This window comes from Scleropages formosus, chromosome 16 (genome assembly GCF_900964775.1).
Source record: "Scleropages formosus chromosome 16, fSclFor1.1, whole genome shotgun sequence".
Lineage (NCBI taxonomy): Eukaryota > Metazoa > Chordata > Actinopteri > Osteoglossiformes > Osteoglossidae > Scleropages > Scleropages formosus.
In genome coordinates, this window is record NC_041821.1 from 12,712,038 (window position 1) to 12,773,134 (window position 61,097).

The following is a 61,097-nucleotide window of genomic DNA, read 5'->3' on the forward strand; positions in this document are numbered from 1 at the left end:
GGAGCCGGCAGTACGGACGGTCCCCGGGGTCCGGCGCCGGATCACGGGCTCACGACCGATTAAGCCAGTTAACAGCGCTGGCTTTCGTCGACCCTCGTTGCCACCCTGACCTTCCCCGGCTGTCACTTACTCCCCTCGAGGCGAGACCTTCGGCGAACCCCGGGTGAGGCAAACGCGCCTCCGTGACGTGTCAAGGGTGCGCAGCATTAGAGGCTGGCGGTGACTTCTAGGTAAACAAGTCGTGCGTAGACACAGCGGCGTGATCGGAATCGTAATCTTCGTTAATCGCTGCTGGTGATGAGCATTTGCGGCTTCGCGAGGGCCGTGCAGGATAAACAGGTGACTGGTGGCTCAACTGCCACCTCGCTTGGAATCAAAGCATTGGTCCACAGATATAAAAGCCTCAAATGTCACTATGCTGTCACCTTCCTGCAACATCTTAGCGAACGGTAAATAAATGGTGCGCCGGAGTACGGCGCGGTCCGCGCCGCTCGCTCGTTTCCCCTCCGTTCGTTCTCCGCTCCCGGGCGGAGTTTTCTAGAATCAACAGCAGGATGCGCTCTATGTTTCCGGGGTCAAAAAAACATGTCACAGAATTTTTACTGGAGAAAAAAGGCTGACGGCGATTTCACAGAAAGTCCACACCTTACTGAAAAGCGACTCGGTAATAACAGTCGACAAGTCAGCGCGCCATTCTACATTGCATTTATAATTCATTTTCGCAGTAATATTTAAAGAGGACCGAGGGCTCGCCGTTGTCCTCAACATTCTGACATTTCACGGAGTAGCGAGAAGGAGGGCGAGCGCACAAAGGGCCGAGCGGTCGCGTCAGCGACGGGCTGTCGGTGCGGCACGGCGGCACAGCGCCTGGGTGGTGTGAGAGGACATGGGTTCAAACATCCCTGCTCAGTCTGTCCACGCAGACTGAGGGGGGCTCGAACCCATGTTCTCTCATAGCAGTTTGTATGGTCTGTGTGGGTTTCCTCTGGGTGCTCTGGTCTCCCCCCACACTCCAAAGACATGCTGTTCAGGTTCACCCATTGTGTGTGAGTGACACAAAGGAAGTGTGTTTCACTGACGCATGGATGAGCGACCCAGTGTAAGTTACCCCGGTGAATAAGGTGTGTGGGCTGATAACACTACATAGAGTTTGTCGGAAGACGCTTTGGAGAAAAGCGTCTGCTAAATAAATGTAAATGCGTCTCATGATGCTAGAGGAACAATGTTTGCCTGCAAACTCTACATATGGCCTGTATCACCGGTACTTTCATGTATCTGTGACACTCTGGAGGGAAAGTCTGGCTCATCGGTGAGCTGGTGCTGCTTGTCAGTGTCATAATAAAGTGTCGTCATTTTTAATCCATAATTATTATGTATTTATTTCAGCTCTAAGTAAAGGAATAGTCTTTCTTCGGGTACCAGCAAAGTATGTTATTCCGTGAGATCATTAATGCGGAGCCCGCAGCAGAGATACACGCCCTTCGGCAGAAAGCTCAATTAACTGATTATTAATTGACCAATAACAGCACGGGGTGAAAATAAACTCTACTGGCGTTTATCGATAAAACACCATGTGTGTCATAATTGGTATTGACACGAGTCCGACGCGTTTCTGAGGTCTGCGCATATTTCACACCCCCCCCAACACACACACACACGGTGTGTGTCACGTATTTGCACCTGTGCGAAGACGGTTTTCAGGAGCGCTCGCTCACCTCCTCGGTGGTTTCTCACCGCCTTCAGCGTGCAGAAGAGTTACCAAGACCGATGACAGTATTTATTGTAGTGGTTGATCAAGTAGGAGCGTGCGTGCGTGTATTTCACTGCAAATGAACAAAAGCAACCATCTAATCAATGGCCTATTAATGCACTTGTACTTCATACATTACAACGGATCGATATCCATTACTCACTTTAACCCACAGCCACCTACTCCGCTCCATACGCGCCACACCTTGATATTTTACCCGGCTGAAGGCGCGATAGTGGTGACTCCGGGGATCGGAATTTGCAACCTTTTAAAAATTCAGTTCCCAAAATCGCATTTTGAGCCTGCGGTTGGCCTCCCGTCCTCAATTTGTCAGTGTTTTAGAAAATCAAGTTTTACCTGCTGCTTTGTTGACCAATGAGAGCTTTGTCTCAGTGAAGCACCGGGGGGGGTTTCGGTGCTCATTAATCCAAGAGGTGGGGGGGATCTAATGCACAATGTTATCATCTTCATGGCTGAAACGCACCTTTCAAAAGCGTCGTTTCCAAGCATCGCGCGGCGACGCAAATCAATAGGGGGGTTTGAACGAGGCGCTTTGTTCACTCGGCACTACGGAGAGCCGTAAGGCCACAGCAACACTCTGCAGGCGCCGCTCTGCTGCTCGGTGTCAGGGGTCGTACGCGGAACCGCCCTGCCGGCGCTCTCGCCTTCGGGGAAAGGGTCCAAAGAGCTCGGCCTCACGGAGCTGCTTTGTCGTGAAGAAAAATCGTTGCCCTGCCAGTTCCTCTGAACAGCAGCAAACAACATTTAAAGGTCCCGCGGCGATCGATCAGATCCGCACCACGTCACGGACCCGGTAATCACTCCTGGGTGAAAATGCGGGATATAGACAGAAATAGACAGAAAATGTTGATTTTGACTGCAGCGTCAGATCATTGAAAATTACCCTGCTGCATACAAGGGAAAATCACTGTATGCAGCTTAGCATACAAACATACTGTAACATTGTAAATCTCCTTGGACAATGATATCAGCCACACACACACACACACTGTCTGAAGCCTCTTGTCTTAGGTGGGGTCGCACTGAACTGCAGCCTAACCCGGTAACACAGGGCGTAAGGGTGGAAGGGGAGGGGACACACCCAGGACGGGACGCCAGTCCATCGCAAGGCACCCCAAGCGGGACTCGAACCCCAGACCCACCGGAGAGCAGGACCCGGCCAAACCCCCTCATGATATCAGCTACATGAATATTAATAGCAATAACAGTTTACGGATTTACTTTCTGTATCTGGTATTGAAACATTCATATTTTACCTATTAGAGGAATGTCAATTGCATTTAATGGCTTGACTAGAATGTCACTCATGTTAAACTGAGTTTATATAATTAATTACTATTGAGAATATTCTTTCAGTTTATTTCTTTATTAATTTAACTGTTAGCTTCTCTTGGTACAGGTAAACCAGTCAAGGTTGTTCCAGAGATGCTGAATTTGTCAGCCTCACACACAGGTAATTTACACGTTCAAGAGCAGAAGTGTCTCTATGCAAATGTGTATATTTTTCCCATGAACCAGTTTTGCGATTCAGTGCATGTCCAGATTAATAAGGCGATTATAGTTACATGGATCTCGCTTTAGGGGAAAGGCGGCGTTTAGCGCAGATATGGATCCAAGACGCCCTGCAGCCCAACAGTTATGATTCGACCGCCGGCGGCGGGCGGCTCCGAGAGACAGAAACATCTGGATCAGTGTGATGCGGCTCAGGTCCTTGTACGTGTAGAAGTGTGTAGAAGTGCGACACGTAATAACACACTTCCGAGCGGATCATTCTCAGCTCTGGTCGGGAACGGAGAGCAATAACACGGTTGTGACCCTACGCATATGGAAGGAAGGGTCTGGAACTGCATCGCCCACAGAAACAACACGCATATTATAAGGTGTGCACACCTTCCTGGACTCACTCACATGCTCGCATTCCCGTCGCAGCCATTACTCACAAGGTGAAGCCAGGTGGAAACAAAAGCTGCCAGCGCGGCATTAATAACACGTTAAGTGCTGCTAATCCGGGCATCGTAGCCTTCCTGATGACCCCTACCGTTCCTCTCGGTCCTTTAACAGATTTATAGACACATTACGCAGCATCTGTCCAAATAACAGCAATGAAACTACATTTAAAAGCAGCCCTTTGAGTTACAGCTGCACACTGAGAACATGCAGTGATTTATGTGCACCGGCACTGGGTCGTCTACTGCAATCCATCAGCAGGGGTCCGGCGTCCCTCACACAAAAGTGGCCTTGTGTTTGTTCTTCTCGGCCCTGCCGCCCTCTGCCCAGGCGGCGACCATGGAAGGCAGGTCAGATGTCTCGTACACGGCCGTCCTCACCCTGCCCCGGCAGCCGCGCAGCCCCGATACGGAGCCGCCGAAGCCTCTCTCTGGCTGCTCTTCCGCGACAGAGGCCACCTCCAGCCGAACTCCATCCACATCGATGATCCTGTTGGCGGGCGGAGGCGATTCGCCTCGAGCGTCTGGGAGCGAAGGGGGTCCGCAGGAAAGCGCTCTTTTGTGTGGTTCCGCAGGTGCCTTCCTCCGCTCCCGGGATCTCCTCTCCTTGCCTGAAGACAGAGAGGTCAAGGTGTGGAGTCGGGGTGAGCAGGGTTTCAGCAGACAGACAGCACGTTGACAGAGGACATCAAGAGAACATTTCTAAGAATCTCTGGCTACGTGAGCCAAGAATCGTCAAAGAACACTTCCAAGAGGCATGTCGTTCCAACGGAAGCCAATCAGAAATTAAGGGTCAGAAAGTTCAGACTTCGACATTTTATCGTTTACTCGATGTTTTGGTCCAAAGCGACTTGCAATGATTGTTACCTGGTTTTACCTCACACTTTGACCCCTTGGTGACTGTTGAAGCTAGATACACTGCACTGAAACACATATGTTTGGAGTGTGGGAGGAAACCAGAGCACCAGAAGTAAACCTTCGCAAACACAGGGAGATGATGCTAACGCCACACGGACTGAGCCAGATTCGAACCCACACCCGAACGCATAGCCCAGGCGCTGAAAAGCAACAGCACCGTCTCTACTGAAGACTGTAAGAGCAAGGTAAACCCCCCTCTTTGCTTCTCGTGCATCCCAAGGTTAGGAACCAGCACCGTGCTGGCGAACGTCAGTCGGCGCACCCCTCGGAAACACGTGGAGCAGAATGTAACGAGGTAGAGCCCTGGAGACATGCGAGGCTTTCAGCTCACCTCAGCGTGTTGAGGGCCCTCTGACTGAATCGGGGTGACCTTTACAGGACTTCTTGCTGTCTGCAACATATTCGCCCTCGCAATCAACTAAAGGGGGAGCATTAAACGCGTGCTGTTCAGGTCAATCAATCTGGCCGAGAAAACGGCAAACTTCTCCATGCGAGCGCATCTTGTGTGCTTCCAGATACACCTGGGGAACCCTGCCATAAGTAACGTGCAACATGACGTAACATACGTGTGTATTTTTACACTTTTCCACTGGTCTTGCGTTAGCTGCCGCCCATCTCTGATGTCCAGATCCATAGGGATGGACACTCCCAGTAGGAGACGGTCTTGTTATAGACCACCACATGAACCAGGCTCTACAGTCTCATGATCAGGACGTCTTCCACAGGGGGGCAGCGCGGGTACCTCGACTCGGCAAACATCCAACAGGTTCAACAACTGGCGGCACAGATTTAGCCGGACACTGTGGGAAAAGGTCACGATGATGTGCCCTTCCCTGCGTCAACGAGCACGCGAGCGGTCGCCAAGAGACGACTCGAGCTTGACGGCACCTACCTACCTACCCACCACGGGCGCCAGCCTTTACAGGTCCAGCAGTCGCTGTAAGTGTGTAAGGTTCCGTGTTTCGGGACAGTCGGCGTGGTTCGGGAGCGGAAGCCGTGAATGAAAGAGCGCAGAGATTGACCGGGGAGCTCGGAAGACGGAGCTCTGAATTACACTGCGGCTCGGAGGCACCCGCGAGCACCGCGAGCGCTTTGGGCAGGTCACGCCTGAGCGGTCCTGTCATTAACGCGCACTGCCATCTGCTGGCCGTCCCTGCGCGGCCCGTCGCTCGGCGATCGGGGCCGCCTCGCGGCGCGCTCTCGCTCACACGCTCGCGCGCACCGCCGTCCTGCTCCGAGGATTTCTTTCTCACGGTTGCCTCGACAATGAAGAATCCGTGCCGGCAGACGGGGGCCGCGGCGAAGCCCTTCCCCAGGCGTCCCCGGGGGGTCCCCGGGTGCCATCTGATTCTTACGGATTGAATCGGCGTCCTGCCGTGACCATCAGTCATCCTCCTGTGGGCACACCATCATAACAACATAATAACGTCCCTTCCCCCTAGCGCTTTCGTGCCCACGGAACCCAAAAACCCCCCGCCCTCCCGTTTGCCTCACCAATGAGCGAGCCAAGCGGCTGAATCACGGGTTCCCGCCGCCGTCTCCACCGACGGGCTCTCTCCACGCAGAGGAGGAGTCGCCACAGGGGATCTCTGTGCTCCGTGATGCTTTAATTAAACGCGGTTCTCCGGCCCCTTCGCCGCCGCTTCACCTGCTCACGGTGCCGCGTGTCCAAGGGGGACGATGAGTGCGACGCAGCTAACGGTGCCACGCACGTGACCTCAGGACGGGCTGCGTGTGTGATGTGTGCAGACAGCTGTGGTGCGCTGTTGCGGAGGATGACACAGAGCAGCTGTGCAGTAATGGACAAACCCTGTGCCCCCCGGCGGGTCATATGGTCGCACGTCGGGCCCTGCGGGGCTCCCCCGGCTGGGCGCCGGTCGGACACAGCGACACAAAGTGCTCCGTGAGCTCAAGGAGAAGAAGTGGGGGAGGTGGGGGACGAGCAAGAGCCATCAGGGCCACGAGGGCTCGATGTGCCAATGATAACAAGGGGGGGGGGGGCGGGGCAACCGCGGGACACGACCAGAATAACTGCTCTCACGGGACCCGAGTCCAGACGGGTCCTCAGGCCACACAGCAAGAGGACCTTTCTGAGAACGGGCCACGGAGGTCCTCGACGGGGGAGCGGGGGGTGGGGGGCGGTGTTCCACGGACCACAGATGCGGAAAAACTGGAGCACAGGAACTGATTTATATCTCCAAATATTCAGATTAATGACTCACCATATTTAGGTAGCACCAAACACGGTAATAACCACCATTCCAGTTAAACAACCTAACTGCACCGCTTGCAGTGGATCTTCGGCTGCCGTCTCGCGAGCAGCCGAGCAGAAGGGATTTATTAACGCGGCCCACATCCGTAAAGTTCCCACAGCGATCGCGTTCAAGAAAAGCTGTCGGACGTGCGCTCGTTCGCTTAACGGGAGGAAACGAGGCTCGTTTCCCTCCCGCGGTCCGAGGCTGAACGGAAACATAAGTATCGCGCGTTCCTTTCCACGTCGTCGGTGTCGGAACATTCCGGACACAGATGGAAGCGGTCCGTGCCTCCATAACATGCATCAGGGCATTTTTACGGAGCGCTCTTCTCACACAGTGACACAGAGCGCCGAACAAAGGGACAAGACATACAAAAATAAGATAGCTGACTATTTACTAGAGTAACGCATCATGATCCGGGCGATTTTTAGAGCTATACATGGAGAAGACGTGATTTTCTTCGGAAAATGAACCACCTTGTTTCATACTCAGCACGGTCCTAGAAAGAAGCCTAAATGCTCTGTAATTGATTACCACGTTAATTGATGTGAATAACCGTACGCCTCTCAGCGCCGACACCCAGGCAGGCGACCGAGTGCAGCGGGGTGCGATGGGCTGCGATGGGCTGTGGTGCCGTGTGCCATGAATAATCCCAGCTTTATTCTCTGCTCCCTCGCTCACAGGCCTCCGCGGCACCTCGGCCTTGGCAGCAGAACCGAAAGGCCTCCTTTGCCTCCGTCTCCTTAGAAATAAACACCTGGGCTTCTGAGCGCGCCGGGTGGAGTGCGACGCTCGCGCAATGTCTGCACTGCCCCCTAGCGGCTGCACCGCGTGCGCACCCGCACCCTTTGACGTACCGTACGACCCATAACGCTGAGCCGGGTACGGAGCGGAGGGGCGCGGCGCGTTAACTAGCCGAACTCCGGCGCTCGGGCGCTGGCGGCGCAGCCTGCTTTGTTCCGCTTTTCCCGTCGTCCTGATCGACGAGTTCCGGGCTATCGAACGGGAAAAGTTCTCCGAAGCCGTGTGCCGCGGGGCCCAGCTAACACGCCCAGCCCGCTCCTTGCGCTTCACCCGCCGGGACTGCGCGGGTGAACGTGCAACAAGCGCGTCAGCGGCCACTAGGTGGTGTTCTTGTTAACCGGCTCCAGCCGGGTGGCGTGTGGGATCGCGGCGGGGCGGCAGAGGAGGGGCGGGCAGCTGCCGCGATGTACGGCGCTCGCGCCGCTGCCTCCCGTCACACGGCTTTATTAGGCGAACTCGGTTCGACTGCCCCGGCGGTATGTGGCGCTTGGCAGCGACGGCGATGCGAAAGCGCGCAAACTGTCGAGCCTGAGATCGACTGCAGACGAGACCAATTGTCGGAGGCGCCAAACGTGGCCGAGAGCGGCTCTTGAGGAACGGGGCCGCGGGGGGAACGGGAGCCTGATGGGCGCGAGGGTTGACGGCGGGGAAAGGACGGACCCCGGGGGCGGCCGCGGGTGCATCTCCGAGCGTCCTTGGTGAACTTTTGCGGCGACTCGCAGCGGCACAGTGGGGCAGGCGCACTACGAGCGCTTCTGTTCCGAGCCCATTGCTGAGACACGGCCTTCGTTCCCCCCTACAGCCTTTTGAGCTTCTTCCTCTCCTCGCTCACGCGTCAGCTTCGCGTTCGTCTTCGGCGCCGCGACACCCACATCTAGTCCATATAAGCAAACGTTTGGAGACGGGCAGGGCGACGCGGAGCGACGCCTCCTGCAACATCGACATCCACGTTCGAAAGTAACTACTTTCGCCGCCGAAATAATGAACGCAATAGGAGACCAAATACAATTCATCGCCAACAGGAAATGTGCCGCTTTGAATTGAGAACCGTTATTTAAAATCATTTTCTTCGGTGCAAAGTGATGAACACGGAGAGGGAATGAGCGGTGGTGCTTTCAGCTCAAACTTTTTCTTTCCAAAACCAACAGATCTGTTCAAAGTAAAGACTGGAGAAGAAAGCAATAAGCAACCTCCCCCTCCCCCCCGACCCCCGAACACTCATTAACACCCATGCGGAGTCATCCCGTGTGGGCGGACCGTTTCCATGGCTCCCGGGGAGCTGCGGTCCAAGTCCAGACCCGTCACGCAGGACTAGATTACAGCCCTGCGGGGTCTCCGGGACGGGGATTCCCAAACAGTGACATCCACGTATCCTGTACGATGAACCTTATCATTATGGACAGGAAAAAGAAAAAAAAAAAAAAAAACCCCAAAAAGTACCGCGTCTGAGAGCTTTCCTCTCCCTCCCCTGCGGTCCCATCCGTGACATCGGCTGTACGCATGTGCCCTATTATTGTTTCCTAAGATTATGCTTTTTTCCAAAGCAACTGGCAACCCATTTATTAATCTGGATGTTCTGCTGGATCACTGAGGTGAGCAGCTCGGGATCTGAACAGGTAGCGTCTGCTTGGTCACCGCGTGCTGCTGGGAGCGTGCGGGGGCTGCAGGGCAGACTGGAGCACCCCGACCGTGCGAGGGCTGCCTCCAGCTTCAGAAAAGCCGGTAGAGACGTTGCCTGGTTGATGCCCTTCTGGGCCAACGGAGCGCCCGGTGGGACCACGGCTCCTTAACCCCTTCGTGGTCGGAGCTGTAGAAGTTGCGGACCAGCTACTGGCAGCGCACGGTAGTGACCGGGCGAGTTCCTCAACATCACGAGGAGCTCTTGGTCTAAGGTGCTGCACCTCTTTGTGTGAAACCCAGTGCACAAGCGCTGCTCCAGCGAGTTCCTCGCTCATCTTTGGGTGCCGAGGCCAACTTGCCACTTGTCGATGAATAAAACGGCCTTTGAGAAGTTCGGGAGCAGCGGGCAGCGTGTTAAGGACGGGGAGCCGTAACCTGAAAGTCGTCGGTTCGAGCCCCACTTCCCACTGTTGCTACACAAGCCCTGGTCACGGGACTTACCCCGAATTACTCCCCCCGACACACCAGGCTGTATAAATGAATCAGATACCGTGTTGCTTTTCTTACAACAAATGAATCAAAGTGCCATACGGTAATGTGATCTACTACAGTAAAAGAGCTCTTTTACCCAAGTTCCTCGTGAACGGAGATGGTTCCTTGCAACAGTCCAAGGCACAACAAGTCCCAACGCTCATTCTTAACAGCTCCGGAGGCAATCAAGACACATAACCACGAATACAGTAGGTCCCTTTTACTGCGGAGATGTAACCCTAGCAGGGTGAACCGAACAGGTACGAGGACGTTTCCTCGCCGGCGGGCCAATCGCAGCACCCGCCGTTCTCCCATCCGTACGCACTGTACACGCGGAGCAGTTTGACAGGGATTAAAAACACTCTGCTTGGCTGAGGACCATTCCGTGTACCAGCTCTTAAAAATATTACAAGCACTAAAAAATCAAGTGTTTCAAACACCGTGCCGAAGTTGGCCGAGTGGATGCTTTGGCACAGTTATTGCTTACGCTTAAAAAAGCAGCGCGGTGGTGATTTAACGCTTTAATTAAGTCTTGTGCGGCTTATGCCAGGGTTCTTCACATCTCGCCCCGATGGGCTGATGCGCACGGTGCTTTTCCTCTCACACCGGCAAATAAAAGGTCTCGATGGCATCTGACAAATTGCTCGTGGTTCAACTTATTTCGCAGCGCCGACGTGGCCAGCGGTCTGCGGAGCCGGGGTTCGAGGAGCCTCGTATCCTTACCCTGGTACGTACGAGGGTTTGCCGACACCGGTAGCGACCGCCTCCTAACGAATGTACCCACGCAGCTGTGGCCACGGCCTCCAGCCTCCCGCCGACCCCCCGCTTTCATCTTCTTCTGCCTTCTGCCTTCCGGGACTTTCTTGTTGATTGAGCGCCTTTCAGCGCCCGGCCTCCATTGTACGTCCACGTGCAAAAATGGTCCTTTGATGATTCACCTTTCAAGACGAGGACGCTATATATACACATTTAAATGAAGACAGATGCAGAGCCACGCAAGGCGGAGACGCGCTCTCCTCCGGAGCAGCAGGCTCGGAGGCGTACCGGTGTGTTTCAGGAGCTCTTCTCCGCGTACCTGCCTTTGCGCCATTTGCTGGAGGCGAACACAAGAGGCTCCACACGTACTCTTCCTGCCACAGCTGAGAACACCCTGAGGCCCGTAAGAGAGCGTTTGGCGCACAAAGAGCTGCGAGCACGTGACGCAAGCTCCTGTGCGCTCTCGTCCCAGGGCGCGCGCCAACGTGAGCACCACTGCTGGGAGATGAACCGAAGGAGGAGAAATGCGAAGAAGGGAGAACTTCAGAAGACGGATCGAGGACATCGTTCCAGAGGATCAGCCTGGGCAGGTGGGACACGAAGAGCCCGGAGAGATCCATGTGGGCAGGAAGGCGGTCTCCACGGAATGCCCTCGATTACCTCCCCTCGCTTACGTTCCCAGTAACCCACACGTTACAACCCATTTCACCCAACGGCTGCTGTTCTTGAACCTGAACATTTCACAGTACACATTTCACATTACAACGTTTCACCCCCTTTGGCTGAAGCCTTACAATTAGATAATGCTTGGCTGCTAAACTTTGGCAAAGTAATATAACACACGAACTCGAAGTATCAATACTCAGAATCGTTCCTTTAGCGACTTCAACAGCAACAAAAACGCGATCCTCCCGAGGACCGTTTGCGGAACCCAAGGCATCCGGGTTACTGAGAGACTCTGGCTGCCGATGGTCAGAGGACTGCACCGGTGAAGAAAGGAAGTCGTTTTCACCCGGAGAAGCACAGCCGTTTTGTCTCTGGATGTTCGCGGGAAAGAAACGAGAGCAGAAGCGTAAATGAATAAACGGATGCCAATTAGGGCACTGTTAATGGGTGCCTGTGCACTCTGGGCAAACAGACACAGGTCTTGTTCGCAGAATAGCACTGGCCGTGTATTACAAAGCTGCCCTAACTAGGCATTCAGCACAGCGGCCTCCGTGCATGGCTAATGCGTGTGAACAAAGGGCCAACAGAGTGCCGGAAGGACGTGCTGGCAGGGGACAAAGATGCGGGTGCTTCCTGCAGTCCCCGAAAGCCAACACCCTGCGCTGCGCAGATACGCTCGAAACCCAGGGAACCTCGCGTCTCGCCTCTTAGCGCATTACCGTTCACTCCCTTCCATGGAACTTTCTGTAAGCAGGGACTTGGGTTCGGAGATAAGATGAGGGGCTGCACTTGATTCAACTTCTCAATTAGGCTCATTAGTCAAATAAGCTCAAAGGAGCGTATTCATTCGACACAATTAGAGCAAAGAGACACAAGTAAAAAGAGATGGGATCACTGTGGAGAAGTTCCATGTGAAAGAGCGTGAGGACGAATGGGGATGATGCTGTGAGCCTCACGCACACGGCTGGCTGAGGCTCACGGCACGGCTCCAACAGGTCCGGTGTGGGAGAGGACACGGGTCCTGCACGAGGACGTGGGCAGACCCACTGGGCCTTCTGAGGGAGCGAGGGATGGAATGGCGGGTGAGACATGCACAATGGCCAGTTTTTGCAGATCATGGGACGTACAGAAGAGAGTGACTTGTGATTTCACTTGCAACATTTATTAGATCTGAAACACACAAGTACAGAGTTTATCAGCATAGTTATCTACAAAAGGCATCTACTGAGAACAAGAAGGATCTAGAAAAAAATAGTTTGCAATTCAACAATGGTATTGGTACTCTATTTACTGTATGTACATTATTAGTACATTTCACTCTGCACAGGAATAGAAACAACAAAGATAAATTATTTGAGTTCTCAGGAATATATTACAGGATCACGTACATAAAATAAGAAATCCCATTTATTTACGATCTATGGGCTTGGAGTGAACTTAACACATTTTAGTTTCAGTACATAATGGAATGTAGAGCAGTTTGCAGACATTGTTGAATTGCATTTGACTCGCAGAAGGAACAGGAAAAAGTTTTTAAACAAGACAAAAAAGACAGTGGCTCCTCATCTTACGAACACAACTGGAACTGGAATTCTGTTCGTAATTTGTTTTGTTCGTAACTCCAAGTCACAACCCGTAAAAGGTCTTTTTATGGATCACCAACATTCACAAACACCAGACGCAAGCTGTAAACACTGGAGAAGTGAGCTGAACTTTTTTGACCCCACACTTTTTTTTTTTTTTTTAGTGTTTGGGTGAGTTTTACTGGCACCTGTGAGCTGAGTGCGTGAATATGGGTCTGCTTTGACTCCGCAAGAACCAGGTATTTTAGGAGCGTACTCATTTGACACAATTTTAGAAAATGCAATTATAATAAATAAATACATCAGGAAGTGTTTGCATCTTCAGAAATGTGTAACACGAGGAGCCAGTGTACCAGAATGTAGATCAATCGTGTTTAAAGGAAGTGACATTGTCATCAAAGTTGACAGTCATGGGAAACTTCAGAAAAACATGAGCACAAGCCTTTGAACGATGAGGTCCAGCTTTTTTCCTGCCATTTGGGTGCTGTGGCACCCCGGAGAGGGTTCTCCTGGGTCTACGTGCACCCTATCAAGATACCGATACGCCGGCTACGTACAAAGGACAAAAGGACAAAGGCCAGTCGCAGCTTCTTGTTACCCCGGGTCACCTGTTCCCGGAGCTTTTTCACGAACAGGCACAGGGAATTAAGCACGGTGACTCCAGGGCCACTTCTCAGAAGGTGTCTGCAGGAGCTCAGTTGACGCCACACTGACCACTATGTCTGCCACAGGTTCACACTGCCTCATACTTCTCTTTTACTATACCGCTGATGTTTTTCACTCATCATTAAATGGAAAACAATCTGGTTGAGTCAGCTGTAGTTAGTGGACAAAAATATATGAAAATGAATGAGAGAAGTCTTTGTTTGCTCAGTGTAAAGTGCATGTAAGTAAGTGTGAAGGGCTGTAAGAGTTGGCACCGCCCCTCAAGGTGAACGGAATCCATGGCAATGCACTCGGCACACAGAGAGGTCACACTCCGGAAATACCTGAGCTGGACCGCACATCCACATAGCTTCCCTCAGTGTTGTGGCAGGGTGACTGGGACGTCAAGCTGGCTTCCAGGACCCTGCCCTGCTGAGAAGTGGACTTGAGGGTGGGGGGCAGGAGAGTGCTGTTAGGACTGTTGATGTCCCCTTCTCCGACCAGAGTCAAGTCCGCTACATTGTCATCGTCCACTGTCCGGACAGCAGTTTCACCGCACCAGGAGGAGTCCGCAGCATAGGGGACAGGGGGGAGGGGTGTGGTGAAAGGTGGCTTGGCTCGGCTGCCACCGGGGGGCAGGAGGGCCCGCCGGTTGGCCAGAGGCTCCTTGGTATCACTGCCGGTGAGCGTGGAGTCCAGGCTCTGGGACTGGTGGCTGGCACTGAGGGCGGAGCGATGAGCACGGCCAGGGCCACCTCCGTTCTCCTGGGCGTGCTGCGGTGTGGAGCAGGCGGGTTCGGGTGCCAGCCTCAGGAAGTCCGGCAGCACCAGGTCCTCCTTGTTCAGAAGGCCCCGCTGGTCGTCGGCCCGGTTGCTCTGAGCTTTGGATATGAGCTCAAAGAACTCTGTGGGACACGGAGACCACGGCCGCTGTGAGAAACCAGCCTCAGCCCCTAGCTCTGCCCAGAGGAAGGGCACAAGGGCACACGACACTAACTGGTGACACACGTGGACACTAGTGTCCGAATTAAAGTGCATTAGTAGAGTCAAATTAGTTCCTGTGCAGCTAGGACTTGTACGAGACAGAGGTTAGTGAGACGGAAAGCAAAGCTTCACTTGTGTCAACGTGAGTGACAGAGGGAGGTTTACCTTCAGCTTCATCTATATTAATCTTTTTCTGCTTTCTCTTTTCCACTTTCTCAACTGATTCGTCGTGTCTGACTTGGCGCGCCTCCCGGGCCGCCTTGCCGTTTTCCCCTCTGGCTCTCCCTGCTGATTTCTCATCCCCCTGGATGGCAACAATGAGAATGCACCAAGGTGAGGGGCCAGGCAGGCGGGTTACCAGAATGTGAGAAACACCGGTGTCGGAGCCCGGCAACAACGTTAACCACCATGGAGGGTGAGCCCGCACCTGCTCTCAAAGCAAACCTTGTTCCAGCGTGCCCCCCAAACCGAGACCAAGAGTCACCGTGAGCATCCTAAGCGCTTCCCAAGCTATGCTCATGAGCTCTACCTAGTGAAGAAAGTCCTCCGGCATGGAGGAGTCTCTCTAAACCTTCAGGGAGTGTTTAGAGCGGGGCCGCAGGTCCCCGGGTTCGGACAGGACAGGGTTAAAAGGCAGCCACACAGCCAGCCCAGGAGCTCGACGCTGCCGCAGGGGAGAGGTGCCGCGCAACAGTGTAGCCATGCAAGGGAACGCAGCGCACATGGAGGAGGCCACACAGTAGAGGCAACGTGCTCTTTCAACAGCAGACCTTGTGTCTCTAGCAGGCAGAAATCGTACAAACATCCCCCACCGCAACAAAACAAAAATCCTTACTGTGGATGGACCTCCGGGCATCACGGGTGCAGTGTGGCCTTTTGGAGAAACAAGTTTCTGTTTATCTGCAGTGAAAGAACAAAAAAGAAAACGCTGCATGTTAAAGTTACGCACCAATAATAGCACTTGAGTGCACTGGAAAGTGTGTTTATTGGCAGAAATGTGACCGTGACCATTACAGTAGGTACTGAGGCGTTGGAATTCCGAGAAAAAAGACAACAATCGGGCGCCTGCAGCAGACTGGAGCCAGCTGATGCGTGTGCATAATGTCCGGTCATGGGTCTCTCTTCTCAAGGCGACGCAGAAAGCAGCAGCATCGCCTCCAGCGCACACATGACATGCTGACATGGTTTGTCGTTTAATGTTTGGAAAGGGGCGGTCTGCAGCTTCCCTAAGCAGCACCGGTAGGTCATTTATCATCTTCTTCTCACTCCATCAATACACACTGGTGAAGGACAGCCTCTGCTGATACTCAGTGCTCTAACTGGGGAAATTACTCCTACAGGCACCTCACACATGGGCAGACTGACAGCAAACATGGTGTTTGTTTCGTGAGTGAGTTGACCCATTAGCTGTGCACTCCTCAGTGATGCAGCAGAACAAAACTGCCTTCCACAGCATCTTAAATCAGAGGGATCCCACCTGGGAAGTATGCTAAGAGGGCTTTAACACACAAATGTGCGGAAATCCAAGCTGTAGCTAAGATGTTATGTGGTTTCTTACCTTTGCCTGTGGTGTGATCTGCAACATCCAACACAACCCTCAGGCCATCCAGGTTGGAGATGGGCAAACCAAGGTCCAGGGGATCTTTCTCCCCACTCTACAAGGGGCAACAGAGCACATTAACCATAGACGGTGAGGACTGTTCTGCACAGCATAACAACAAAGCAAGAAGGGGCTACATTGGCTGGATGTATGAAGCAGGGACAAGCATTGCTACAGATGGAAGGGTAACATATTTTAAGCACATAGTCACATTTTTTTAATCAGCTCTCCTCTACAGCTGTCTAATCAGAGTCAATCTGAGTCACGATGAAGTAAGGATGCAAAAGAGACGACACAGGGAGAACAGTATGCTAGATCACTTTAAAAACAGGACCCAAAGCCAGTTACAGGCTACACTTCTTTAAAGTCAAATGACACATCAACCAACCAAGCACTTACAATTTTGGCCACCAGGTCATTCAAGTGAAGGCCATACTTGGCGACAACGGGGCGCAGAACTTCCGTAACGGGTTTGGTGGGTTTAGCTTTGAGTCCGACAGATCGATTAATGGGCACAAGGTCCAATCTGAGCATAACAGTGGGGAAAAAAGCGTTACTGAAAACAATCAGCTTGGTTAGCACATCTGGGCTCTTGTCCTGCTATGATAAGCACTTACGATAAAACAATTTCCCTCCATTCGTCAACTGTTCACAATGATAAAAAGAGCCACTTACAACAAGTTATTAAATATAATTAAAACATATTTCTCCACAAGACATCGTTTAGACCCCACTGAAACAGAGTCTAACCCTCAATCACCACTATCAGCTCTGGTCTTTTTAAGCAATAATTCATTTACCTGAACAAAGTGCGTTTTTCCAACCTTAGGTCCCGTGAGCTCAGAGTCATGCAGTCTTGGTCCAAGACCAGAGGCTTTAAAAGATGGAAAAAAGGCAAAAAGTCTCTTTACTTGCTGTGAGGTAATAATTAGCAACCAAAACATACTGGGTGGGTATCAAAAGCAATATAATGAAAGACCGCAGAGTGGTACTTTGTCTTTTGAACGACACACTCAAATGTTCACAATCACGCAAAAAGCCACTGTGGCCATTACACAACAGTGTCCACGGTGGGCAGGCACCTTCTCTCCCCCGACCAAGAAGAGGTCCACAGCAGCCAGGTTGATAGACAGCTTCTCACACAGACCCATGAGCACCTCCCTGACAGACACTCCGGGGCGGACAGGCACGTTGCAGCAGGTGCCGTCGGGAAGGTTCACGGTGCATTGCCTCTGGGACGTCGAGTTTCTGGAGGCGTCGCCCTGGGAAGCATAGGAAAATGTCACACTGGGGAACGAGGAAGATATCACTGAAACCCCTGCGCTTCAAAGCCTCCTCAACCTAAACATCCACTATGAAGCAAAACTTGCCTGGTCTACCACATGACACTGTCACTGGTCCCAGGGTCAGATCAGGGCATTAGTTCAATTCAGTTTATGGACTTGACAATTTACCACAAAGAAACAAAACTTGACATAGATTTAACGGATGCTGGTGAATGTTCTCCTGTTATTCCCGTTTCTCATTTTCCAAAAACATGTCTGATCGAGTGAGAGCATCGTGCTTGGCTACTGCACTGCATGGAATATATTTTTACTGTAAAGCTTAGAGAAAACAAAAATAAGTAAAAGGGGAAAAATGACCCACGTTAACAAGGTTTATGTGAGACAGTGATGTTAAACTGTAGAAGCACAACCTAATTAATGATTTAAGTTTTCATTGTAACAATTGTTATTACTACTTAGTATCTGGCTTCCTATTGAGTTATTGAACTATATTTTTAGCCATTTATAGAGCTAAGTAACTGATACTGCAATACAGGATAAGTACCTTGCTCAAGGGTACTACAGCAGGTGGTGGGATTCCAAATGAGGTCCTTCGAATGCAAACTGACAGCTCTATCCACTGTGCTACCGACTGTCTCCAGTTTTCACGTCCAGTTCCAGGTTCATTGTTTTCAAGAACTTAAGTGTCATAATATGAACCTACAGATTCATAACTGACCTTTAAGTAAATACAGTAAATGTATAAACACTATTATAATGGGACTAACGTAGCATGTAAAGGAATGTGTTAAAATGATGTTCTGAAGCAACAAAGGACAAAAAAAGGCAAATGTACTAAATTTAATGCACATTGTGACAATTTACATACAGGTATGTATTAATGTACTATGTGTGGGGATGTGGCCGTGTCTCAGGCAACTCCACTTCACTGACCTCAGTCTTCCCCCCTGCGTTAGGGGTGCCCAGTTCCACGCTTGCACCGGAGGACAAAGAGCCCTGTGATTCCCGCCTTCCATTGCTTCCGGAAAAATCTGTGAAAGGAGAGCACCCAGTGACACAGCAGGTCAGAGCACAACAGTAGCCTGACCAGAAGGCTCAGTGCCCAAAAACACCCTGAGGGACACCCAGGGACGGAGTGGGCCCGGAGCCCCGTAACTGCATAAACATCTCATTCAGAGAGGTGTCAGAGCTCCCCTTTCTCTTCTGCACACACATGCCAGACATAGAGTGTTTTCCATGAATCTGTAATATTCTCCACTCACTGTAGCTGAAGTCTCCCAGGTCTCTTTTCTTGGGGCCCTTTCCAAAGCTCCTGTTCCGGGACCAAGAGAAAAAACTCCCTTTCTTCTTATCTCCGTGGTCATCTCTGCTGTCGTCGTTCAACGAGCGGCCGGATTTGGACTTCTTGTCATCCTGCGGACACCCGCTAGCAGATTAACTAATGCTCTTCAGTGGATTAAACAAGGCAGCTGCACCTCTGCTGAATTTCCCGCTGAAGCTCAACACATTTTCCTGTGCATCCTCCTGCCTCCTCTTCACCCCGAGCTGAGATACTCGGGGCCAGTGTAAGGCCAGGATGGAAAAACCTTACCACCCAGCGGCTTACTTTGATTATGATTCATCACTTAATAGTTTAATTGCAGAGGTAAATTGGAAAAGAGCTGTCTTCCCCAAATTTCCAAATTCAAATCAACAGCTTTATCGAGTGTCACTCAACAACCTGCCAACAAGTGTTCACAAGGGTAGGAATGTCAAACCCTATTTGTTCCGAGTTGTGATCATACTGGTTTTCATGCCAACTCATTTCCGTGGCTTAAAAAGGCCAATTACTTGTTCATGTGTTTCTCCAAAACACTGTAGAGGAACAAGATTCAGTTCCCAGAAAATCAAGTGCAAACGTCAGAAGCAAAATAAAGAACTGGCCGATTCTACTAACGCGAGTCCACCTTCCTCTACAAGTAGATGCAGTACCTTCTTGGGTGTGGAGAGGTTGGAGCGGTCAGAGCTGGTGCTGTGCTTTGACGTGGGGCTGCTGGGGACCTGCTGCGGGTCTGGAAGGGAACGTCCTTCCACTTCGGCCAGCATGCACTCCTGGTACAGGAAGGACTTGAGGAAGCGGGTGTAGCTGTCAAACTTCATGAGGTTGAAGATCTAAGGAAAGGTGTTAAAAGGTCCGGCGTAAATCATGTTTTCACTAAAAACCAAGCAGCATGTCAGTAATGTTGTTTTTCTTTGTAAAATTACTTCAAACTACACGTAATTTTTCACAACGCACTTTCCTATCAGGTTACGCCCCTGACTCTGATCAAAGCGAGGTCGAGATAAATGATGCTCGAGCTGGGAGGGAACGATATCACTGGATTTTCCAAATCCAAGACAGTTAAAGGAAGAGATGTTGAAAAAAACAACGCGCTTGTTCTTTCTCTAGCCTCATAAGGTGCTATCTTTTAATGAAACAAATGCCATGACAAGAAATATGTACAATTTTAGCAGTCTTGGGTTGTGGTCCTGACCACGGTACCTAGAGCAGTGTCACAAGGCATCTGTGCCGCATTTAACACCAGCACATGGGCTTTCATTGCTACACGCACTCCGCTGATCTATTATTATTCCTGACACCTTCCTCTCTCTCCTCCTCCATCCTGATGAAGAACAGCATTTATGTAAGCATGGTTTGGAAGAGCCGCACACAATCGCACAGACATGTCTTCTGCTGAGAATGGCTGCCAGCGAATCTGGCAGACTTGAGCACTTGTCCTGGGCACAACCCCCACGCCGCTACGCACCTGCAGCTGCTGCTCCTTGAACATGTCCGGCCGTGGGGCATTGAGGATGTCGTCCGCCAGCTGAGCCTGGCTGTCGATGTTGACAGGCGTGGTGGCTTTGCTGGACAGGAAGCTATTATAGATCTCACGGGCCCGCTGGGACAACTGAGGGGAGTGAGGACAAGGGCAAAGATGTCATCGCTGCTGGTCCAGCACAGAGATAAGATTTTGCTTATTTCAACATTCAGAATGTCAAATCTATCTTTACATCTTCTTTCATTTAAATGTTTTTTTTTTTGTTCTATTATTTTTTCTTATTATTCATTTAGCTACTGTTTTTTCAGTAAAGGCAGCTTACAACATTAAGCTACACACCAGAATTTAGCTACTTATACAGGAGGGTAACCTTTTCTGGAAAAATTCTGGATAATTACCTTGGTTGAGGGTACTACATTAAGAGGTGGGATTCAAACCTATATCCTTTGAGCAGAAAGCTATACCTCTAACCACTATGCTATCTCCTGGACCTTCTTCAACCGTAACGACAACATGAATGTCAACTTTACCGTACATCCTAATACTGGATACGATTTTAGAACAAAGTGTAACTGCAATCAGAATGTTGCTTCACTTAATGATGTATATTCCAAAAACATACCTGTTTCTTATCGTTTTCAGGCACATGGCTGAAGAACTCACAGGCCTGCCAGAACAAGATATTTTCCTCACTGAACTCCTTTTTCAGAAATTCCTACGGAAACAAAGCAGGAGATTCGATCAGGCCTGTTTCTGACCCAGCGAATGGCCGTCTGGATAGGGTTGCGGGAGAAGTGGGTCAAAGCCACCGCCAACAGATGACCAATGAGCAGCCAGGCGGTAGGGACTTTAGGGAGGCAGGGCGATACTCACGGAGAAATAGCGGACGCCCACGGGGTCCTGTAGCAGGCGCTCAAAGCAGACGGCCCAGCTGGCGACTCGGCGCTCCGTGTGCCGCCGGTGGCTTTGCACGCTGGGTAGGCTGGTGTTGCTGCTGAGGCTGTTCTCACTGCCACAGCCCTTCAGATCCACACCGGTCAGCTCTGCAACACACACGCAGCCTGCTCAGCACAAACCCTTCCACGGTGCTGCTGTCAAGCTCAAGCCGTAGTGCTGTGCCCCTGCGCTTCACATTGTGAAGGTAACGGTGTCAAATTTACAAACCATGTGTAGCTACAAATAAGCTGAGCTGCATTTCTTACTCGTGTGAAACGTGATGAGCAGAGGAATCATTGAGGCCTTCAACGCCACCTAAATACAGGCTGAGGTGTCCGAAAAGGCTGCTAACTGCTCAGGTAGATCAGGGGAAGCTCTGCGACACCCATATCCCCCACTGATACATGGCTTGAAGACAGTATCTGCCACTGAACTCCGGTCTGATCCATGTAGTGCACCTGTGAGTCGCGATGTGTACAAAGGTAGAGTACCAGTGTAAAGCATGAACTGACTTGCTGGAAACTAGTTTTTCCTCACACGGTTTTTGATTATCAAGTCTGATCGGGGACGAGCCGTCACGTCTTCTCAGCTCTTCTGTAGCAATTCCCGCAGATGTAGGACACTTGCGGATTGCTGTGCTTTCCTTCTTCTTTCCAGTTTGTCCCATGCAATATTTCACAGGTTGCTCGTATGAACTCAAACTTTTGACTTGTACTGTACCAATGCACAGGCACACTAATTTACACTTAAAAGTGGGTCTTATTCAACATACAAACAGTTAAGATGATACGCACACAAAGCACTCTGCTGCTACAACCTCCTTCTGGTTATTACTGAATTTAACACAGATATTCACATTATGCTCTCACTGCAACTACCACCACGTCCTTGTGCTCTGACACCACTGAAAATAGCATTTTAAATTAATTTTAAAAGCTTCAAGTGTCTGCAAAGTTCACTGATTGCACAAAAGCGAAATTAGCATTCAAATCCAGAGCCTTCCATGTTTCCGTGTTAAAACGTCTTGCAGGATCTCCCTGTTACATAACCGCCATTACACAGCACAGTAAAAACACACTGTAAAGCTACATTAGCTCTTCAAAACAGCATCCCAGCGCTGTGAGACTGCTGTGCTTACCTGGGTACAGCTGGTAGGACCCTGTGTGCCACTTGGCCAAGTACTTCAGGCTAACAGGAATCCATGTCCCTGGATCCATCCCCAGCCCATCAAAGGGGGGACAGGACACCCTTGGGGGCTGCTGGGTCTGTACAGCAGCTCATGGTGGGCGAGGTGGCACCGTGCAAAGGAACATCTACACTTTCCTGGCCTCTGGCAGAAAATGGATATGCCTGGAAAGCACAAAGCCTCCGAACGCCACTCATAAATTATGGAGGGCGGAGGGAGGAGGAACTATAGGGGCTTTTTGCAAAGGGGGCCTGCAATATTAATGAGCTGCTGCTCAAACCACAGATAATGTCCTGAGGGCTACGCCAGACAGCGGCCTTCATCTGGACAACTGGCAGTGGATTATTGCCAGCGGTTTTGCCTTTGGAAAAGTGACCCCAGAGATGAGGGATAAGCTCTCCTCGTGTCCAGCCGAGCAGCATATGGGGGTAGGTATAGGTGTGATGGCAAACTAAGCAAGGTTCCAAGAATACACCGTGAAACCAAGAGTTGTGGTCCATGCCCCGCACGTCCACGACCTCCCTGAGACGCTGATGGAACTCCTCATTCCATATTCTTTTCGGCACAATGCAGAGTGACATCTGCATTCGGCAAAATTCAAGAGCAGAGATTCTCATCCCAGGTCCTGACAGGCAGCAGTGGACGGAACGCGTTCAGCCTAATTGATCTATCTATCTATATAGAGATTTATTAATTCATTCACTGAGCTGATGCTTTTCTCCAAAGCACTATATGACATTAAGGCAACTTACAGTGATTTACCTATTTAAAACAGTTGGGTAAATTTTACCGAACCACTTCAGGGTTAAGTACCCCGAACAACGTTTCTACGCCAAAGGCTGAGATTTGAACCTGGTTCCTTTGAGTGCAAGATGGCAACTAGCTGCCTCCCCTGGCTGCTACTCTAAGTGCAGTACTTAAGTACAGTGAACGACTGGTGCCTAGTCTACGGTGTACCCTACCAAGCCATGTGCCTCGTGCCTTTGCAATAGGCTCCGGACCACCACGACTGGCAAGACTTAGGCAAGCGGATACTGGGTGAGAGTGAGTGAGAGTCCTCTTAATCTAACTTCTTTTTTTTTTTTTTTTTTAAGATTCACTTTTCTGACAGCTTTCCTATAAGTAGTGAATTTTATAAACAACTGAAAAAGAAGTGGAATGTGGATAAAGGTTGCTGAAAGTGGCCAAAAATATACACCACCATGACTTTCACGTTTTTTTTCGTGTTTTCAGTTTCATTTTGTAGTAATGACTACGACTCCTCTTAAATGACAACAGAATCGTCCCTGAACGACAAAGATGTCACGGAAACCCTTCCGTCAGGAAATGGAAGTAGCTATAATTAAAAATTTTGGGAATGGAAAAATAGTCATGACTCTGGCATGTGTTTCTTGGCAGAAGAGTTGGCAATGAGAACATTTGTTTATTAATGATAAATTAATACAGAAACGCAGCACAGTTTACATTTATTTGGCCGACCCTTTTCTCCAAAGTAACTACCAGCACTAAGCTACTTACCTACATCATCTAACCCATTCATCCAGATAGGTAACTTTTACTGCAGGAATGTATGGCAAGTACCCTGCTCAAAAGGACTACAGCAGGAGATGAGTGGTACCTGTGTGGTTCCCACCATATTGATGAGACGCATACGTTATCTGACCTGGTGTCAGGAGCGAGGGCTTACTGTATTCCCTCTCAGTCCTGAACTGTTAGGGTTTCCAAGAGAACTTGAGAATGTGCACATGCTGCGCTCTTCAAGAAGCACAGGTGGTAATCGCCGATATATTGATAATACACATTTTTTCGGCCGGACCAAAGCGATCCCACAAACCCAAGCCGTCCTGCCACGGGGTGTGAGGAACTCTCCATCTCTTCTCACATAATCTCCCTCCTATCTGCCTCCTGTCTGTATCTCCCACTCCTGCATGACATTTGCACCAACAGCTCCCATCTCAGCCGTGTGTCTGTCTCCTTGCAATGCACCAGGTACCAGCGCATTGTAATGCAAACAGCCCATGGCCTTTTGGAGACAGCGGAGGGGGCACATTCCAGCCTTCCCCACCTCCCTAACTCACCCCCTGCCAGCGGTGTGTGTGTGTTTGCCAAGACCACACAAGGTCTCTCTGGTGAGAATGAGGGTTATCAGTGTGACAGCTTGAGCTGTGAACCCTGGGCTCCCATGCACAGGTGTCGTGCAAACCTCCCCCAAACACCCCAGGGGAGCGGAGCAGAGAAAGAATCAAGATCTGCCTGACACCTTCACAGCCCTCGCGTCCCTCAGCCCTCTTAACCTTCCCACCTGGTGAGAATACTCACCCTTCCTTATTCATTCCAGGTCATTATGTGCATGGCTGTGTAGGGGGAGGGGAAGCTGACCTCAGGGAGGGCTGTGCGTATGGACTGGTGGAGCACAGCTGCCCCTCGCATGGCACTGCCTTTACAGCTGTCCCCACTCCCTCCGCCATGGTACACAAACCACACAAACGCTCCAAGGTCCCACCATACTTATTACCCAGCTAAAATGGACATCACTGTGGTCCTAAAAAGTATTCTCTGTGTTTTAATTTGACGATCAGCTACAGCGGCTCCTTATACATCAATGCCCGTGCTTTTGGCTGCATCCACCGCCTCTGAATATCGCAGACAAACTGGACCGGTGTATTTGGGTAAATACACTTGTCGTGTTGTTTTGTGCTTGGCACCAGAAGAAAAGAGTGTGTTCAGGCCCGACTAAGCTCAAGAGAGTAACACGATACAACAGACAGGTGTGACACAGCGAGAGTCTAGGGGCTCAGTGCTCAGACACTGCAAACACAAACATCCCACCACAAACACCAGATGTTACACTGCATGCTGAGCATGTGGCCTAACTATCTTATCAAACAACAGGCTTCTTACGCAACAAACCACGGCAGGCCTAGACTGTAGTTCATTGCTCTGCATCACCGACAGACGGGAAGCACGTTTCTCAGTTTATCTAGGCCTTGATAACGCATTCACACAGGAGTCTTGCTCGGCTCTAAGGAACACACCCTGACCAAGAGGAAGGACACTTACGTTATTTGTTAAACTGACACTTTTCTCCAAGATGACTTACAAAGTTAATCAAGTTACAATCTTTCACTCATTTAGAGCGTGGACTGATTTTTACTGTATCAGTTCGGGGTGAGTACCCTACGATCGGCTATAGCAGGACTTAAGATACAAACCTCGGTTCTTTGACTGCGAGAAAGCAGCTTCGACCACAACGTTGCCAACTACTGCCCCAGTAAAGAGTAAGAGATAAAGAGTAAGAAAGGGATTCTTACCTCCATCGGAGACCGCCGTGGACTGCAAGAAAACACAGAGAGACATGAGTGAGAGGTGTCCTCGCGTCCCCACGCAAACATGGGCTGTGGTGGAGCAGAGCTCGTGTCCACAGACATGTCCTAGGCCTCGGTCAACTGTAGGCTGCTCCACTGGGGGGGTCCTTTCACACCACTGGAAAGGTCCTCTCTGGTCCCATTCCCACAGTTGCTCTTGCCTCAGGGACAAGCTCCGCCCCCACCTCCGCCCCCACCCATTGGCAACAAATGGTTTCACTAAAGACAACTCACAGAGGATTATGGGGAAGGCCACCTACCGGCTATGCATGAGTCAAGCGTAAAACTAAACAAACCAATTCTTGAGCAATGAAAGGCTTATTGTTAAATAGCAGCTTTGGAATCATTGTCTAATTACTGCTCACGTTAGACATTTTCATTTTTAAACACACGTTTTTATGAAATAATCCAAGTAAGCATATAATTAAATGACAAAGGTGCATTAAAGATTGATTCACATGAACAAGCACTGTTTGCGGCAACGATTTATTGTGATGAGGAAGCGCAGCCCGACACAAGTTTGGATCCATGGCTAATTATAAACACCGAAAGATCAGCTTCACCTCAGTGTTCTGACTAAACCCACCCGCTGCACTGTACTGAAGACGGGACAATTACTCATTTCCTTTGCGCCAGATTACAGCAGGCTTTTTCAGTCAATTCAAAACCGCGGTACGCCTTCAAAGAAAGAGGCGCAGGCGGAAAGTCGAGTCGGTGCGGAGAGGGGGAAGCAGTTTCGAGCGAGCGCCGTGTTCCGCCGTGAGAAGAGGGGCTGTCCGAGAGCGTCAGCCCCAACCTTTCCCACCGTGCCCCGGGGCCACGTGTGTCCGGACACGCAGGTACAGGGAAGCTCCGATCCTCTCTCATGTGCAGGCCAGGGTGGACCCCCTTCCTTTGCCACAATAAGCTGCATGTTAGAATTCATTCATGACACTAAATTCCCAGGATGAGAAACTAACAGCCAAATGACCTGCTTAATTTATTATGCTTATTTTCAGTTTTATGTATTATTCTATTTTGTTCAACTCTCTTCTCTAATTGTTACTTGATACAGCTTCCATGGTCAATCCAATAATTTTCAGTGAGCCGATGATTTAACTGAAGTGAAATGCGCACGGATGGGAAAAACTACCGGTCAGAGAACTTCTCAATGGTCTACAACGGTGTGGAGAAGTTCACTCATTAGGGACACAATGTGGACAGATGGACTTCCATACTCTTCAGGGAGAATCTCACATCCAGGATTGATGACCTTGATGCTTAAGAGTAACAAGTCATCCACACGGAGACTACTAAACTGAAGACTTCAGCTGAAAATATCACACTGCAATTTACATACTGTCACATACAGCTATACTTTGAACTTTTTTTTTTTTTTTTATTTACGCAACTACGCAAAAATTACTGCATAAACAAAATTTATCCACTTCGTTAACATACAATTGTTTTCTGCTAATTTACCCTTGACCAGCAGAAGAATGTTAAACACCAATGATAAAGCCATTCTCACAATGTCTGCCCACAAGTCTCCAAAGAAATAGAAAATGTGGGGTTTTTTCCGCACAGCCTTCATAAGATAATTTGACATAATGTAAACAAATAAAATATACATCAACACATACTGTACATATTTAAACCTTTGAAATCACTGCATATATAAAATACACACACATACATACACACTAAATTCAGTACTAATATTTACTGTAAGTTCCTGCACAGTCATGTTCACTGCACCTTTTTCACAAAAAAGCCCAACTGTACAACACTTTTCACACAAATGAAATTGGAAAGTACTATTAAAATAAACTGCCCAGTGATGGACTCAGGTGACTCATCCATGGTGTACCCTGCCTTGTGCACTACACTTTTAGCATAGGCTACAGATCACTGCGATGCTGTAATGGACAAGTGGTTGTTCATAATGTACCGATGGATCGATTAATACTAATTCGAATAAACACCGCTGAAAAGGAGAAGGCTCAAAACCACGTGAGCCTCGATTACCAGAGTGGACTTCTCTCCATGTCCCTTCCCTCTGTTGGTCTCCACCACTGTAAGATGACCTCATTCTGCCTAGCAGACTTTCACTGAGAAGAGACAGGCCTCCCAACACCCCCACATCATTGTTAGCTGCCTACAATGAGTCACATGTCTGTGACAAACAAGCCACTAGAGCTACAAGGACACCGAGAGGGCCCAAAGCAGCACAACACTGTCAGTGCACGCATGGTCAAAAAACATCACCGAGCCCATAACCAAAACCTATCATTAATACAGCAGCTGTTGGATTGTACGGGGGTGGATGAAATACTGGAAACATCACATGAAAAAGGACTTGAACTTAGAAGTCAGTCAGTCACAAAGACAGCTACACTGGTGACTATTAAGTAGGATATCAATTATCGAATTCCTGAGACTTTTAAAGGCAACTTAAGGCACCACAAAAGAATGAAAAAAGTCAAACAGCAAGTGTCTGGTTCGACAGTTGCAAAAAGAAAAAAGAGGAAATATGGTGGCAAGTGGAAGGTCACAGAGAAGAAGTGGTTCTTACCAGGAGAGCAGCAAAAGAACCACATAAGAGCCTCAAAATTAACTCTAAACTCAATAGACGTCTCTGACCCGCTGTCAACGCGATGTGAATTGTGAACTCAGTAAAAACTGCGAGGACCATTTACAGCCATGAAAAATGTGCCAAAAACACAACCTGCAGACACAAACTGAAAAGCTGCAGTGAGGAGCAGCGCGAGTCACATGGTCCGATGAGAAGTCTCGAGCTCTTTTTCCTACACGTTTGGAGAAAACCACAAGATGCTTTCATCCCCCACATTCCAACGAGCAGTACAGCCATCTTGTTGGAGTCACCGGGTCTTACGGTTCCTTTGCACGCTCCGTTACGGACATGGAACTGAAGGTATTTCAGGGAACTAGGTGGCACTTACAGCTGAAACAACGTTCCTTTGTGACGACGCAACACTACAAGACAACAATGGTCCCATACATATGCCGTGCTATATAGAGTCACTTGCGGTTTCATGAACATCTGGACAAAGCCACACACTTTTCACGATCTCCCCAGTCACCGCATGAGAGAAAGGATTCACTTGCACGCCCTCCGAGACTTTTCTCCTGAAGACCCACTGCATACAGCCTGAAACAAAGAAGAACTGAAGCTCTTCTTAAGTTTAAGTGGTTTTTATTGTCATTCCTCTATGTAAGGTCGTATACAGCGGAACGAAATTTCGTTTCTCCGAGACCACGGTGCAACACAGAACAGTACACAAGACTACATAAAGTGCAAATACACAACAGTGTGAGACGAGTGCAGGACAATAAATATACAGAACAAAACAGTAGATACCCAGGACAATAAATACACGGGACATGGGCTGTAAACTAAACCGTTTTGTAGAGTGTATTGAGTCATGCTGGGGTAGCTGTTTGACTTTTGACTGTTAAGGTATGCGGAAGCCCCTACTCCTTTTTATTATGTAAACGTATTATTCCTAATAATTTGTTGCTTGGCTCACATTTTCACTGAAAGTGACTTACAGAATTTGCACAGTGGTTATTTTACCAGAGAAATTCCTTCTAAATACTTTAATACAACATGACCTGATGCAGCAGCAGCCATCAGGTTACAAGTCGACATCCATGAGCATTGCCTTACCTGTTCCCCCCAATGCTTCTTATTGATAATTTGATATTCATATTGTTTTGCGTTTCCACTGTTTTGTACATACTGCCTATTGGACAGCTAAACCATACCAGGTTCTCTTAAAAAGTACAAATTTCATCCTTCTCAAAGGAATACATTCATTTATCTCCTGGTATTAAATAAGCTGTCCTTGGTGTTTGGCCCACGGCTGGTTTCCATTTTGGAACAAGACATACGTAGCAAGAGAAAGCAGGAAAAAAAAAAAAAACATCCCGCTGCAGGCCGAGCGAACTGAGGACTCAGGGCTCAGATGATAGGAGATGAAAAGGTAAAACTTGGGAAAGGAGACAAGAAGACGCCGTTAACCCACTGATGATTGACAGCACGCAGCTTCTTTAAAAAGAATTAAGTGAAATAACCCTCCAAGGGGCACACTTGCAAACACCGGCCATCTTTTTGTGGCTTCTTTCAAGTCTGAATAAGCCTACCAGTGAAACCCGCTTCCCTACAGTTCCGCATGCGCTCCGTGGCGGGGGGCACACGAGACCGTTTCTCCTACGTCCTCCCGCACGGCGAAATGGGGCCACGCGGCTACGTCGTGAAGCAGAACTCCACTGAGCCATGGATGAGGCTCTCACGAACCGCACGAATAAGGCTGAACAATGCCCGCCGTGACACCCCAGGTCTGGAGGCTGGATGAGGGCGGGCACCTCGAACCACTTGGTACTCATGGCTCACAGAAACAAAGAACACACAGCTTCTTTCCCACTGACATAAAGAGCCCACCGCCTCAGCACTGCATGGATGTTCCGCTCCCAGAACCCTCTTCTGTGGACCCGGGGGGGATGGGCTGAGTGCAGGACCCAGACCGCAAACTTAAGAACTCAGGCCACGCTGTCCCACTTGGAACCAACAGAACAAACAGCGCACAAACTCAACAGCTGGGCCTTCAAAGCCCTCTGTTCGGCTGAGCACTTTATAAAGAAGGACGGGTGAAACCATGTGGGTCACAGAATGGTTTTCCCATATGAGTGCTTCCATTTGCATTCCTGTTATCTGGTAGACACAACCACGGATAAACAAATGGCCTTCGCAATGACGGAAATCACCATCACGCCAAAAAAGTATGCCTCCAATAATCAGAAGTAGAAAACGGTTCTAACTACTAGAAATTGAAGCCGCGGTCTGGTAAATTACAACATACAACATATTTTCAAGAGGACGATTCAAACTATAAATACCACAGACCTACTCGGAAAACATCAACTGCATTTATTCCTAAACCAGAGACAGCTGTACGCCATATGACCGACACTGTGCCCCTATAGTGCACCACTAAGATGGGATCTGTATGTTGTTAAATGGAAAACAGACTATGTCCCATGGTGCGGGTGGTTGCTGGGATAGTAGTTCACGTGAAGACCTCAACGGAGGGAGCGGAGGGGCCCGGCCCAAGGGGTCCAGCAGCCCCCAGCTCACCAGACAGATCACGTGGAACAGGAGGCCTCCTGTGTGAGCAGAGCCCAGTGCTGGATTCGCGCGACCACATTTCCCCCAAAAACTTCGACTGGTATTTCATCGACACGGCAAGCGACCCATCTGCGCACACACACTCCACCGTCGAGCACAGCGGCTACTCGGCTTCCACCGGGGCCGTTCGAAGGATTTCATGCAATGTCTCTTCATTCAGCTGAATTCCCTCACAATAATCACAAACGCTTAGCCAGAGTCAACAAAATAATTTAATTTTTACATTTACAACTAAATATGGATGTTCCTACCGAACGAAAGGAGAACAGTCATTCCTCAAACAATGCGGTACATAGCAATCCCCTTGAAAGGAAGCCGGTGAGCCTGATTCGCGGTCAGGCTACAGTGAAGAGCATTTCTCTCACCAGTGTTACCACACACACCCTGAGCTCCCGTTCTCCTCCACCGACAGGCCTCTTCACACCCTCGACAGTGCGTGTGGGCCATGCGGAGCTGCCGTTGGCACCGTACGTGAGATTCCTTAAAGAGGACTGGCTCTCCTCTGAGAATTTATAGACTCAAGCTCAATTTCACCGCTGTCTGTCCGTACTCAACAGTTTATCCTTTTTCTAACACGAACAAGTAAAATTCTGAACCAACCAGATATTCTACACACTGAATGTGGACATATTAACATACATGAGTTTAATTCATTCATCCTGCTTTCAAAATTAAAATGATCTCATGTGCAGTATACGTATTGTAAGTGACATATCTAACAAGACAGCGATAAAGCAAATAAATCCTCCTGTTTAACAGCACATTTCTTCAGAAGGATACAATTCATTAAAATCACAATGACCTCTGCTTCAAATTTTCTGAGCAAGTACTACACGCAATTCGTGACCTCTCGAGTCAAAATCCAGCCGCTTTGTCAAAAGCCATCACCCTGATGGTAGACTCCACCTACGGTCAAAGCAAATTAGGAGCAACCATATTCGATCTGTACCTCTGTAATTAAAGAAAGCCGTCATATCAAATGTAATGCGCGGAAAAGCCAAATGTCAGTCAGATGGTTAGAAAACCTTCTGGGTGGGTTTTCCAAAAGACAAATTTAGAAATGACATATTGTAATGTAATATGTTCCTTATTAAAATCTGACAAAGCAAAGAGCAGATAGGTTACTAAATTACTTATTTTACAGGCAGCCACGAGGTCCCAAATTCATACTAATGAAGCTGAATAGTTACGGATGTCGTGTAAAAGCGCTCATCCTGTGAAAGTTGTGTTTCGTGATACATTTTTCAAAGTTCATGGAAATGGTTACTAATGTTTATTAACAAATGTGGCAATATGCAACGGATGCAATTTTGCAAATAATGGCAGAAGTGACAGAGGAGAAAATACTGTGGGTGAAGAAACCATGACTGCAGTTCCAAAACATGCAAAAAGCAACATCAGCAGGCTTTGCATCAAAGCTCCAGGGTTATTTTTCAAGTTCATATTAATCATGTGTCCACAAGGGCAGCACAGAGTGGAAGAAGTGTGTGAATATGCCAAGGAGCGACACACTCCTCAAGCCCACACCACATGCAGCTTCGTAAAGGTCATCCAATTCAGGGACAAAACATTAAAACCACTGTATGAATACATAATTAATGTAAATTTTTAAGGTAGCAGGTTCAAACCCCACCTCCAGTTACAGTACCCTTGAGCAAGGTACTTACCCTAAATTGCTTCAGTAAAATTACCCAGCTGTATAAATTGGTAAACAATTGTACGTAGCTTAACACTGCTAAGTCGCTTCAGAGAAAAGAGTCAGCTAAATGTAATGTAAATCTCTAAAATTACAGCAGATGCTGCAAAATCAGTTGCAGAGTGTTTTTGATTTTATGTGACTTTTCCATGTTCTTCCCCTAGGGCTCTAAAGATGTGTTTCAGGTAAACTCATGACTACAAATTGCCTTTAGTGTGTGTGTGTGTGTGTGTGTGTGTGTGTGTGTGTGTGTGTGTGTGTGTGTATGAATGAACTGAGCGTGTCTGTGACTGCCTGTGAAGGACTAACATCCCATAAAGGGTGTACCCCACCTCATGCTCTCTCTAGGATAGGCTCCAGACCACTGTGACCCTGGATGACCACAATTTGAATCTTACTCATACTCAACATACCATTAGGAACAAGAAATAGACCTCCTGACTGGCTCATATGGTCGAGGTGCCCTTCCAGACTAATAAACTTGACACATATACCAAAATCTAGACCTGGAAAGTATTACACGGTTTGCTAAAGAGATCAGTTTTATGCAGCTAAAAATTGCTACTGTGTCATACCAAAGATGATTCATTAGCTAAGTTCACACAGTAATGCCTTTCATTTAAATCTATTTATTTAGCTGACATTTCCCCCCCCCCCCCCCCCCCAAAAAAAAAAAAAAAAAAAAAAAAAACTTACAATGTTAAACGACTTAAGAGTGATTGACCCATTTATACAGCCGGGTAAACTTTACTAGAGTAATTCAGGATAAGTACGTTGCTCAAGGGTACCTACTATTTACTACACAGCAGGAGGTGGGATTTGAACCTGGGGTCATCCAAGTGCAAGGCAATGCTGCCCCAGACTGTGGGAGGAAACGTTCAACACAGTGCTGCCTGGAAAAAGTCTTACAGGACAAAAATGAACTGTAGCGTTAATTTCAATTTTGACTGAGTACAAGTCAGGATCGTTCAGTCAGTCATCTTAAACGCTAATAAAAATTTGCTTGGAGGTCTTTATTTCATAGTAACTGCACAAATAACACAACACATAACTCTAGGAAAACAACTGAATTTCTGAGCTCTCCAGATTTCTATGTGGGTGTGATCATTTGCATTCTTCCTACTCTTATGTATATGTATATATATATATGACATGCTGGCACATGAACGGTGTTTACACTGTCCAAAGTGTGAGGTGTATGGGGGGGGAATAATAGTTCCAGTGTAAAGCTCCTTTCAGTTCCAATAATACCACGGAGAACAGCTTCGCCTACAGAACTCGTTCCATGCTGTCACTTCCACCACGAAAAATGGGACCCAGTTTCTAATCCTAAATGTGTTAATTTGACATGTGTTTGTCACAAGCGTTCAACAGTCCAGCCTCAGAGCTGCTGGCAGCGTGAAACGCAGCTCCACAAAGGCGAGACTGTTGAGCCTGAAGGAACTTCTTTATGGTACCTTAAGGCAGACTTTTCAACTGTGCATTCAAGTCACGGAGATTCCCAAGGAAAGTTCAAAAGTACGACTGAAGAATGAATCCAGACAGCCGGGCGACGGGGCGAGGTACACGCGAATAAGGAGGACATCCAGGAATCCCGCAGCCCTTCCAGCAGGACGCACGGGAATGCACAGACATTAGTCAGCAGAGCTCACAGAGTTCTCGGTTTACTTTTGAATCTGAAATTGAATAGTACCTGGCACTGAGAGCAAAAATCTCCGCAAATGAAGGAAATCTCGAAGGGACAGTAGTTACTCCGCAGAACACTTCCCTGTTTGTCTTGGCGTGCTCGCAGTGATATAACGGAGAGATGAGGAAAGAGAAAGTGATACGATCGGATTAAATGCCTCTGCATGGACACCGAGAACTACGGCCCTGTTCGGACAGACCGAAGACGACTGTTTCAAAGTTCTGGCATAAAGCATGCGGCTTTACAGCGGAATTTACACGTGTGCACGCCACGAAGCGGGATGACTAGCACTAAAACATCTCTTTGGGGAAAGACAAACAGAAGGAGACAGAAGAAGTGACTTAGAAAAGTGCGTGAACAAAAGACATCCAACTCGGAGGTCAGCGCTACTCACCGTGATGGTGTTAAAGTACCACACTTTCTTGAAAGACAGCCTCTTCTTCAGACTCATTTTGTGCTCCGCTCAGAGAGGAAGGTCTGCATGTGGCAACATACCTGAGGAAGTGGCGCGGAGTGTGAGTAGTAACAGTACGCCGCAGCCATGTCTGTACAAGTCCGAGCCCCAGACTTGACTAGGCGCTGACTAGGAAGTTCCATTCTACTCCCGTGTGGTTCCCATGGCAACACACCACCGCAGGAAGCCGTCGATTTGCGAGGGATTCAGATGAAGTCATAACGCTCTGCCCAAATATCAAACCGCGCACTTGGTTTTGTTTAGACTTCTTTCGGGTCGAGTATTATTTAACAATTTCATCTTCCACAACAACATTCAGCGTGGGCTGCTTCAAATTTTACTGAGAAACGCAGAGGCAAACTCATGGGCTATTTTTGAGAAGCTACACCGTTTGCAGGAATATGAGAAGGTTATACTGTTCTTTCCACTGTTATAACACTGGCTGAGTTTCAAGCTAAATAAATCACATTTTCCTCTTTCAGCACATTTAATACAGCAGAACACTGAAGTAATCAATAGTGTCATTATTTTATCAGAAATTCCACGGAGCAACATTTAAGAAAATTTATTTAACTGCGGTGTACATTTCATTTCATTGCTACAGCTACCAAGGCAAAAAGTTTACTTTTGAATCTGACATATTTCCAAAGTCCACACCCTGGACATCGGAAGAAAAAGCGGAGCGCTCAACTCGAGCTCGCAGGCATCTTGCCAGGAGTTTGGGGTTAAACAATGAACATCCACAAAAGACTCACCCTAATGCATGTTTTATAAAGGTCAAAAGAAAATAAAAACTCTTATGAATGATAAACTCCAGTGAACTGCAGACAAAGACTGCATTTGATTCGATCCACATGGTTCAGTAATAATGTCCCAGCGTTCCCTTTACCAATTTCCCGTCTACAAGCAAAAAAGAAAAAACCTTCTTTAAAACTTTTCGCACCTTATTCCGTTTCAGCGTTCTTGTTTTTGGAATTACTCATGGGCTATAATGGGACTTTTTTTTTTTTTTTTAAAACCCCTGACACTGTCTGGGTGGCTATTTCCCAAGTTCTTGGAGGTTCTTAAATATGTATTATATTTCAAGATTCATCCTGAGGTGACTACAGTGGGTCAACATCCTGCTATGGAGTTTTTCTTCCAATCTCCCTGACGTTATCACGGTTATCTTCGTGACAGCTCTACCGTCCAGTCAAAACAACCAGCACGCCAGTCTCAACACCGAACATGAGCAGTTAACTGCCAGTACCTGTGTCGAGCAACTGCTCGACTCTTGAAGACCGCCCAGAGGACTCCTGCATGTCCCACATTCCTCACGTTTGCCTTTCTCTGATCCCTTGACTTACAAACATAAGTTTTCACCGTGCAGCTGTCCATCTCCATCCATCCGCACGGAGACGAGCTCCCTGGAAACCACGGCACAAACATTCTCGCCGGCCTTAATGTGCTGCGACTGGTCTCACTATGGCGATCTGGGAAAGATCATGGTGTTACCACAGGTCTTGCTGGGATTACATAAAGATGAACAGCAGGGCATCTGAAAGTATGTGGGGAATCACCAGTGCAGAAATAAGCTGTTTGACATTATTAGGAGTGTGGTAAAGGGGAGTTAACTACATAAAAAAAACCTCAGCACTGCACTTGTTTCTAATGTGAATTTGCTTGAGACGATAAATACTTCAGAATACTTCATTAGCTAAGAATCAGACGAAGGCACAACAAAAAAGTAATCATAGATTTGTCACAAGAGCAGTCCAGGTTGTTTTGGCCAACATTAATTATGACTACAGTACTTATTTGTATTTATTGATGTAGCTGATACTTTTCCTCAAAGCAACCCATTCTTAGGTGCGCATACTCAGCTACTTAGAGCAATTTACCCATTTATACAGCACAGCATTTTTTGGCACGCAAATTAAGGTGCAGTGTGAGGTGGGATTCAAACCTGGGTCCTCTGACTGCAGGGCAACCGTTCTAACCACTATGCAACCTCTTACCCCACCATCCCCAAATGTTGCTCCATTTGTCTACAAAAACATGGTTATCTGTTAACACTTGAAACCCAGCTGACCATTTCTTGGCGGCGGGGCTGTTATTTGTACACCACTGTACATTCCAGATATGCTGGAGTCAAAGCAGACACAATTACCAATTCTTTTAAAATAAGTACTACGTACAAATTCATCAGCTTATCCAATAAATATGCTGTGAACATTCACATTTACATTTACTTATTTAACTGACACTTTTTTCCAAAGCAACCTACAGTGCAAAGTTACCTACAGGTATTTACCCATTTATACAGCTGGGTAATTTTACTGGAGTAATTCAGGGTAAGTAGTTTGCTCGAGGGTACTACAGCTGGACATGGAAGTCAAACCTATGCCCCTGCTGCCTCTTACCACTATACCACCGGATGCCCCTCCCCCACTAGAAATTTTGAGACTTGACCTTAAATCTTCAGCTTAAGACATCCCCCCCGGCTTGATGTAAGAGAAGGAAATACTCAAACAACCAAAAATCCACCTTTGGCAGAAGTACCAGCCAGTCACCTCAAGGCACCTTGAGGTGGGATCGGTGCTTGGGTCAAGCGCACTAACAAGGACAATTGAGGGAGAAGGAGTGTGAGTCTGTGAACCCTTGAAATGGCGTGTGCTGGGGAACTGGCCACCCGTGCCACCTACTTCCAGACTGCGTTGTGGCAATGGCTGCCACGTCCTCAAGCGCAAATACTGCAGCCGTGACCCTGTCGCACGACGGCACGCTCCGCCGAAGGCCGCCAGCAACAATGTTATAACTGTCGTAGACGAGCCCGTTGAGAATGGGCTGGGCTGCCGAAGAATGAGGAATTCTGGAAGTTGGCTACCGAGGTTTGTCTCAGTGTCACTGCTGTCAGGGGTGATGGAGACGTGGAAAAATATGTAGCCCCAAAGCAGGAACAGCCAGTTCATAACTCATCCAAATTGCAAATAAGGGTCTAGTCTTAGCTGCTCTACCTTATCTGAAATGCATGGCTTTGATAATACAGCTAAGGATACCCCAGAAGGCAGTTGGGATTCACCACGGCTCTTGTGTTCAGAAACAAGAAAAACTAGATAAAGGCCCTAAATAAAGTCTCTAAACAGATAAACAAAGAGAGCTTGCATAAAGTGTGTCATGTTAAAAGAGTGGTGAAGACGAGAATGCGGTTCGAAAGCGATCATTTTCAAAGGAAATATTGGTCTTATCGCCGAGGCGGACGACAAATCGTGACTGAAATCTCATGCCAGGGATGGTTAGCCTCTTCCTTCATGCCAGACTCGGCGGAAACTGCAGGGTGGGACCACTGATAACACAGGACTGGGCAAACTGTTCATGCACACACGAACATGAGCGTGTTCTCTGAAGGGCCATACGACTTGTGCAAATTGCACCTTTACCGCACAGCTGGGGAGACGGCTCATTTAAGGAAACACAAGCTGTATTTGACATTTCCTCATAATCAGTCAACAACTGGCATTAAATACGGAGTTGTGGAGATGACATTTCTTTTTTCAATTGTTTTACTTTTAATGTAGCTTGAAGTTAAGTAAAATGTTAAACAGTTTACTGCTTTTACTATTACTATAGCTATAGTTGAGACTTTTACAGAAAGACTACCTGGCAAATAAAGCAGGGTACATCTGTATTATTACGCTCTTATTTATTGTATACTTAAGCATGGCATGGAATGGATGACGAGCATCTCTTGCCGAAACACGAAGGAGAGGGGAAATCCTGAAAAGCAAGTTACGTCACTGCTCTGCCGCACGTCTGCAGGTCCGCTCCAGGTCGATTAATGTTTAACTGCATTTCCTTCTGCGTTTGTTTTTTGTGCCACAGTTTTAGTGTGCTTCTCTAATGAGCAGTACAGAAGTGGATATTTTAAGGATTATGTTATGTGGCGGGGGAGAGAGAGAGAGAGAGAGATTTGCTTATCGTTTATTACTTGACATGCTTTCATGCAGGCAATTAACATATCTTACGGTTTTAGACGTTTTCAATTCACGCAGCTGGTCATTTTTACTTAGTTACAGAGTGTACATGAGATATTTATGTGGCTTGTGCACGCCGTTTACTCATTTTCTTCTTTAGCTACGTTATTTGGGTTGTTTTGTGATCTTCTTTGCCATGTAGGCAACAGTGAACTTAACATCTAAGTGACTCAATTTACGCAGGGTTCCTTGAAGAGCACAGCACAGGGTTCTCCCATAAACATGTGCAGCGGTTATCATCTTGCTACTTGTTACAGACGAAACCTGTAAACACTATAGAAGCGAGAATTTATCCATTCCTACACTCCTTCTCTGACTGGGTGCACTTTACTGCCAACTAATGGCGCAAAACAGAAATGCTGGCGACATTTGCTCCACAGCAAAATTTTGAAAACAGAAAAGTAAATACTATTAAAATTAAATAAATAAACAAATAAAAAATATCTCTGGAAATTCATGACTCAGGTCTTCATAATGGGGACCTAGTGTATAACATCTAACGTTGTCAGCTCCTTCTGAGAAAAGTTTCGGCTAAACAAATAAATACTGATGCAGTCTTAAGAAACATGATTTGAATACCAGTGATGCGACTGCCAATACTGACATGGTCCCGGGGAGTAAAGCAGTCAGGCTTTGCTCAGACGAGATGACCTTTCCAATACGAAGAGAGAGCAGGAGCGAAGCACATCACAAAACGTACCCAACGAGAGACGCAATGATGGGAATGTAATGAGGGAATGAAGCCAGCTCGAGCTGGAGAAACGGCGAGGCGAGAGCCATTGTGAGCACACACTAGCTCTTCCCTGGTGTGCAAGTGAACTACAGAAACAAAAGCTCGTAAAAGGCAGCTTGTCTCTTTCGCATTCAAATGCCTTTGCTGTGGACATTCTGCTGCATCTCAGCAACTCTTTGCTTTGTGTGGGGCCCACATCACATTTACTTAATGCTTTTCTCCAAAACAACTTACGCTCTCAGCCTATTTACAATGATTCATCCATTTATACACCTGGGTAACTTTTACTGTATCAATTTAGGGAAGATACCTTGGTCAAGTATATTACAGTAGGTGACGAGATTCAGACCTGCAACCTCCCGAGTCAACAGACACCGGCTTGAACCAGTACACTAACTGTTGCCCCTATCAGCAACACTCCACTGCCCTCTGAAAACCTAATGCATTTTATAAAAGTGTAAAAGGTTTTTGTCTTGTCCTTCTGGGCAAACATATACTAATTAGATTTGCGCCAATGATCTTTACCCAACATTCCTTTCTAATCCATTCTCATGGTAAATGAGATTGTAATGAAAGACCCTCATCTGTGCTCTCATTGTCCGTGGTTTGGGTCACAGAAGAACCCTGGGCTAATGTGAGGGGGCTGTATAAGAGGAAGCTCAGATCCCCGTTATTAAAGGCAGAGCCAGCAGTGACCTACACTCGTTTGGCCAGCCAGTCGTGTTCAGGCAGATGCATGAACGTCTGACACAGGAGAAGAATATGCAGTATGCATCCAAGGCATCCATTCCCTTCAGAGATGTCAGACTCAATCCCCCGCCTCTCTGACTCCAAAGAAACCCTTGAGGAATTCGCAGTGCCGTGCTTCCCAGCAGAAATGGGACACTGGTTATTGAACTGGAAGGAGACCACTTCCCATTACTGCCATATTTCAAAATGGAAGAGCTCCATGTACACTGCAATCAAAAAGAAATCATAATAAAGAGGGTTTACCATGGCACCATGTTCCATTAGAGGGCCTTACTATTTCTTTCTGCTTAGTTGCTTCACATACTTGTTGAGGTTGCCTTCTACAGTTCTACATTGTCCATTAACACAGCCGAAAAAGCTCAGGTTGAGCACCATTTGTACGGACACAAGGCTGTCCCACTCTGGAGCCCAACACATCATGGTCTCCAGGTCTCCTGAAAACCACCCGTCCCGAAATGAACCTCTAGCCGGACACTCCTTCCCAGTTTTTAGGTGGAAAAAGGGACAGGTGTTGTAATGTTATATCCTTCTGTTTTCCAAACTCTCCAGCCTGAGAAAGAACTAAAGCTAAAGGAGACGGGAACTGCAGGCAGCTTAAACAAAGCTTTGAGCACGAAACTTTACTACATTATTTGCCAAAAAATCATTCATTCATGGTCAGAAACTGCTTTTGCACAACAGGTACAGGGAGTTCCAGATCCTATCATGAAAGCACAAGGCATGAGAATGCATACATTCCAGATGGGATTGCAATTCCTTTCTCACACACACTCAATTTACATTGCACAATTAACCTGAAACACCCCTTTGGAGTGTGGGAAGAAACCGGTGCACCAAATGAATCATCAGCATACAACTTGGAATAAATTGTACATATCTCTTAAGAGCCAGAAGCTTAACTACTACACAGACTGTACTCCTACCAACACATTTCATTGTGTTAAAAGAACGGCTTCCAAAATGTCTGTGCACAGAGATTAATTCTGAGAGCATCAGCATGCAGCGCTTTAACTGACTGTCCACATAGGAACAGGTGATGATGCAAAACAAAAAAGTCCGCTTGTGAGAGGTGTCACCGCAATGGCCCTGATGTCCCTTTCCCATACCTACAATTCCTGCCTTTCTACTGTGCAATGCCCTTGAGGCAGACAGCAGGCACACCAGCCCTTTCCCTGTCTGTCTCAGGCCTGTGTCTACAACCCTTGTATTACAACCATAAGTCCAGATCCTGCTTCACCTATCGATGCTCACCCCCATGTTACACAAAGAAGCCTGCCATGCCGGTGACACATGTGATGGCCATGTCACTCAGCTGCTGGTGTGACGCTGTGGAATGCTACCAACGTGACATGATGTTTTCGCGAGGGGTAGGAGCGGAAACAGGCAGGTAGGCGGCTGCCTGGGGTCCCGAGGGGTGGGGCGACACAGACTGAGAGCAGCAGCACAAGTTGGGAAACGGGTTTTGCTCTGAGCAGTTGGACAGGAAGGCCAATCAGCGGGTCGAATGCAGGCTTGCAGGGATTCATTGAAACCTGAGAGATCCACTCACTGCTGACTGGCAGTAAACGCACTTCTATGACGAAAAGTGGGGAAAAGGGATATACGTGTTTTGAGTGTCAAGTTGCAAGAGGCAAACAACAAATCACAGTGCCATGGAGAAATGTCACATCCCTGTGCCTCTGAGCCCACTGACACAAACAAGTACTTAATGGGAGTTGGAGCTGCCGTTTATGACCCCAGATGTTAGGGTCTAGCAGAATAGCAGAGGCGTTTAGTGCAAAGGCCCACGAAATTAGGATGGGGTTCAAACATTCCAGTGTGGGAGTCGGCACATGGGGTCCACCCCAGAGACATGCGAGTGTGTGTGTGTGTGTGTGTGTGTGTGTGTGTGTGTGAGCGGGAGGTTGGAGACATCCACAAAATGTCAGCTGAGCTCGCTCTGTGCACCTCGGTGGCCCTGCCATGTGGGGGGCGCTGCACTGCTCCGCTCTCCGAGACTACCCTCTGCTGTCCGCTCATGGGAAGGACCCTGAAGCCAGGCGCTCGCTCCCCGCTCGCTCTCGCTCCACAGGACTCGACCGCTCTGACCCGCTAAAGCCCTGCCGAGGTACTAATGACAGGGCATCGGTGGCCCGCTGAACAGCGCTGCCATCTATAATATTGCGTACCGCGTCACCGACAATCGTCGCAGATAACGCGGTTTATCTTCAACTTAAAAGCTTCTTTAAACGCATGCCTGTCTTAACATTTCCTCCCTCCAAACCAGGAAGGAAAAAAAGAAACATAAAAACCCCATTCCAGTGGCTTCATTAAGTCCACATATGGTCATCTGAGTTATCAAAGAACAAAAGCACCAAAAAGGCTGTTTTGTTTATTGAAGTTTCCCTCGCTTAGTGCCCATCACGTAATGACTTCACACTCCGAGGACTCCGCACTAATGGACACCTCCTCAGTTGTCTCTGGGGTGGCAGACAGTCGTCAGGAGAGTTTCCCTCTCCAATACACAAGCTATCCAATATATACATGTTTTTTTCAGAAGGCAAGCCCATATCGCTGTCTAGTAAATAACTAAGCAGTGGACAGGAGAACTGCACGAGGACACGGTCGCTGATGACGGAAAGCGTTCTTTATCGAGCATGGACAGGGTTGACGGAGCGCGGCACTTAAAAAGCTAACTTTCCCAGCGTGTTGCTCACAGATCATGTCCCTACATGGGTAGGCCAATCGCAGCACCTGCCAGGCTGGCCCCGAATGCCCCCCCCACATCTACCTGGCGGAGACGTGCACGCCACACCATATCACTCTCCTGCGAAGATACTCACCCCGTCCGAGGTGACGCTTAGCGCTGGCTCCATGAGTCTCGCTCAGCTCGGCGACAGGCGGTTCCTCTCTGTAAACACCTCCATCCGCCTCTGCAGTGCACTACCTCCGTGTGTGTGTGTATGTGTGTGTGCGCGTTTGTCAGTGCGTGCACCAGGCTGGAGATCCCTGCTCGCCTGCTCGCTGCCGGGCACTGGAACGGCCCGCGTGTCTCAGCGCTGCTCTGCCTCTCTCCCTCTCTCCTCCTCCACCCTCTTCCCTCCCCCGGCCCAGCCTCCTCTCATTCCTATTCCACCCACCGAGGAGGGGACGGCCGCGCTGGCAGACAGAGATCCGGTGACACGCTCAGTGGCAAAGGGACACTCGGAGACAGGAGGTGGGAAACCGTGATGCACCGAGAGACAGACTGCTGGGTTTTGACTCTCTTCGGCTGGTTGATCGCAAACACACAGGCCACACAGCAGCACGTTGCCTGCTTGGTATTCCTCGTGCAAAGGGCTCAGATTTACAGAGGAGCGCACCAGCGGAAGCAGGAGTATGAAGGGGGGCAAGACATGAGATGTGGGAGGTGAGAAGGCAGCAGATTTTTTGGGGGACAAAATGTATGTGTAAATAGGTAGATACGTATGTATGCACCTGTGTGCTTTGATGAGTGTCCCGAAAACTCCGGAAATACGAAAGGCAGCATTCCTCAACATGCCCAAACACAAGAGGAACATGATGAAAACCAGTACGCAGGACTCAACAAGCAGCCTCTCCCTGCCACGGAGGGGGGCGCGCTGGAATAAATGAAAATCTCCCTTTATGAGTTTGGCACTTCAAATGACATATGCATACCAGGAGACAAAAAACAAGACAGGGGTGCACACACAGGCACGTGCTCCAAAGTTCATGCTCTTGCTCATACGTGGGTTCCTGGGAGAGGACAGCACTTGGTGAGAAACACCGCATGTTTTGATGTGCATCTCTGTGTGGAAAAAGCAGTGTAACGTGTCAGCGGCACATGGCGGCAGCTCCTCAGATCCAAAGCCAGGCGCTTCTGCATACAAAGGGGTTTCGGTGGACCTCATGATGGCTGTGCTACTGTGAGAGGTGTGTGCTGGAGGAGCTTGTGTGCCCCACTCCCAGAAGTGTGCTGCTGGCCACATTCAATGGGTGTGGGTAGTCACATTTTGATCCACGCAGTTAGAAAACAAAGAGACTCTCATGATGTATATTTGTGTATGTGTGTGTGGGGACATCAAAAGCTCTGTAATGTGGAGGTATGTTAAATCCATGAGACAAGACTAGCAAAAATCACAAGATTGTGCCTCTGGTCTCCTACACCCCCGATGCCCACAGCACACATGTGCCCCGTTTATTCCCTCGGTGCAGTCTCAGATATCGGCATCAAAGACCTCGTGTGGCAGAGATCTTCTCCACTTGGGTGGGGAACAATGAATTATCTCTGGAAGAAATCACCACTTAAAGGACTCATGTACCCACAGAGGACATTGTGACAGTGATAAATGTGCATGGCAAGAAGTCATCAGGGTGCCCCCGAGTGCCCGAGAACCTGCGGGCCAATCCTTGCCCAAATGGGAAAAACACATCTGGTCTCTAGTCTTATAATATCTTGTGTAAACTTCCAGAGAGGGCACAGTTCTTAAATTAGAATATGGGAAAGCCCCTTAGGATGCGATTACAGGAGAGCGATTAACTTTATATAAAAAAATTTAAAAAAAAAAACCACACACACACACACACACACACAGAAAAGCTGTTTTGTGTTCTCCATGTTGGAGATAAACATCTAGTACTAAAACGTGACAAATCAAATGCACCAGCTGATTCTCAGGGGGTGGGGGGAATACAAATATACTTGATCAGTAGGCTGGGTCTTAAACTGAGCTGGGGGCACTGACCACATTTGTACAACTGTACTGAAGCATTTCTCTTGTGCATCTCAGGAAGCTGAGCTCATTTCAAACTCCAGAAATGTAGCTCGTTTCCAAGGTGAGTACAGCCTCTGGAGGCGGCTGAACCTCAGCTCGTGGGCATTCCTGCTGCGACCAGTTCTGCAGACTCTGCCAAGAGACACAGCAGAGCCGCTCCCACGAGCCGGGGATGGCCCCTCCTCTTTCTGCAGATTCGATGTCATCAGCTTCGGGCCGTCTCGGCTTCAAACCGCTTTCACGTCTTTGCGGAAAATAGCAGGGAACGGCACGACCATATGGAAAACTCCTGGGATCTGCGCTCCCTTCTAACGCCTGGCTGCTGTCAGGAAAAGCACTGCGCATGGGAGCAGTTGCATAAGTTCTCCTGAACTTTACACTCCAGCTGCTGGCTGGTCACAACGTGACAAAGTGCACAGCACACAGGTGTACTATTGATGCAAAGCTCTGGAGAAGCGCTATATGTCATGATCTTCAGATTAAACCAGCAGCAGGGGCCAGTGCAAGGACGTTCGAAACGCTCGTTCTTCCACTCTCAGCAACTGTTTGTCCAATGTGGGCCTGTGATGGTCCACAGCCTATCCCAAAAGAATAAGGTGTGAGGGAGGGTACACCCTGGAGAGAACACCAGTCTGTCGTAGGGCAAACACACACCACAGGCAATGCAGAGTCACAAAACCACCAGAAACACAAGTCTTTGGACTGTGGAACAAAACCGGAGCAGCTGGACGAAACCGCAGGAATATGGGGAGATCACGCAAACTGCAGAGAGACTGAGCCATGTTCAAACCCCCATGAGACCCCACAGCCTGGGAGCTGTGAAGTCCCAGTGCTACTCACTGCATCACCACGCCACCCACGTTTCAAACAGGTACTGGCATTGCAACTTCAACGTGTACCGCTACACCTCACCGGAGACCTGTATCATGGGCGGTGGGGCAGGTAGCGGCTAAAGACAGAAGCTTTAAACGGGGAAGGCTGGAACTTCATGCTTTCGGACAGATCCTGCAACGTGAAACCGGAATCGCTTCGGTAATGTATCCAGATGTGAAAACGGGTAATAAGGTACCATTGGGCAAGTGCCGGCTAAGCAGAGAAGAGTCGCTTTAAAGTTTACGGTCAAAAGGGAATGGGAGAGAAGTTCAAGTAAAATCAGCCTGGATGCTGAGTTTTGGAGAAGATTGGCAACGAAGAGAGAACGCAGTGGCTCTGTAATTGCACACATTTGATTGGTTAAAGAATCCTGACTACAAAATCATACCCTTCCCCTTGTAAAACAAGCTATATATAACCTGATGTCGCGCACCCCACTAATGATGCAGCACTGGCGCTTACTGCTGAGCACTGCTGCCCACATTCTGGTTCTGCGGGCAATTATCTCCTCCTGCCCCACACTGGATGAAATGATAGGCCGCGAGTTTCATCTGCAATTATCGAGATGCACGATCAAACCCCGCACTCGATACTTCTCTCGGTGTTGCTGCCGCTCCTGCCGCATTGGGTAGGACTGTGGGCTCCTCTAACGGGAGGCCCTTCACCTCACCATGCCTGTTCCCTATCTGTAAGACATGCTGTGCTTTCCAAATCAGCCTCTGAAAAACATTTAAGCAGAAACACCCAGCCAGTGGGAGCTGTGCAGCAGTGCCGCTGCGAGGAGGTGTGAGACACAGCCGTTTATTATTATCATATCATGCATTGCATCTAAACATATTTTTATCGACCTATTTTCCCGTGGGTATGTCACTTCAACTGGTAGTTACTAGAAAATGTGCGCTATGACGACGGCTGTGCGGAACAAAATAAGTTGCACTTGAATAACAGTTATCGAAAAGCCCTGTCTGTTGTGAAATGCAGGAGATTTTCAAGGTAAGCACTCAAATCAAGGGTACAATAACCGGGACAGGTTTCGAACCTGGGACACTCCAACTGCAAGGTGACAGCTCTAAACACCGTGCCACCCACTGTCCCAAAAGAGCGGATTTCCTTACAGTGAGCCACAGGTCGTTCTGTGCTCTCCGAAGGACTTCCTCCCTTTCCTGAGCATATAGGCAGGCGTTTCATCTGTTCCATTTAAAAATGACTCATTTCTCATGTGATGGAGACAGTGAGTGACTAAACTTTCATGTAACAAAGATGGTGATAACGCGACAATGTTGCACAAGGGCGGAAAAAAAACTGCAAAAGTAATTAAGTGAAGAAACGGTGAGATCGAGAGTGTGTGCCGCAACACAAACCATCTCCGAATTTGGGCTTCAACCAGAAATTAACGCTCCCCAGAGGAAATCCACAGCGCATGGCGCAGACCTACAGCCCATTACATTTCCATCTAATGAGGGCTTTCAGCCTGAAACGCAGCTATGCGAAAGCAAACCAAAGGAAAGCCATCCCGAGAGCCTTCCACAACTACTTTGGCCAAATGAAACCCCATCCCTGAGAAACACCAGGGAAGTCTCCTGGTAAGTCCACCGGCACACTGTGCCAACCCAGAAACACAATGAACGACATGTGAATCATTGCAAGTAAACACTTGATGGAGACAGAGATGACACATGGGGTGTAGGGCATGGGAGGGGTGGCTGGCTCACTGCAGTTGACACGCTAGAGCGAGATGACGCCTTTGTCAGGGTAATGCCCAGTGGAAGCGTGGGTGACATGTGGGGTAAGCGTGCTGATCAAGCAATTAGCATGTACGTGTGTGCTCCTCAGTGTACCAACAATGAACTGCAATTAATATTTCTGAGTGTGCGTGTGTGGGGCAAGGCATGTGTGTTTGTGTTTGCATGAACATGTGGATATCAATATGAGTGTGCCAAGGAAGAAGAGCAATTAGCGTCTCAGTGCCCATGTCTAGGTTCACCTGCAGGTGTTCATAGTGTGTGCAGGGGGTACGAGTGTGTATGTGTGCGTTTTTACCTTCATGGAAAATTTTTGGGGGAGGAAAAAAAAGAAAAAACTATAAAAGTGATGAGGATGTCCCAGTAAAAAAAAAAAAAAAAAAAATTCCCTTTTGAAAACTGTATTCAGCTTTTAAAAAAAACCCCCTCTCAGTTGTTTGTCATTTGGCTTTCATGTTTTCAGGTTGTTTCAATAAAGGTGAAAAAAACATTAAGTGCATTAAAGAGGAAGACAATGAAAAATACCCATAAACATGAGTGCTGACGGAGAACACTGCCATCTGTCCATTTTTGTGCGTGTGTGTGCGCGTCTCTACGCGACTGTGCACAGTCGGGGTCCCGAGGCTCCGCTAACGAGGAGGATGTTGGCTCGCTGCTCGTCAGCGCTCATTAATGGGGCTGGCGGAGGGGGAAGCTCCTCTTCCCATACTAAACACGCTCCGTCGGCCCCAGAGACCAGGGCGGGAGGCAATAAATACCCGACCGCATGAGCAAACAGATCAGCCTGACCGCACACGGTACACTTTGTGCTATCGTTACAAACTGGGTAGGAGCCACCCATTTTGGCCCATTGCTTTCTCTCCAGCATATATGACACTTTTGCACTATGCAGATCGTCCTGGTGTACATTTACATTTATTCATTTTGCTGACACTTTCTTCCAAAGCAAATCACAATGTTAAGCTATTTACCCATTTATACAGCTTGGCTATTTTACTGGACCAAGTTAGGGTTAGTACCGTGCTAGGTACTACAGCTGGAGGTGGGATTCGAACCTGCGAGGTCTGGGTCCAAACACAGCAACTCTAACCACTGGGCTACCAGGTGCCCCCAAATGCAGTGCGTGGAAGCAGTGCACGCTGGGACATCTCTTTCAACAGGATAAAGAGCCGTAACACGACTATCGAAGACCATTAACGAATCACAAGGAATACAGCGAACACAACACAATTATGTACGAGTCACTTTTTAATGGACGGTAACCTTGCGTGGCCTTGCTCAGCTCTTCACAGAGCAGCGACGAGGCGCCCAGCACCTTTCGCATTTGAAATGCACCATGACCTCCATCCGTGTCCAGCCAGTGCCAATTAATCCAATTATGCTCTGTTTGTGTTTGCAGCAAAACTAAGGAAACTTTTGCCTTGATTGTATCTGCAAGCATTTAGAGTTTCTTTAAAGGGCTGTGTGCATAAATCCCACTGTCTGGGCTGCCCTCATACCCCCGGCACAGCAACACTTTCAGACACTAAGCACCTTCAGCAAGGAAGCAGGAAAGGGTCGGGAGGACAGTTTTTCGCCCATGGCTCAGCCTTGTAAGCACTTCCGTTTCCCTCGCACAAAGTTGCCTTGGACAAAGGAAACAGCGCAGTAATGTCCCCTTCTCTTCGCTACAACTGCTTGTTAGTCGTACTACAAACATCACTGGCCGTGCAGATGAAACCGTTTCACAGACTTGTATGAAAAGGGCCTTTTCTTCTGGCTCTACATATTGAGCCAGCCGGTGGAAGAAGTATCTCTCCTCGTGTGACAAAGCCTCATCCTCCCAGCTGTTCAGCGCTTCCCTCTCCGGCATCGTAGTCACCGTTGAGTGCTGAACGCCAGCATGCTCCGACAATCGCCGTTTGTTCGTTCATTCACATTCCGAAAGAGCGGAGACAACGCGGAAAGCCTTTGACTGCGGCGCAAGCTGGGACTGCAAACTAATTCAACTTGAGCTACAAAATAAGAAATCAACCGGTAACGTTCCTACGTCACTTAACAGAACTCGTGTGCTGCGAAACCGTCTACATTGAGTAATTTTTAAAAAACATTTTACACGGACTATGAAGAAAAGTGCTCCTCCGAGCTGCGCTGAGAAACTTGTTTACAATGTTGTTTATTGTTACTGTGCGGTGTTTATTTCAGAGCTGACCTCTGTGCAGCAAAGGTAGAACAGTCCTTCCAGTTCTTGTTTTGCCGTTTCCCACCACTGAGAGCCATTTACTTGTTCTGAGTGTTGTCCTGCAGTTCCCGGTCTATTTGACACTGTAAAAACTCATTTTTCCACGCCAGCTCATGCCTGCTAAACAATAACCGCTAGTTCTTATTGGAGGTATGTGCAATAGATAATAATGTAGTCTATTTTATCCATATATTAAAAAAAATGTTTTAAGGGTAGGAGTTTTTGTAAGGAGTAGGTGTAAGTCCTAGGATTACTGGAGAGTAAATAATGCTATCAAAAACCCACATACTGTAGCTCTGTTTCAGTAAGCGTCCTCTTTTCCCGAATGCTTCCCGAGCACCACCGCTGCATGGATGCGCAAGTCAAAGTTCCCATCGGAGAAATTAAAACAGATGCTTTTGGTAAACAAATGGTGCTTTTGCTAAACTTTGGAGAGTGTGCGAGGGAAAAGGGGGTGGGTCAACTTTCCCAGCGGCTGCAGCCTCCGGGCGCTTACCTCCAGGTCATCCAGGGACCGTGCCAGGCTCAGTCTCTTGAAGCGGCTCAGAGAGCGCTTAGCGGAGGAGCGCTGGGGTGGCTGGGGGAGGCCCACGGCGACGCTCCCGAACCGTGAGCCCTGCCAGGAGGAAGACGAGGAAGAGGAAAACGTTAGCAGCCGTCCACCACTATCACACGCCCCTTTGATCCGCCCTCAGGGACCGTGGTGAAACCCTGTGTGTGGAGCAATGTTAGAGTCGAGAAACCACTGCTGTGCAGAGCTTTGTAATTTAACACAAGCTAGAGCAGGTGGCTCTGTGCTCTCCTCCCTGCGGAGGCCTTATTAAAGCCAGGCCCCCCATGTCTGCATTACAGAAGTGAAGAGAGCCAAGCACCAAGCTACACCACAGCATCTTCCACACTTCCTTTTATTCCATCATGTCTTGCAAGATCACGGGAAGAAAAGGGTAGCTAGAGGGTCATCTCTAATAAGGCAGGATCTGTTGGCTACCCCCGATTATACTACTCACAATCAAACATTGTTCAGTTTTAAAAAGAAAAAAACAATTCCCTTATGGGCGCCACCGTGACGCAGTGAGTAGGACTGCCACCTCACAGCGCCTTGGTGGTATCCAATATGGGTTTGGTTCCTGCTCAGTCTGCATGGAGCTCGCATCTTCTCCCCGTGTCTGCGTAGCCTTCCTCCAAGCGCTCCAGTTTCCTCCCACAGTCCAAAAGCATGCTGTTCTGGTGAACTTGATGATGCTAAGTTACCATAGTGTGGACGGGTAAGTGTGCGTGAGTGGCTACCCCGCGGCGGACTGGCATCCCGTCCAGGATGTACCTCCTAGCCTTGCACTCACTGCTTCCGGGATAGGCTCCATATCACCACGTCCCTGCTGAGGACAAGCTGTTATTGAAACTGGAAGGACCGGATAGACATTTCCTCATCTGAACAGCAGAGCTATTCAACCCCTGGCCTGGAAAAGAGTGAGTACAGCAGGTTTGAGTTGGCTATACTTCCCCTTCCTGGGCTCTCGGTGGCGTAATATCTTTTTCCCATGAAGAGACCAAGCTGATCGCACGGACCCGTCTAGCCGGGACGAAAAACTGGATACAGCCGCCACGGACCTTTGCAAAATAAACAGCTGTGGTACACCTATATTGCCATTTTCTTTCAAGTAAGGGTTCACACAAAATCTCCAGTGTATTTATGGCTATTAGCATGTTCATCTCTCTCAAATCTCACCACCCAAGACGGCCTTGCCAAAGAAGAAATTAAGCAATTACACCAGCAGCCTGAGTAAGAGAGGCTGCTGTGCATTTCTGAATTTGAATGAAAGTATTACCAATAATTACAACGGAACCACGTGTGTGGCGCTACCCTCTCATTTGCCTGGCTCCCTGCACAAAATCCACTTCTTTCTGAGCCAAAGCAGGCCAGAAACAGATGTAATTACAGACAAACGAACAGCCCAAACATTTTTTACCAGCGATGCACTGAAGCGCTTACTCTTACCAAAACGCTACGCTGTTTGGCCCTTCCCCTGCGGAATACAGTCTGCAAGTCTGCGGCTGATTTGTAGAAAGCGCGCTGCAGGACCGCCGGCATGTCGGGACGCGTTAGCATTTTTGCTGCTTTGTTTCATCGTTCCCAACACCCTCCTGCTTTTCCACTATTCCCAACATGCCGGAAGAAGACGAACAGCACAGAGCCCTTCGAGAACAGCACGTGTCGGTACGTATGACGAAGACGCCACGAGAACGCGATCGTGTCAATAAACGTGATAAATCGGCGCCCCAGACGAAACATACTTTTTGTCCACATAAATTCAGAAAAATAGCTACAAACACATAATTATGGCCTGACCCACTCGGAAGAATTCTCGGTGCATACAAGCAGAGATCACCAGTGAAGATGATAAAATAATTGCGCAATGAACTTGTGACATTTATGCCATGTTATTTATTTATTTAGCTCCTGCGAGTGCAGGATAATCAGATACTTGTCAGGGTTGCCAGGATACGAGCTAATCTTCCTCCACTGGCAGCTCGCGTGCCCCAGCTCCCCCGTGTCCAGCCACCAGGCTGTACTGACGGGAACTGGGGGGTAGGTAGGGAGGGAGAGGAGAGAGAGAGGGAGGGAGGGAGGGGCGAGCCCCAGGGTCAGCCCCACGGAAACGCCACGTGCGAGAACCATCTCTTGTGCCTCGGCCACCTGGCAGGTGAGCTGTAGGCTATTAATGGGCTCATGAACCAGAGCGAGCAGGCAGATCCATTACCGTGCTCCCGATCGCCCAAGTGAGCCGTACACAGCAACGAAGAACCCGTTATGGTGCCCGTCTCGAAAATGTGTCCGCTGGCCTTCTTCGCCGTCGAAACGTACAGCAAGTTAAAAAGGTTGCGTTGGCTTCTTCATTTATCCAAGAGTTTCTGGGATAACAAAGGCATTGATGCTAAAACAGGCACTAACACTTGTCTAAATATTCCTTTTGGACAAACGCACTTCAGCAAAAACACCAATCACCGCTGACAACACTTCTGCAATGACCCGAGTTGTTACTGTCGAATGCGGACTGAGGAATACATTCGTCTGAGGGTCTAGAGGGTGGGGACACGATCAGCTCGGCTTTGAAGCCCAGTCCACAATTACTCCTCATTTCAAACCGCTCGGTCTCCCCGCATATCTGAGGATCGGCTGACCTCGGCTGTCTTGAAAATTCTTCCATCCTGTTTACGTGACTTTCAGACTGGTACACTCGAAGTAAACACACAACCGCACTGCGGCGCAACTGCGGGTCGCTATACTGGCAGCATGTGAATTCTCTGCCCGTAGCAACCAACACGCCAACGCCGGGTTCATTTCAACCGCGGCACAAATGTGCAACGCTGATCCACGGACCAGCCCCGCTTCCCCCTCCCCGCTTAACCACACCACATGTCTGGGCTCTCGTCACAGGGAGGAATTTGCATTTCAGCATTTTACAGACTAAGAAGGGCTGTGTGAGGCCTGTTCAAAGCATGTTTAAACAGCTTCTCCTTAAGCAACAGGGGAGCGAACAAGCAACGTTTCGCCCGATAACCAAACGGTGGATGTTCAGCACAGTAACGTAGTACACGCTAATCGTCTGGCCTTTCGCGGCTGGCAGGCAATTTGATAAAACTGTGTCAACTCAGGGAGGTACTACGAAGAAAGCCTTTGCTTAATGCCGCACAAAGCTATTCTTAAGAAGTATTTTCTGTGTGACTGGTAATCCGCGTTCAGAAGAGAAAGAACGACTTAAGAGCTTTTCGAGGGAACTTATTGTAGATGAAACAGAGACACCTAGTGACTCTCCTTAAAACAGCATCAACATGTGAGACAGGAGGAGCTCTCTGACATGCTTCTGCTGGCCATCAAGTGCATGACGCTATTTGTTCCAGTTGAGCTCTTCATTTAAGAGGCTTGTTTAAGCTGCAGATCTTTAATTTTTCTTTCTTTTTCACCATGATTTGACATGACGACGTTTCAGGAGCCCTTTCGGAGTTGTCTGCACTGTTATAAAGAGAATACAAAGATGTGTCAATAAAAAAAAAATTAACCCAGTGCAAAGCAGCATAAAAAAACTAAATGGGTGTGATGCAGGAATTCCAAAAAGATCATTTCTAACCCCTAGATGGTCCACTGTAGCTATGGATTATAACACATGCCTTAATTTATCTGTACAATTCCAGCACTTAAAGCCTGCTACCGTGCACAATGTCATTGGTTAATCTAACCGGCTGACCGAGGTGATGCCAAGACCACTTTCAAAACCAAAAATGAGCAGGACGGTAGCTATGCTGTGAGTGAATCACCTGTCACGTCCAAGCCCCTGGTGTGGTAAGATTTGGAGTTACAAAATCCATTGGAGGAAGCAACATGTCCCACTGGTAATCCATCTGAAATTATGGGATCTGTAAGTCCATCCACCAGAGATGTATCATTACGATTTCATTATTCATGAAGAAAAAAAAAAAAAAAGCCTTTGCGGTGCCTCTGGGTCAAAAATAAAGCTGTGCCCATTTTGTGAACGTCAATAACCTGTCTGGATCTCCACTGAGGACAGGCTTTCACCTGTATGTGCAGTGTGTAACGAGCTGCCATTCGACATCTTGACTGTTCATTCTACCCTTTACAGTCAGCATGCCATAATCTGACCCCTGAGAGACAGAAGGTGTTTCCATGGCAACGGTGTTTACTTTGAGTTGCTGTCGGAAAGCTGCACATCTTTTGAATTCTCACAGCAGTCAGTCACATCAGTACGTAACATACAGCTGTATTGCCTGGTTATAATGCAGCGAAAAATAACGTCGAAACGACGTGGAAAAACTATGTGACACAAATCACGTACACTTGCAGCGTAAATTCGATATATGCAAGACACAAACGAGTGCAATGTATGCAAAATGCTTACGGACACCAAACATATCACATGCATTTAGCGTGAGAAAAATTTAAGGACACTGCACATTTGCGGCACAGAAATAATTATAGATTATGTGCCAATCATAACAGCAAGGTTGTGAGCAACAGGTCTGCGTTACTAGCCAGATCACCTAGGTTACTGTGGTCTACAGTACAACATGCTCAGTAATTCCCCACCTTAGAACACAAACAGGAGCTACTGCAAAAACTTACATGCCCATGTGCAAGAGATGAAGCTATTCGACAATGCGTGAATCCTCTAACTGTATGTTTACTTGAATATGTTTAACTGACAGTATGTTCACTGTGCTGCTGCTCTGCCAACCTCAACAATGCTGCTTCTGCAATGAATAACCCTCCTTGTGTGTAGCGAGCTTCTCCATAGCTCCGCATTTCCTTATATTGTGGACATATTTAGTCTGTTCCACTCTGTGAGAAGAAAGATGATTGCGAACAATAAAGATCAGGAGCCATGTTTATCTCAGTGTGTGTTGGTAAACCTCCCAGGGGAGTTCCTCCGAAATCTGGCAGACAAGGATGAAGCAAAGATTATTCATTAGAGTTCCTGTAGGTTTTTATAGCCATGCTCCATCTGGGATGGTGGCTAAACGGTTAAATAACCTTTATACACAGAAATACAGCCAAACTCTTGTGTAAAAATAACACATTCAGCATTGCAGTGTAGAGCAGGATACTTGTACCTTATCAGAGTGAAATTATATACACATTCCCAAAAGTCCATTAAAACAACACAATACCCTCTGTTTGTCCAACTTATCATGCTACTTTCATTAAAAAAAAAAAAACCCATTATATGTACCAAACCATATCTTTGGACTGTGTAAGGAAACAGGAGCACGGAGTCAGATTTAAACCCAAGTCCAGGAGCTCTGAGGCACCAAGACTACCTGCTGCACCACTGTACCACCCACAATTTAGAATAATTACACAAAATATCACAGCTGGTCTACAGTCACCAAAGACAGTTGAGGAATATACTGCATCTACCCTGAAAAATTTTTATGGAAATTATTTCACCATTAAGGGGTGCGGTGGCGCAGTGGGTTGGACCGCAGTCCTGCTCTCCGGTGGGTCTGGGGTTCGAGTCCCGCTTGGGGTGCCTTGCGGCGGACTGGCGTCCCGTCCTGGGTGTGTCCCCTCCCCTTCCGGCCTTACGCCCTGTGTTACCGGGTAGGCTCCGGTTCCCCGTGGCCCCGTATGGGACAAGCGGTTCTGAAAATGTGTGTGTGTGTGTGTGTATTTCACCATTAAAATAAAACCCTCACTCCACACTTTGCGGTGTACAGAACAGGTCTACTGACACAAACTGTCTTCCTGCAACAATTAAGCAATGGAGAAATACTTCATAACTGCATTCTCTTCCTTGGGTATACATTAACAAATTTTACAAGAAATTACAAAATACAACATAGTATAAAGTCATGTAAGTACCATGATTGCATTTGTTAAATTAGAAGTGTGTTGAAAGGAGTGCAGAAAAAGTTCTTACCTTCTCCTTCTTTTCCTCATCTTTTGAGCGCCTTCCATGCTGGTGGTCCCTGAAGGCCTTGTCTGCTCCAAAGAGCTTCTTAGCCCACTCATCCTTCTGTGCAGTGAGCCTGGAAGGCTGGGCAATTTCCCCAGCCGCCCGGTACCGGTCTGCAGGGATCTTACTCATTGGCGGAGGCAGGGTACTGCAGTTAGCACTAGACCAGCCATCCGTGGACTCGGCGTAGGACTCCTGGTCGCTGCTGATGCCCTGCTGCCAGTCCCGCAGGACATGCACAGGGAGCCAGCGCTGGCCACCACCTTGGGCGGCCCCGGCCACGCCTGTCTTTTTGGCGTGAGGGTAGTGGGCTCTCGGGGGAGGAGCTGGGACCTCCATCCGGCCAGCAGGACCTAGATGTCGGCCCGAGAGCTGAGACGGATCTGGGTGACCTAGCTCTGAGAGGTGGTCGTAGCGATAGCCGTTCCAATGTGCGGTCGGCTGTCCCGGGGTTCTGGCCGGCGGGTTCTCCCACAGGCCGTTGGGAACGTGTCTCCCGGGATTGCTCCCTAAGTCCACCAGGAGCACCCGGTTGTTCTTCTCCTCTGGAAGGAAGTTTCCAATACCGCTGTCACTGTTGCTACTGGTGCTGTTGTTCTGCTGTCCGTCTGCATCACCGTCTAAGAAGGCGCGGGCCCTCATTCCTTCGATAGACTCCCCCATGTCGCGGTACAGCACCGAGACAAACTGCAGAAGGGGCTGGGAGGTTGGCGGGAACTCGAGGCAACCGTTGGTGTCTGGGTCTGGGGTGCACTCAAAACCGAACCGCCGTGCGATGCCCTGGTGGATCTTGTGATGACACAGTTCTGGGTCTACAATGAAGACGTGACAAGAGGTCCTCAGGCCACCGTCTTCCTCTCTCACCAGGTTGTGGTCATCTGAAACCTGCATAGTGACCAGGCCAAAGAACCTCCTGTCATCGGGGCATACCGCGCTGAACGCCAGCTTCTCCGCTGGGTACGTAGCCAGAATGGTGCCCTTGTCATTGCACAGCTGGATGCAATCGTGCATGATTTTCATCATCACCAGCGAGTGGATCTTCTGCTCAGCCCTAAGGCGCCTCATGCAGCCGCGGATCGCCTGAAGGCTGTCGTTCTCCAGGTTGGAACTTGTGGAAGCCAACTCAATGGAGCCAAGGTACCCAACGATCATGCCTACATTGAGGATGCTCGCATCCAAAGCAAAATCATCCTGGTTTTCAAACATCTCCACAAACACTGAGTCATCGTTAAGCACTCTGGCCATCTCTTCCTCAGACAGCAAGTCCGGGTTACTCTTTGAGCTGTGACTCCTGGCCCTGTGAGAGCAGTCTGGCTCTGATAGCGGCCTTGCTTTGGGAGCAGCTGCCTTCTCTGAGCTACTGGAGGAATGGCTGGAATTCTCAAAGATCATGTTGAAAATGCCCCCAGACTGCATCTCAGCGACCACCCTCTCAGCCCGGTTGATCCCCAGGGTCTTTGAGTCAACCTTGGGCTTCAACCAGTGGTTCTTGGCATCGTGGAGGCCAAGCTCCTCATCACTGGAGCAGGAGTCTAGGTGGCCGCGACACTCCGCAACGACCAGGTGCAGGACCCCCGAGCACCTTCCAATCAGCTTAACCACATCCTCATGGGAGGCCTTTGACACATTGATCTCGTTCACACTCAGGACTTGATCTCCTGACCGCAGGCCAACATAGTCTGCGGGACTGCCTCGGAGGACGCAGCTCAGCACACAGGGGGCTTGGCCTGACAGGGTGAAGCCGTACCCAGTCCGACCGCGCGCCACCTCCACACTCCTCACTCGCGTGACGGCTTGGAGGTTCAAGCGCCTCTTCCCAGTCTCAGCCTGCCTGAACATTGTCAGTTTTATTGCGGCTTTCCGAAATGCAGAGTGATGCGGCGAAATGTAACACTGCGGTGAAACCAGTCCTTGATGCCAGTGTCACCATCGCATGATCATCTTGGTGTCACAAACTGGGCTTCTTAAGGCACCTTTAAAAACATACTGAAAAACATTAGCAAAAACACTGTATCTACCCTGGTACCTTACCAATGAAAATGGGCATAAGCCCACTAAGAACCAATAAATTGAGCATTCATGCAAAACAGTGACGATATAAACCGCCACTACTCTCACAATAACTAAAGTATACAAATATGGGCAGGTATTAAACAAAAATTACCATCCATCCACCTACAATCAATAATCGCTTGTCCAGTGCAGGGCCACAGAGGTCCAAAGTGCATCTCAGAAGCACAGAGTGATTAGGATGGTATACCCTGGATGGGATGCGTAACCAGAGCCACCCACTAAGGGAAATTTAGAGTCACCAATTCACCTAAAAAAGGCATCTTTTAACTGCAGGAGGAAAAGCACGCAAAAACAGGAGCATGCAAACTCCACACAGACTGCAGATCTGAACCTGTAGCCATGGGGTTGCAAGGCATGAGCTATACCTGCTGCTAGAGATGTGATGATGGAGCTCATCAAAATCCGCATCCGTTGAATGCGGATTCAAACATTAATCCATACGGATGCGGTTTTTAATGAAAATAAAAATGTAAAGCATCATTTTAACTAATCAGCATTGCACATATCAATTAAAAGATAAAAAGAAAATCTGGGTTCAACTTTACACACAAGTAATTTTCCTTTTAAGCAATTCAGAAAACATTCCGGTTTACTCAAATTAAATGCGAGGAAGAATACAAGCATTCGTTTATATCACTATGAGTATTTCCGCTTAAAAACTCGAAACGAGCTGCATATTATATGTGAACTCACACGAATCGTCTAAGGCTACGCAAAAGCAGGCCTGATGGCATCATTTTACCGCGTAATTGATATGCAAATACACGAGCAAATCACTGAGTAGCGATTTGCATAAAGGTGCAGCAGCAAGGGGCGTAGTGGTTAAAAGCATGATCTTGCAAGCAGAAGGTTGCTGGTTCGAACCTGATTTCCCTGCTGTTTTACGCTTGACTGAACGAGGTATTAGCATATAAAAAACACGCAGGGTGGAGTTAGTCGCGCAGTTCTCCAATAGTAAACCGTTATTTCAACGATAAGGCGCCACACCTTGGCAGAGGTGCACCGTTACCTCGCGACCGCACAGCGGCGGTCCACGTGACCAGCGCGGTCCAACGGCCTCACCGAACGGCGGCGGCTGAAGTGAGACGTGGAAAACGATAAGAAGATAGAAAGGGAACAATGACAAAGCGGCTGTTCAGCAGAACTGGAGGCAAAGCCCCACTCACTAGTAGTGACGAAGCCCAGGTGACGTTTCACTGGCTAGAAAACGTTTTAACTAAACCACCTATATAAATAAATAAAGCGATTCATCATCCCCGCACAGTTCGAACTACTCGACAACCACAAACTTCACTTTTTCCCCGCTAATTTAACTTTTCAGCATGCCACAGTATTTTCTTCGCTTCACAAACTAAGTTTTTGTTCCTTAGTTTATGCAGAGAAGTAAAATATGTATTTCTTTGAAGCAACTTTTTTCCTTTTACCTTTCTTTTATATGTGTGGAATTCCATAGCCCAGGAAAATTCAGCCAACCTTGCTTGACAACAGTCCCCACCCCCATTTTCCCATTGCTCCAGTCGGGATGAGCGAACCCCCGTAACCATGACACTGAAAATGTCCACACACCATTCGAAGCTTGTTATTGGCTGAAGCGACTGCCAATCACTTTCAACACGCTCACCCTCCCAAACAAACAACTATTGATTTGAGCTCAGCTAAAAGGGGGTTTCAGCCCTTCTTCCACAGGTGTTTAATTTACAACCTGATTAAGTATGCAATATTAAATGCATATGTTTCGTACAATTTTTACATCCTCCATTAGATATAAAAGTTTTCAGTAAAACGCGCGTTAGAAGCTCAGACGAGACGTCTGATACGTAACTTAAGTTTGAAAAGTTAAGTGAGCTGACGATGCCATGGCTAGTAAGATGGACCAAGGCCCTCCCGGTTCAAAATGAATTACTAACGTTAATACTAGATAATCATATCACGCTAATAACCAAGCTGCGCTGCTTTGCTGAAAAGAACGAAGATGTGGAAGTGCAACGGAGTACTTACCCCCTGTCCCGTTTCGGCTCGCATGGTCTCGAGGCGGCGCCGCGAGAGTGGCCGCCGGACGACGGTCACGTGACCAGCCCTCGAGCGACGGGACTGGACGAGACGGGGTACCAGTCCGTCCGTGTGGGGCGCGTGTGTCTCGCATTAAAGCTCGCAGTTTCGCCCCAGTTCTGAAGTGTACTTGTTTTGATCAGTGAATGGATTTAAAAGGGAATGCACTTTGTTTTGATCTGTTTGTTATTAGTGGGGTTTCCCTGGCAACTGCAAAACAGCACGTAGGGTGAATGGTAGAAATTTAAGTACAGTGCAGTCATCCCTTAGTTAGGAAGGGAGCATGGGTCACTGGGTAGGGCTCGAGTACTTGTTCAGTGCCATCAAGCTGGCAACCACAGAGAGCACGCTTCCAGAACATTCCGCCCACCATTTGTGCTCACTGTCACTGTGACCGAGTTCACCCATCCTTTGATGCTCATCCTCTTCTTTTTCCAGCAGCCCTTCCAGGCATTCGTGTTTTCCAGAGCGTTCAGTCCAAATGGTGCCAAAAGTACGATGGCTTACATTTTAAAAACGTCAAATGAGAGACAGAATGCGCTTCCGTCCACGAAAAAGAAACAATTGTTTTCAAAACTCCAACCATGACTGAAATAAACATCGAAGAAGTTGTCACATCCATTAAAAGGTTATCGCAACTTGAAAAGAGGTCAGGAATGAAGTTGGTGGAGAAATATAATCCTTCTTATGCAATGGTAAACTTTTTTTAATTAGGATTTTTGCTGAAAATTAATTAAAAAG

General features: G+C 48.4%; 1 protein-coding gene across 5 annotated transcripts; it reads right to left on the reverse strand.

The window, feature by feature from the left end:
• Window positions 1-3,327: 3,327 nt before the first annotated feature.
• On the reverse strand, window positions 3,328-60,391 carry rgs12b (regulator of G protein signaling 12b). Of its 5 annotated transcripts, XM_029258881.1 has the most exons (18): window positions 60,306-60,389; window positions 56,199-58,207; window positions 50,261-50,380; window positions 25,600-25,621; window positions 21,040-21,209; window positions 20,789-20,881; window positions 20,152-20,295; window positions 19,337-19,516; window positions 18,628-18,778; window positions 18,299-18,396; window positions 17,162-17,341; window positions 16,880-16,953; window positions 16,479-16,605; window positions 16,038-16,134; window positions 15,315-15,379; window positions 14,645-14,783; window positions 13,840-14,400; window positions 3,328-4,328 (listed from the first exon to the last, which is right to left on the reverse strand). In XM_029258881.1, the coding sequence occupies exons 2-18, from the start codon at window positions 58,071-58,073 to the stop codon at window positions 3,994-3,996; spliced, it is 4,431 nt and encodes a 1,476-aa protein (XP_029114714.1). In that variant the 5' UTR covers window positions 58,074-58,207; window positions 60,306-60,389; the 3' UTR covers window positions 3,328-3,993. The 5 variants fall into 5 exon arrangements, with proteins under 5 accessions (XP_029114714.1, XP_029114711.1, XP_029114712.1 ...); XM_029258878.1 differs by lacking the exon at window positions 3,328-4,328 and having other exon boundaries at window positions 12,488-14,400; window positions 60,306-60,387; XM_029258880.1 differs by lacking the exon at window positions 3,328-4,328 and having other exon boundaries at window positions 12,491-14,400; window positions 56,199-57,119; window positions 60,306-60,332.
• Between the last annotated feature and the right edge of the window lie 706 nt (window positions 60,392-61,097).

Coding starts and splice junctions, on each gene's coding strand:
- rgs12b (XM_029258881.1), bottom strand. CDS start 58,073: ATGTTCAGGCAGGCTGAGACTGGGAAGAGGCGCTTGAACCTCCAAGCC. Junction 18,397..18,627: donor CCTGGGAGACTTCAGCTACA/GTGAGTGGAGAA, acceptor CTCCTTTCACAG/ATTTTTCCGGAAGCAATGGA. Junction 14,784..15,314: donor TGCCCGGAGGTCCATCCACA/GTAAGGATTTTT, acceptor GTTGCCATCCAG/GGGGATGAGAAATCAGCAGG.